General features: G+C 45.6%; 2 protein-coding genes across 2 annotated transcripts; one reads left to right on the top strand and one right to left on the bottom strand.

Annotated features, from left to right (window-relative positions):
• Positions 1 to 25,500: 25,500 nt before the first annotated feature.
• Positions 25,501 to 47,247, bottom strand: GLRX3 (glutaredoxin 3; the record flags this gene model as incomplete). The annotated part of the gene is made up of 11 exons (XM_079535217.1): positions 25,501 to 25,635; positions 27,045 to 27,137; positions 27,220 to 27,259; positions 28,238 to 28,290; positions 29,816 to 29,873; positions 32,589 to 32,650; positions 32,753 to 32,925; positions 39,193 to 39,394; positions 39,970 to 40,044; positions 42,418 to 42,526; positions 47,177 to 47,247. 11 exons carry the CDS (start codon positions 47,245 to 47,247, stop codon positions 25,585 to 25,587), a joined length of 987 nt encoding a protein of 328 aa, XP_079391343.1. The 3' UTR covers positions 25,501 to 25,584.
• Positions 47,248 to 50,423: 3,176 nt separating this feature from the next.
• On the top strand, positions 50,424 to 56,007 carry LOC306946345 (uncharacterized protein C10orf143; the record flags this gene model as incomplete). The annotated part of the gene is made up of 4 exons (XM_079535348.1): positions 50,424 to 50,486; positions 52,905 to 53,045; positions 53,174 to 53,239; positions 55,978 to 56,007. 4 exons carry the CDS (start codon positions 50,424 to 50,426, stop codon positions 56,005 to 56,007), a joined length of 300 nt encoding a protein of 99 aa, XP_079391474.1.
• Between the last annotated feature and the right edge of the window lie 16,082 nt (positions 56,008 to 72,089).

Raw genomic sequence — 72,089 nt, 5'->3', positions numbered from 1 at the left:
TGCATGAGTGCATTTATACAGACATTCACACTCCCTGCAGAGTGTTGATAGAGCCCTGCAAATAATACAGTTGACAAGCCATCTCATTTTCCAACTCAAATTCTACCCACAGCTTTGACTTGCTGCCCTGCAGCCTCTGACAGGAAGCTTGTAGCCCTCATTACTTAGCATGCCCTTGGTCATCTCCTCAAGGAAAGCATCCCATGGGTGGAAATGCCATGTATTCCTCACCCCAGCATCTCCAAATGCCAACGATGGTGCATCTCACCTTGCACAATGCACAGAGACCTCCCACTGTCACAACCTGCAGTTTCACAGCACTGCCCAGAGCAGAGAGGTTCCCCTTAAAGCAGAAATGCAATTGGTGCCATAACTTTTCCAGCGCCACCGCTGAAGTTTCTGGACTAAAAAAAGAGAAAAGCACTGTTGTGATGCTAAAGCAGATTTCTCCTGTGATGCTTTTAGTAGGGAGATTAATGTAGGTGCTCATAGAGTTCAGCTGCTAGTCTGAAAACTGAGATTAATCACCCCTCTAAAGCCACCCCTTGTAAGAAGTCCATCAGCATCAATACTCCAATGCAGCAGCCCTTTGCAGGGCAGACATTGACAGATTTGGAGGAATATTCTCACTTTCCCAGGTTGAATAGCTGCACACAACCAGGAGTTATGCAGATTTTTGGCACGTTTTACTTCGGAGCACCATGTGGGTGAGGCAGCCCCCAGGGGCCAGCTGTCCCCTTCCATCCATACAGACCACGCACCTGGAGGAGGAACACGAAATGACATTACCACATCACACAAACAGTCCTCAGAGCTGTCTGTCAGCAGCATAAAATCCAATGACATTGTGAAAGCTGAGGAGCAAGAAGGAGCAAAATGCCAGGCTGGTTCTCATTAAAAAAGAAAAAGGACCTTGGAGGGTGACTCAGGCGTCCTTTGTCACATCTGTGGGTCCATGGAGGGTCTTAATACCATCAGTGACATGACTGTGAGACAGTTCTCCTAGTGGGAAGTACCTGAAAGGGCTGCAAGGAAGAAGGGGACAGACACATGAGCGGGGGCTGTTGTGAAGGAGAAGGGGAATTGGTTCCAAACTCAAAAGAGGGGAGGTTCAGGCCGGGTATAAGAAAGAAGTGTGTTGCAATGGGGGCAGTGAGGCACTGCATGGGCTGCCCAGAGAGGTGGGGGTGGTCCCTGCAGACAGCCCAGGGCAGGGGATGGGTTCTGAGCACTGATGGAGCTGTGGGTGACCCTGTGCTTTGCAGGGGGTGCCACCAGGTGGCCTTTGGAGGTCCCTTCCAACTCAAACCATTCTGTGAAGCAGGTGGGCACCTCCAAAACACGAGCTTCAAGGTGCAGACCCTTGGGCCCACACTACAGCTCCCCACCACCCAAAGGAAGGGTCACATCCCAGGCTCTGTGCCATAGGAACAGCCCGTGGGCTGGGCTGGCAGCACGGGCTCAGATGGGTTGCTGCTGTTGGGAAAATAACAGCTTCTTCCATGTATCCTCCTAAAATTAGGAATGTTTTATCCTAGGAAACAAATCCCTTCAGAGAAAAAAAAACAAGCAGAGAAATAATAAGAATATCTTTTCATGGATAGGGAAGCAATCTTATTATTGCAGAACTATTACAACTTCGAGGTTTCTATCAAAAATTTTTCTAAGGGAGATAAATATCCCATTAAATGCCCAATTCAGTCCCAGAACTCCTCCATTTTAAAATCACCCCAGAGGTCAGAGGCACACACACAATTATCTCTACATCTCACTCTCTCTTACAAACCCTCCTATCGAAAAGGGAACAGTGATTCCATGCAGGGTTACTCTGGCTTCAAGAAAGACAGAATTTTAGCAGGGAAGGCCCCTCAGTAATGATGCTGAGAGATGGAGGCGGGCTTTTGTTTCAGAGAGCTCTAGCAGGGTTACATCCGATTTTGTTAATGCAACTCCTGCTGTAGTCTCATCTCCATTATAAAAAGCATGTATTAGAGATGCATTAGAGCTATGTATTTCTATTTGTGCCAGTTGGGTAGGTTTAAATATGCCTTGGTTTCAATCTCATTTGTAAAAAGCCACATTAGAGCGATGCCTTCATCTCTCTTTGCATACATGGTGAGCCCTCAGAGACAAGGCAGGATATTGAAGAGAGCAGATCAGGGCTTTTTTTTTTTGTTCCTCAAGAGAGAGTTCAGTACAATCAACAGTTGATTTACATTTTTGAAGATCATCCAAAATAATTGGTATTTAAAAAAATTCCGGGGTTAACATCTTGTGTCATGGATTATTTTAAGCAATGTACAACGGTAACAATTGAGAAAAACATTTTTCCAGTTGGCTTATTCTTAACCTCGGTGCAATTTTTCCCAATTACAACCAGAACCTCCTTATATGTTCTACATTTCTGCTGATTTCACTCATCCAGAATTGCTACAGAGCTAAAAACCTCTGACAGAAATCCTATTTCTTTAAGATTTAACTTCTATTGACTCACAGCTCTGGTGTTTTTGTTGAAAGAACACGAATTCTACAATCCTCTTATTTTCTCCTGTAATAGGGGCAGACAAATTCAACTCCTGATTGTGCAGTCTGCCATGCAAGCGCATGACTTGCATTTTCCTCTCCTGTGTATACACAGTTCTGTGATTTGTGGCAAGCAATTGGGAAATGAGATCATTCCTCATTACTGTATTGGGCTCCTGGTGCAGCACCAGGGCACCATGTCTTTGAATCCGCTCCATGTGGATGGCCCTAAAGCATGGAAGAGCCACAAGGTTTCCTTAGAAGCACAGCAGCATCATGTGGTAGCCAAAGATGCTCTGTTTATTCATTTCTTTCTTATTACTTAATTTCTAAACGTAGTAGAACCCTTTAGAGAGGCCCAAACTGCAGCTGGCACCGTTGCAATGAGAGAAGAGCAGTGCAGGAGGCCATTGGGATATCAGCAGCACCAACACGAGCAGTGCCCATGAAACACCACTTAATTTATGCTTTCCCAAAAAGGCAAAAACTGCTGCGGTTTGACTGCCTCTAATATCCAATTATCTCCATGTTTCACTGAAGATGGCTGGACAGAGTCTGAGCTCTGATTTCTAATTCCCAGCTCTCCCTGAAACCATGTGCTGTCTTTCAAGCCTGGCGTTAGCAACTTCAGAGCATCCCCAGGTGCCACGGTGGGGAGGAGTGAGGCAGCAGCTCCTCCAACACACCGCCCTCGTTGTTCTGACCTAGAACTTAAATTTGAATATAAAAGACACCACTGAACAAAGAATTACTTACGCGATTCTCTGATCCTCATTCCACACAGCAGAAATCCTCAGGAAGATGAGAGTTCTCCTCCTACCCCTTTTGCAGCTGATAGCAATCAGGAGCATAGGAGGGCACACAGCTCAGCCCGCATCCCAGAAGCGCATCTTGCTCATAAACACTTTCTTCCAAGAGCTTCAGAATTCAGCTCTGCTCCTCAATCCACTGCCACATCAATGTGGTCCTGGGAGATTCATGAGTGGCACAACTCATCCCCTCCTCTTCACTTTTGCACCAAGAGCTGCACCTCCCTTTACCCTCCCATGCTGCAGTCCATCCATCACCTCAATGGAAATCCCAACTTCATGTGGTTTTCCAAGCAAGCAAATTTTGCTACAGGATGAGCTCACAGCAATATCAGTTTTCTTCAGGAGTTTGTAGTTTTGGGGTGTGGTGCATCACACCTGCCCCCCAACAGCAGAAATAACAAATAACCACAGCAGAGTGCATCCCAAAGGTGAGAAACAGGGGATGAATGGCAGGGGCTAAGACATTCTCTGCCAAAACTGGTAAGCATTTTGAAGTATCTACACCACAGTGCCCACAGTCACAGTGTGCCCACGTCCCACCAGCAGCTCCTATGGCAAGGAGCAGCCCCAGCTGGTGAGCAGCAGTGTTGCCTCCTCTCCCCACACCCATGAGATGCAGACAGGATGGGGTACATGGATTTGGGGCCAATTAACCCATTCCAGCCCCTCTGACAAACACAGATAGCATTTTTGCCAAGGGTGTCCAACCATGACGCACACTTTCCATGCTTGAAAGCAAATGGCATGAGGGTGCCCAAAGACACTGCAACTTAAGCAGTCATCCATCATTCATTTATGCTTTCACACCAACTATCTCATGCTTTCTCAACAAAAACCATCTTTGGCACAATGGAAGCTCAGATTTTCCTTGATAGATTCATCCTCATGGAGCTGAAGGCATCTCTCTCCACAGATCCAGCACTCAGCATTCCAGCAGCACACAGGCTCTGCTGTTCCTTTTTCTTTTCTTTTTTTTAAATCTAAATCATTCCCTCCGTATTTCCTCAACACAGAAATAACAGGAACTGTGCACTGGTTTGGGGGTTTCTCTTCAATTTTAAATTTACTTCTAAATTGTGACCTTGCATACCAGGATTTTGCCCAAAGCAAGGTTTTATTGCCATGTTATCAACTCCAGAAAATAAAACCCTCCTTTTATAAAATGTAACAGACCTTTAATTAACCATAATGACAGTTCTGGGTGCCATTATCACACATTTTAGCTACAATGAAAAGCTTTTAGGAGAGATGACAGTAAGTTCAGCCCATATTTCTCTCCTTTCCCATGCCCAGAGTTATGGAAGGAAGCACTCAGCTCCCTGTGCAAAATGCAGTATGAGAGGTGCAAGACTTTGGCCAAAGGATCAAAAAGGAAAACTAAAATGAAGTACAGTATAATCTTTTACATCAGTATCCTGAAGAGAAAATGGCTTTGGGAAGGACAGCCCCAGGTGAGATCTCCTGCCCACATCCTGGTTCTGTTTTCTATTTATGATTTTCCAGTAATTCTAGGCTCTGTTTCCCATTCTTCAGAATAACAGCTGGGTAAGAACTTGCATCTCCTGTCACACCAGTTGCAGGAGGTGGAATGGGCAAACCTCCCAAATAAACCCTCTCACTGAAAAGCATTCCCACTCCCATGCAGCAGCCCTCTGCGTGCCCTGGCAGAGGGGAACTGCTCACCACCAACTCTGCTTTCTGAACCTGCAGTCTGTTAGCCAAGCATGAAGTAGTTGGTTTCCCTCTTCCCTCTGCAAGTCACTGGGGCAAGCCAGAAAGCTGCAGCCACGTGGCCAAGTCACCACCTGAGAACACAGCACCCATCTCACAAAGGGTTGTCACCCTTCACACGTTGGTTGGGGTTGGAAGGGAGATTATCTGGTCTGACCCAACTCCTTGGTTGTACCAAAGTGTCCTCAAACCTCTTCCTACCGAGGACAGCACCTTTCATTAACTAACAGTTAAGAATATCAAACCGTGATTTATTTTGATTGTAGCCAAATGCATCCCAGGGTCCCATCCCCATCAACACCCACCTGGTTCCTTTTCCAGGCACAGGACGCAGCGTGGTCATGACCTCCAAAACAGTTGCATGTGGGATTCTCCTGTCCCATCCAGATCTTCTCCAAGATTCCTCAAATGCAGCCAAATCTTTCAGTAAATGAATCCTAGCAGAGACTACTTCAACTTTACTAACAGTTGCTGCCAAAGACGTGCTGACTTTAAAAAGCACATCTACTTCTTGGACTTGATTTGTATTTTTTGGGTCACTCTGTAGCAAGTAATAGTGGTTACTTATGTACTTTCCTAATTAGCTGGGCAGATAATCCACATGATATCCAGGTAGGCTGCTCGTGGAAGACTTTGGCTGAGCTGTTGCTCCCCAGAGCCACCAGCCCCACGTCCTGTAGGATGGATGATGTTACAGCCTGTGTGGCTGCCAACAGAGTGAGAAATATCAGCTGCAATTTGTTTTCTTCCTCCACATCAACAGCTTTCAAAGAAGAACAAACTTAGGCTTCAGCACCCCAAGACTGTTCCAGCACCAAGCAAAAAACTCCTGCTAGACTTGAAATTAATGTTTTCATTCTCTAGCAACACCAGTACCTCAGCTGGGGAAATAATAGAGATATCAATGTAAAACACAGTACTCAACCAGGAGGAAAGCATTTCAGTATTATGCAGAAAAGTCTCTCAAAGGGCACACTGTGATAAAAAATACATATGGTTAAAAAGGAATTGTACTTTAATATGCTAACCAGAAATGGAAAAGAATCAATAGCAGCAATTTAAGTTTGCAACCAGGAAAAACAGATACGGTGGAGTGGATGTTCAGAACGGCCCTCTGGCTGCTCAAAATGCTTCATCAGGTATTCTCATATGTTTGATTCAAATAGCTACAAGATACAGGATATCAAGGGGATGGTGAAAATCCAAAGCTGCGCTGACTCTTCTGCTCAGCTACACACATGCAGGGCCAGGCCAACAGCACGGAACAAAGATCACTTCATTTGCTAAATAGCTTAGCAGTATGCAAGAGAGAGGTGACTGATTATTAATATTTGCATTTGAAGGCAAGTCCATCTCTAACAGTTGTCAGCTCAAGTAAATGCTCTGGTCCAAAAGGAACTTCCTTAGTGCTACTTCCATCCAATCCACTTTCCAAAGACTCGTTCAAATGAAGGATTCCCCAAGCATCCTTCTGTATGTGCAAAGAGGATCCCTCCTGACAGCATCTTTAGTAACTTGTAAGATCTTGAAGCTCAGAAACCATATCTCTAACACTGGCAGCTCAAATAGTACATGTTATCAGCTTCAAAGTGCTTGGCCCTGTGGTAGAGCAGAGACCTACTTTTGCACACCTCTGCAATTAAGAAGAAAATAAAAAGCTTTAAAAAAATGTAACATTTTGTACAACGTGAAAACCTATTTTCCATTTTGCTGCTGCTACAGGTACTTCATTTGTACACAGCTAAGTCAACACACGGCTCACTGATGTCTTTTCATCCATATCCATGCTCGTGATGCAATGTGTTTCCACAAAACTCAATGGTGAAGGCAAACTTTAGGAAAAAAATATATATATGTCAGAAGGCCAAAGAGCTTTGCTACAGCCAACAGCATATTCCAAAGCCAGGTTTTGAAGGGAAAAAGATAAGGATTGCAGAGGCAGCTGAGGTGCCCAAGGAGGCTGTGGATGCCCCATCCCATGCAGGCTGGATGTGGCTCTGGGCAGCCTGGGCTGCTGGTTGGTGACCTGCACACAGCAGGGGGTTGGAACTGGATGAGCATTGTGCTCCTTTCCAACCCAGGCCATTCTATGGTTCTGTGACTCTATGAAGGGCCCAGGACTCAGGGAACACTGTAGGTTGAATACCTTCATGAAATGATGCTGTGTTTTTGATACAGTTTGGAGAAAATCATATTTAATGAACACCTATAAAATATTCAAGGAGATGTAAGGGAAGAAAGAGCATTACATGAAATGGACTGGACGGGAAGGAAATGTTTAATTACTGATGCAACAACAGAATGCACAATGACCCAAAGCAGCCTCCAGATCTGTTCATTCTGTGGGCATTTTCATCTTCCTGCTCGTCTTTTGTACTTTTTCATTCCTTTTTATCACACTGCCTATATTATCATAACCCCCAGTGATATATGACTTGGTTCTACAAATGCCTGACTAACTAAATTAAAGAATGAATTACTACAATATTTAAATATCCCTTCAGTAAGCCTTCTTAGCAATTAAGAAACAATGATCATTAGCTGAATACTTATTTAAGCACTCCCAGTTTTAGCAAGAACTGCACAATCTGCAACGATTACACGTTAAAGAATACTTTTGCTTGGCTCTTAAAGGAGAAGAATGTCCAGAGGAAATTCCTAATGGAGATTCCCCAAGGTCACCCCGCCTTCTTTTAGGATAGGACTCATTTCCGTACTGGTTCAGCTGGCATTCAGCTGTTATGGGGTGCCAATATGGGCAGTGAGTGCTGCAGCTCGAGGTGTTCCTCCATGTCAGCACCCTGCAGAAGGTAGCACCCTACGTGCATCTCTTTCACAGAAAGTACTCATTATAAACTTCCATTCCCCATGACTTACTCACATCACTGACAAGTATTCCTGACCATTGCATGTGTCCTGTTGACCTCGAGTGTGTTGGGCAGCAAGAAATTCCCTGCACATCAGTAGCCTTTCATTTCTCAAGTTAAGCCATTAGTAGGAGCCTGGGCAACCCAGTCCTGAGTGATAAACACATCCAAAGCCCTGACCAACCCTACCCTACCAAGGTCAACCTTCAGTGTTTGCCAACACAGAAGGTGTCCCCAGCACCAGTAACAAAATTTTAGCCCCTTGCTCACACCTACCAGTAGAAGAGTCTTTGAATCCCAGTCCTCTCATTTGTTGCAGATTGATTCCATTGCTGCTTTCTCTACAAATTGCTTTTCTCCCCAGAGATTCAAGCAAAGCTTCTGGCCAGGAACACTGTCAGCTCCAACTTAACTCCTTGATTCAAGCCTTCCTTCTTGGGCGAATTCGTCCTGCTGAGTGACGTGTCCCTGGTGGTGACCCAAGCCTACAAAGTCTAAAGCAAATGCAAACAAGCTCAAAGAGCTGAAGGTGTGCTTTGTGTTAACATGATCAGTGTATTAGGATGACAGCATGGGGACGAGCACGTGGTCTCAGCCACAGCAGCTTCACACATCCCATTGCACTCTGAGGACATTGAGCTGGGTCAGGGCCCAGCTGCCAAATACTGCACTCAGTTCCCCCAGCCTTCCTATGGGTTCTTTTCTTTCCTTAAATAAGCCTCTGGAATATTTTATATGAATATGTAACCCCCTTTTTCAAGAATACAAAGGATCTCACACCTCATCTGCCATCGCCACATTACTAAAATTCTTTGCTGCACACATCTTGACACCACCCATAGACCCACAAATCTAACTTAATATGCTTTTATTCCAAGAAGGAATTGGTGCTTTTCAACATACTGCTCCATGGCCCCCCATGAACGATTACATGCTTAGGAATTATGCCACTGTGTAAATTCCCAGTACCAAGCGATCTTGCTGCGGACCGAATTCTCACACAAGCACATTCACATCTGCATAACGCAACATATCCCAGGCCCTGAGAGGGGTAAATAATTGATAGGATCCACTCGTTTTTCATCTTCTTGCTTTTCCAATTCCTTTTTCTACCGTACATCAGAGTGCTCCTAGGGCACCACAGTGTTGAGAGAGGCAACTTCTGCTGGGGCATCGCGCTGCTCAGCGCTGTGGCAGAGGCTGTACCACGCACTGGTTATCCCAGCGGGTGCTCGGCCACGTGCTCAAAGCCATCCTGATTATTACAGTATTTCCCAGAATTACTCACTGTGTTCTCAAAGCAGGAAGCTGAATATTCAATGCGTGCGCCAAATCAGGACATCACTTGCCAACCCCTTCGATGAAGGTGAGTGTGCTGTTAAGTAGGACACTGCGCGGTGCAGGATGCACACACAGCAAAGGCAGCTCCTCTGATTTGGGCAGCATTAAGGTTTCAGGGGAAGACGCTCAAAAACATCACGGATAATGAAAAAAAAATAATCAGGAACTGGCAAGATTTTCTTCTTCTTTTCCATAGCACTGCTCCTTGGGAGCTCTCATCTCTGGCTGCTGTGCGGTACGTATTTGCAAAGAAAGAAAAAATAAAGAGAAACTAAAAGAAGCAAGAAAAGCAAAAGAAGCGAGAGAAGATTGAAGGCTGCATGACAGAAAGAGAAATAAGAGACTGATCCATTTCCTTTGTAGTAATTTTGTGGAGGAAAGACAGCGTTGTACAAAGGATCAACCAGACTGCCTGCACGTCTGATCAACCTGCCCTTCAGAGGGAAAAATCACACCATTAGAGGTGCGCTCTGTGCTCGGCGGGAAACCTCATTACATGCACTGCTCCCACAGAGCTCTCTCCACCCATCGCAACCAACGGGGGCTGAATCTCCCCCCTCTCACACAGCATTTCTTCCCGAAGACGATGCCTGTGCTGTGATTTACAGTGCATCCAGAGTGACTCCCCGTGGCCCTTGGAGATGCACGTGGATCGCACGTCTGTTTGGCAATAATTCTACTCCTACTCAAAGCTCATAAAATCTAATCATGGGGGAGGGGGCGAAAGGGCACCTACATCACCAGAATGTCAGCATCTCCGATGATAATTAGTGGCCACGCATTGAAACATCATTCATCTGCATCCTAACATGCACTTGGCCCCACAGTGATCCAATGCTGCTGGAGGGGCATTAGGAGCAATGCCTGCTCCAGAGAGCAGCCAGGCACTGGCACAGCTGCCCAGGGGTGGGCAGTCCCCATCCATGGAAGAGTTCAGAGCCATGGGGATGTGGCACTGAGGGACGTGGGCACTGCAACTGCGGGGTGGGTGGGGGTCTCAGGGATCTCAGAGGGCTTTTCCAGCCATCTGATGACTGGAAGATACGATTCTATGATCTCCATCAACCTCCAAGGGGTGCACACAAACCAGCGACAAGAGGAGCAAGGAGCAAACACCAGAACGCCCCGAACTTCACCCTGATGTTATTAGTTCATCATTTGTACCATTCTGTTCTTTGCAGATCCATTGCACGTCTTGTGTCAGGAATTAAGCACAACTGTATGTGAATCTCAGGACCTACAGCAGCCGTGTGTCCCTTTCCCTCAGCTCGGAAGCCACTCAATCCCCCACATCAATTAGGGGGCAGCAGTCCATCAGCTATTTTCGTGTTTTCTTGGCGTTAGAGGTTTTAGCGCCTGTGAGCAGAAAAGAAGAATAAATACAGCCCAAATTAAATCACTCCAGCTATCAGACAAATGAAAGTCTTCCCTTTGCTGCCAGCAGCTCTGACCTCACCTCGAGCACAGGTCTGGTCACACATCCTCAGCCCAGTCATAAATTATGCATTTGTCAGCTCTATGAATCACAGCCACCATAGATAATCCGTTTTGTTCCCACAATACAGCTTTCTTCTAAATAAGAAACTGAGCATCACTCTACCTCTAAAATCAGATCTGCTTCGCTTTGTATTGGAAAAAGAAGACAGATTACCCCTAATGGTGCCTTGTATCCTGCTACAAAAGCCCCGGGAGATGCGAAATGAGCAGAATTATATGGAACCAAAGAACACGTGGAGTGAGCTCGCTAAGTTGAAAAGAATTACAGAGAGGCTTCACGATTTGTAAAATGATAGGAGTGTGAGGCAAAAGGACCAAGTTAAGCTGTGAAAAGAAGATCCATCCAGTTAGGATAAATTTAATTAAATCGCCCTGTCTTCTAATAACTGGGAGCAATACAGAAAAGAGTCTTAGAATCACAGAATGGCCTGGGTTGCAAAGGAGCACAGTGCTCATCCAGTTCCAACCCCCTGCTGTGTGCAGGTCGCCAACCAGCAGCCCAGGCTGCCCAGAGCCACATCCAGCCTGGCCTTGGATGCCTGCAGGGATGGGGCATCCACAGCCTCCTTGGGCAACCTGTGCCAGTGCCTCACCACCCTCTGGCTGAAAAACTTCCTCCTCATATCCAACCTCAACCTCCCCTGTCTCAGTTTAAAACCATTCCCCCTTGTCCTATCACTATCCATCCTTGTAAACAGTCATTCCCCCTCCTGTTTATGCACTCCCTGCAAATACTGGAAGGCCACAGGTGGCACATCCCTCCATCTAAGAAAAGAAGATGGGAAGAAAATATAAAACAGAGATGGAATGCAGAAACACTGCAGTCAGGCAGGGGTAAGAGGAGAACAGCCAGCCCTGGGAGCAGACGTGGCACACAGCAGGCTATGCTCCCACCACTGCCTTTATTCCCATAGGACTCTGCAGTCACAGAGAAGAACTCAAAGCCCTTCCACAGTCAGTGGTAGAACTACTCCTTTGGTAACTATTCTGACACAGGATTCAATTACTGTGCATCTGTACCAGGCCCAGCCATGAAGAGATCAGGATTGCCCTTTGTCCGATGCTTTGCTTGCAACTGTTAACAAGCTGTTTTCTGTGCCCACTCCTGCAAGGTGAAGGGGCTTGAGCCCCTGCCTGCAGGAAAAGCACACAGCCATTGGTTAGGGCCCTCTGCACAGGGGAGGCACAAGCAGAACACAACCAGGCAAAGCAAGGCTGCATTCCTACAGAGCAACAATTAAGAGCAAAAAATAAAAGGAAACAGACCCTCAAGCTGCCCCTCAAGCATCTGACCAGAGCGGGCTAAAAATGCAGCGTAGAATGGAGAGGGGAAAAAAAAAAAAAAAAAGAAAAGAAAACAGGTGGTTTTCAAGCCTGGCTAAATATAGCTGGCTCAATTTTCTTTCTAATGCCTTTAAAGATAGGAACTGACAGCAGAGATGGGGACTCGGGCTGTCCGTGCTCAAACCGCAGAGCGAAAGGCACTGAGGGGACCTGCAGAGGTGACCCGATCCAAACCTGTAATATTTTATTTCACGTCTCAGATGAAGTTTATTTCCACTTTCCCCTATAAAAGTGCTCCCACTTTCGGGCTGTATCTGCCTGCCTGTCTCCGTCCCTTCCCCCCCAGTGCATACACATGCAGGCACTCCTTTCGTCCTAAATACACCAGTGTGGCTCTCTTCTTTAAAGCAACGTAAGATCTCAAGTTCTATTTATGTTAGAAAGAAGGAGACTGTTCAACATTTCTAGCTTCTATTTACTGTACTTTGCTTTTCATTTATTATTGCAAGGACTCCCAGCTCCTTCTTGCTCACCATGGCTCAGCACAGCCAAAACCAGGCGCTCACACCCTCAGCTTTTGGCACCTGCAGGTTGGTTGGCTTTTTTTTTTTTTCCTTTTCTGGCTTTGTTTTACTGTTTACATCCACAATGAATGCTCACTCAGTGCAGCTGTAAGCACAGGTAAAACAAACACCTCGAATCACAGCATCTGCCAGGCTCCTTCCAACCAGGTGCCTCGCTGCACTGCTTCTCCTTTAAACAGCTCTGTACTTTGTACACTGATACAACCCCCCCTCCTTCACTCAGCCATGCCACATGCATTCTGCTTTGTGCACTTCTGTGTATCCCTCCTGTGCTAATCATCCCAGCCTATTCTCCTTTAGGCCCGAACGAGATGTACTACATTAATCAGTTGATTGTTATTAACCCAGTTACATTGTATCTTTGCATAATGCTGCTCCATCTCTAAATCCATAGTCTAATCAGGTATTATGACATCTTTAATGATATTACTTGCGTGCTTCATAGTAATCCTCTGATGATGCATCGGGGCTTTATGGTTAAAGCCTGCTGCAGTCTGAGCACGGGTGCTTTGTGGATCAGGATTGGGTACCAACAAGGCAAGGCTGCTCTGTGTCACAACGGAACGCCCGTGTCACATTCCTATGGGGGAGAGAAACACCACGCCACAACCAGTTTCTGTTTCCAGGAGAGAATAAGGAAACAGATGGATGTGGAGCTCTTGGAGTGAGTACACAGGAGGGTAACTAAGATGATCAGAGGGCTGGAGCACCTCGCCTATGAGGAAAGGTTGAGGGAACTGGGATTATTTAGCTCGGAGAAGAGAAGGCTCCAGGGAGATCTCATTGTGGCCTTGAAGGGAGCGTATAAACAAGAGGGGGAATGGCTGTTTATAAGGGTGGATAGCGATAGGATGAGGGGGAATGGTTTTAAACTGAGACAGGGGAGGTTTAGGTTGAATATTAGGAGGAAGGTTCCAGGACACCACACTGTGGCCTTCCAGTACTTGAAGGGTGTGTATGAACAGGAGGGGGAATGACTGTTTACAAGGATGGATATTGATAGGACAAGGGGAAGTTTAGGTTGGATGTTAAGAGGAAGTTTTTTCACTCAGAGGGTGGTGAGGCACTGGAACAGGTTGCCCAAGGAGGCTGTGGATGCCCCATCCCTGCAGGCATCCAAGGCCAGGCTGGATGTGGCTCTGGGCAGCCTGGGCTGCTGGTTGGTGACCTGCACACAGCAGGGGGTTGGAGCTGGATGAGCACTGTGCTCCTTTGCAACCCAGGGCCATTCTATGGTTCTATGAAGAGAAGCATGAGGTATAACTCACCTGAGCAGCCCAACTACTGCTGCCTGTGGTCTAAGACGACGGCAAAAGCTCCACATCCCCTCTTCACCCGCCCCAGAAGCAAGCTGTGAGTTAGGAAGGGAATGAAAAACAAGATCACCCTCAGCAAGCAGAATAAAAGCACCTTTACCTGCCAGCAGGTGCATTCTCACTGCTGGGGCAGCAGAACCAGGGCAGACTCAAGCAGGGAAACCCAAGGCTTCCTCCTGCCAGCACCAAGGGGACACAGAGCAGCTGCCTGTAAAAGAGAGCAGTCAGCAGCAGAAGCCCAACAAAGAGCAACCAGGTGAGATGAGAACCCGGCCAGGATTTCCCCTGCAACACTCTGAAATCTTCCTGCTCAAGGAAACAAACCTAATTAGCCAGTGCTAAAATAAATCTCTGGTGGCCTGGGAAGGCAAACCATGCTGCTCAGCTGCATGCAAGCCAGCAAGCAGTGCTCACCAGCAAGTGGAAATGAACCAATACAACAAAAAAGATCATACAAATTGCAACTGAATACTAAAGGAATGATTACAGATAGAACAAAAGTACATTTCAATTATCAGCCCTGGTTTTGTTCTTTAACTTGTAGATACAGTAAAGAGCTCCCATAGGAGCGGGCTGTTTGGCTCATGGGTTGCACCCAATGTTCTGGTTCTCCTGGAGTTACCTATGGGCTGAATCAGTCCTTCCATAGCAGAGTCCAATCCCAAACAATTTGGCTGCCAGGCATCCTCAGTACCACAAAATGGCTTTAGGAAGACACACATTAAGTGGCACATTAAATATGTAGCTTGGAGAAGAATGACCTGCATGCACCTTTCTGCAAAGCATGCGGATGCTGTGAGTACAAAAGGCATGTGCTGAACTGAGTGGTGGCATTTGCAGTATCTACATGAACTTTCTGGGAATCATTAATGTATTTTAATAACCACTGCCACATTAACCAAAGGCACACTATGCAATATAGATGCTGCTTAATTATTAACATGTTGACAACAATTTTGCAAATAATGAACTAATTGCTCCCATTATTTATTTTTCAATTATCTGCGAGCACTCAACTCTATTCTCTGCACAGAGGGCTGATGGCTGTGAGCTCAGAAAGGACGATGAGCGAGAGCCCAACGCCACCAGCACAGTGCATGGTGCCACGTGGGGTGTCAGTGACAGCCCAGCCCCACCAGCAGTGTCATAGAAGAACAGAATGGCCTGGGTTGCAAAGGAGCACAGTGCTCATCCAGCTCCAACCCCTTGCTGTGTGCAGGTCACCAACCAGCAGCCCAGGCTGCCCAGAGCCACATCCAGCCTGGCCTTGAATGCCTCCAGGGATGGGGCATCCACAGCCTCCTTGGGCAACCTGTGCCAGTGCCTCACCACCCTCTGGAGGAAAAACTTCCTCCTCATACCTAACCCAGTAAAACTAATAAAAGCTATAAGAATAGTAAGAAAACTAGGTTGATGAGCTCCAGTCATTCGCTTTGCCCAGCAGTGGTTTCCAGGTGCTTCAGAGGAGCATGAAACTCCTGAGCTGCTCCTGACTGCTCTTCTCGGATGGATCTCCTGTTCCACGATCAGGAGTTGCTAATTACAGCCAACTCTTAAGGTAAGGGTAGACTCTATGCTGTTATTAGGATGCCTCCTTTTGTCACCAAAGACCTTTTTCCCCTCTTATGAGCAGTATTTTAAGTTACAGCACTTAGTAGTCTTTTTCTTCCCAGGAGCTTTGCAAAATCCTCCTCGTTATCTCTGTTATAAGACTTCTGGCCCTTCAGTTATCTCAAATGGGATGTGACAAAATCAAGTTATCAGGCCAGGCTGATCTTTGGGAGAACAAGAAGGTAATTTCTTTGGACCTGAGGGCCTCTTTGTGTCTCCTGTCAACAAAGTCAACAAAAGCACAGTCAGTTGTCTTTGCTACCAGGTGCTGTAGGGCCCTGATACCTCAATACAGGAGGCCCCCCACCATTCTGCACCATCCCTCACTATTCCCTTCTTTTGGGAAGTGCTCCACGTGGCTCCCTGGGAGCTAATTAATGAAAAGGGCATCTTCTCACCCTCAGTCAATGTCACCTCCTCACCCACACCGCCCGAGCTCCCCCAGCCCAGGAGAGCAGCCCTCTGTGCTACTCACACTAATGGCAACGCTTTCAAACAGTTGTCATCCACTTTTATATGGGTTTTTAATTGATCAGCTTCCTCTGGATTATAAAATGTTATTGGGCTCTTTACATCAGTCATCTTCTCAGAGCTTTTTATGTGCATCTCCGCCAGTGAATCAGCCTGAAATTGCCTAAAAGCAAATCCTGATGGCTGCCTCACTAATGCTCATCTTCAGAGACTTTCATCTTCTGCTTCAGCTTTTTAGTGCCAGCTGATGTACACTATTTGTCCACCTTGGGCAGAGCATCCTCATCAGCTGTTGGCTCTTTCTGAATTCGGCTCCTTTCTGCCCTGTGTTTGTGTTACAGCATGTGATCGTCTCTGTGCTTCACTTTGTTTGTTAGCCTCTGCTCTATGCTTTAAGTCGATAATTTTTGGAAGCCCTGGACTTTCCTCAATAGGATTTGTGTTGCATTTCGTCCACATTCCTTCCAGCATCACTGCCCCATCAGCAACCTGCCATGCAATCACAGAACCATTCAGGCTGGAAAAGCCTTCTGAGACCCCCAAACCCACCGTGCCCACAGCCCACGTCCCTCAGTGCCACATCCCCATGGCTCTGAACACCTCCACGGATGGGGACTGCCCATCCCTGGGCAGTTGTGCATTGCTCCTAATAGACATTGCTCCTAATGCCCCACCTGCCCCAGCAGACAAAGCCAGGCTTCCATGCTGACGTGCTCTGTGTAAGACTGAATAGGATGTTTTCCTCAGTAAGAAGGTGCTGCTGTTCCTTCCAGCAGGCTGTATAATTCACTACACTGAAGTGGGCAGCATGCAGTCCACACTGTGTAGATATAATATAGAAAAGATACCAGCTAGGACCAAAGCAACTGCCATCAGTTATAAGTAATGTGTGCAAATTGATTATATGTAATTCCAAGTTTGGTACCAAACCCCAGAGGCTTATTTTTTCCTGCTTGATTTCACAGTAAACGCTATTAAACTAAAGCAGTTTCAATCACCACCTCCTGGAAAAGGAATGCTATGTAGCACATAATTATGCTCTTTCATTAGTTAAATCTGCTTCTGTTTCTCTGGAATATTCCTGAGCATCCCTTAAACTGGGAAGTCCTCGGCAGCTGTGCAGTGCCTCACCTGGCTGTGGCAGATCATGATTTCTTCCCACTGTGCTGGTGGGGCTGGGCTGCCACTGGTGCCCCCATTTAGAAGGAAGTTTTTCAGCCAGAGGGTGGTGAGGCACTGGCACAGGTTGCCCAAGGAGGCTGTGGATGCCCCATCCCTGCAGGCATTCAAGGCCAGGCTGGATGTGGCTCTGGGCAGCCTGGGCTGCTGGTTGGTGACCTGCACACAGCAGGGGGTTGAAATTGGATGAGCACTGTGCTCCTTTGCAACCCAGGTCATTCTATGACTCTATGATCTATAATGGAGTTTTCATTAAATTCTCTATTTTGATTCTCTATAATGTTTAAGATTAAATTCCGCAAACAGCCAATAAATTGGGTTTTTCATCCTGTTGAAACTTAAAGCCAAATACGGTATCATAAACTCCACAAAATCTCTAGGTTTCAGAAGACACAAAACCATCACATTGGCATTCTCACCTCTGCAGTTTTCAGCACGTGAACCATTCACTGTCACATCTTCTCCCCCTGCACCACACACGGGATGGATATTCATGTCACCACATGTCAGTGTAACTGTTTGCAGCATCTCTCAGCTGTGCCCAAGGGGAGCTATGGAAGCACAACACACCTTTACACCTCCCACCCTGGCACGAGCTGCAGCAGAAGCCTTTCTGTAAGCTGCTTACCTGTGAGCAAACAGAGCTTTGAAGTGGAAAAGATGGAATCCAGGTGACACCACCCCAAATTCTCAGGGATGGGAGAGCTCGGCCACGTTCTTGCACCTGTTGGGGCAACCCAGAACCCCCATTGCCCACAGTGCTCCTGCATAGAACCAGAGAGCATTCAGGTTGGAAAAGCACTCTAGGGTCCCCAGGCTCAATCCATCCCACCATGCCCACCAACCCTCAGTGCTACGTGTTACTGCAGCCTCCTTTCAGGTCGTTGAGGTCACAACTTAAATCAGTGCCCAGGGACAAAGCTTGCTGCTCCTGGAGCAACGCTGCATGCTCAGGCTGCTGTTGCTCTGCTTGAACTGCACACAAGGCAGCCACAAAGCCACAAGACAGTTTAACCACAGTCATGCAAAACGACGAGAGAGAACGTGACTTTTCCTCATCAGTGCTTTAAAGCCAGCACCTCAGTGGCACTTCCAGCATGAAGAGTCCTCCACCGATACCCCAGAATGGCAGCAATGGTGATGTGCACCTCCTTTGGCTACCGGGAGCATTTCTTAGGATGAAAGAGACATAACAGACGGGGGCAGGGAGGTACGATTTGTTCGTGTTCTCAAAGGCATTTGATAAAGTCCCAACCTACCTGGAGGCTGTAAAGGAAACACAGTTAGCACCGGGTGAACGATCACATCTTGTCACGGATTAAAACAAGTTAAGAGATAGGAAAGAGAATAGAAATAAATGGCCAATTCCCAGCATAGAGAAAGGTTAATGGTGTAGCGCCCCGGGGATCAGTCTTCGGGCTTCTGTTTTTCAGTGTGGTCATTAACAGTCTGGAGAGGCAGGGGCTGGCAGGGCAACAAGAGAACCTAGCAGCATTGCTGCAGCTTGCCGTGGGCAGCAACATGCACACAGTGCTGCTGAGCGCCCCCAACAGCTCAGGTTGGGCCTTGGGCACCTCCAGGGATGGGGACAACACAGGACTTCCAGCAAAGGTCCCCATTGACAAACTCAGGTGCCTCAGGACTCTGCCAGCGTGGGGCTCACAGGTGCCTCCCAGCATCTCCCCCTGAGAGCAGCCCTACATCAGCTCCACAATTACACACATGCCTTCACCGTGCCCCAGGGCATTATCAGTATCGAGATGTAGACATCAATATTTTCTTTATTACCACACCCCCTATTGCTATCAGAATCATAGGGAATGGTGGCTTTAATAAAAAAAGATCAAGAAAACCCAGTGCTGACACCTCTAATACCTCCTTACCTCGCTACAGACACAGCCAGAGCAGGACGAGATAGCAATTTAGAGGAGAGAGGATGAATGTCAGCTCTGACAGATCACTTCTTCCATTGGCAGCAGTAATCTTTTCAAAGGGCACTGACTAAAGGAGCAGCACAGGAAAGCAGTGCTCACCTGGAAAGGAGGGGAGATGCTTCCCAGCGGGGCTGAGAGCTGCAGTGCTGCACAGCACAGGTGGGTGGAGAGCAAAGCTGTGGTTACTGATGAAACATACTGGAAATGTAACGTCCTGCTGGGAATCATTCATGTGGAAGACAAAAGAAAAAAAGAATGCCTCCCTGGAAGCATTCAAGGCCAGGCTGGATGTAGCTCTGGGCAGCCTGGTCTGCTGGTTGGCAACCCTGCACATAGCAGGGGGTTGGATCTGGATGAGCAGTGTGGGCCTTTTCAACCCAGGCCATTCCATGAAAAGGATGTTCTGAGGGAGATTTTGTTGTTTGCAACTCGGTTGCTACTTTGCTCAATTGAACCCATCACCCTGGAGTCTCAGGGTGGGCTGTGAGCAGGGCTTCCCTGTACCACAAAGGCCATCAGCCCATTGGTGCGTGGTGGGCTGGAAATGAAGTGGCAGCCTCTTCTGCCCCCTCCCATGCTGCAGGGCTAGGAAGAGAAGAACTTTGATTCTCAGTGATTGATTTTCCTTTTTCTAAGCAACAAAGAAGCGTATTCCTGTGTGCTCACGTAGAAGAATGAAACATCTGTCCTTACACACAGGGATAGGCTGGTTTAAATCATCTGTCAATATTTTTCCACCAACCTGGCTATAATGAAATTAATCCAGGAAATTCACAGGGAACTGATCCGCTGAGCAGAAGGCAGAAGCACTGCAGTGTATATTTGCTGAAGTGGGCATTAACCCCCCAAGGATCCCTGCCTGCAAGGTCTGAAAATTGCAGGCAATCTTCCTGTCCCGAGGATGCAGGCCCTGCAGGGCTCCCTCCGTCCATCTGCGAGCTCTCTGCAGGAATCCCTACAAACATTCTCAGCACAAACATACACAGTTTGCCTAAAATGTTCTCTGCTTGTATTTCCTGTGATCATTCTGGCTGTCATTAAGACGCGCCCGTTGTTTATAGGCACCCAAAACTCACAACGAATAATTAAGAGCTCCAGAGCGATGCTGCAATTTTGTCTTCTTGGAAACTCATCTCCTGCAATCCACCCACCCGAGGAGAGCTGCATCATGGAAAGCCCCAGCCATGTGCAGGATAGAAGCAATTTTGCACACACCCCCCACAGTGCCCAACACGGCCCTCCCGAACCCGAGCTGCGCACAACCTTGCTGGCCACAGCCATCCTATCTCTGCGGTGCATCCTTCACGCAAAGGGAACACCGCATCGTTTTGGCTTTCCGTCGGCGTACAGAGGAACTTCCCAGTGTTTTCTCATGAAACGATGCCCTCGATGCCGGCAGCGCTCGCGTTAATGCGTCTCGCAGAGCGCAGCTCCAGCAGCTCCTCCGGTGCGCGGATGGCTCCGCCTGGTGGTGCGCGGGGGGAAAGGAGAAAGCAGGGATGAGGAAAGGATAGGAAGGAAAGAGGGGACAAGAAACTGGTGATAGCAACTGCTGTAGGTGTGCAGGCTGTCCAGGCAAAGTAACGGAGCTTTCTGCCTGCATTTTTACATACTTGCTATGGAGTGGACTTCACTACACGGAGCTGCTTAGGCCCCTGCTGTGCACAAGCCCCCCCCCCCCCCGTGCACAAACAGAAACTATCACTCTGGGTAACACAACAGCTGAGCAAACCTCAGCTCTCTCCCAGGTGGGAGCAGTGCCAGGAGCAGCAGGTTGGGGAAGCACAGCAATACCAGAGACTGAGTCCTTCCTTCCCCCTCCCCTCCTCTCCCCCACTTCGCTCAGTGCTTGCAGTGTGTTGGGGGTCACGTCTCCATCCAGAGATGGCAAGCATCAGATTCTGTACCTGGAACCTGGATGTCACACCATTAAAATACAACACAGCATTTCCTAATGAATGAAGGTTCAGTAACAAATAAATCTGAAAGAAAGGGAAGAATCAGTTTACCAACCAAACTGCTGCAGTTCAGACCCTGCCACCCCTGCTCCCACATAGCACCATTAATTCTCATCCAAGCTGTGTTGGGGATGCAGAAAACCCCACTCGAGGGGCTAAACAGAGGACCCCACTCCCAACCCCTCCCTCCATTTCCCTCCTATCTCCCCCAGCCCTGCAGCTGCCCCTAGTTCAGCTCCCCCTGCACACAGAATGGCCAGGGTTGGAAGGGACCTCAAGGATCATGAATCTCCAGCCCCCCGCCACACACAGGGCCACCAACCTCCACATTTCATAGCAGCCCAGGCTGCCCAGGGTCCCATCCAACCTGGCCTTGAACAGCTCCAGGGATGGACGGGGCATCCAAGGGGGATGCAGGGAGGGGGAGAGCAACAGGCATCTGACAGCAACAGGCACAGGAGGAATGGCTTTAAACTAACGGAGGGGAGATGCAGGTTGGGTGTCAGGAGGAAATCATTCACTCAGAGGCAGTGCAGCCCTGGCATCACCCAGAGCTGTGCTGCCCCATCCTGGAGGTGCCCATGGACACGGCTGGGCTCCGGGAGCCTGAGCTGGGGGGGGTGAGGGAGTACCCAGATCACAGGAGGAGGGGCTGTGAGGGTTGGGATCCCACGGTCCTGCGATTCTATGCTCACCGCAGTAACCACAGAAGGTTCTTATTACTCAATGGGCAAGTTAAAAAAAGAAAGAAAAAAAAAAAAAGCCGAAAAAAGTCCGAATTCCCCTTTGCGGACCTGTGGGAGCGCCGTTAAAAAGGAACCGGAGAAACACGGCGCAGCTGCGCCCTCTGGCGGACGGCCGCCGCAGTGCCGGCCTGCAGGCGCGGCCCCCCAGCTGTCTCGCTCGCCTCGCAGTTTTACTGTTTCAATGAACCACAGAAGGGTTTGAGTCGGAAGGGACCTCTAAAAGCCGCCCGGTGGCACCCCTGCAAAGCACAGGGACACCCACAGCTCCATCAGTGCTCAGAGCCCACCCCCTGCCCTGGGCTGTCTGCAGGGACCACCCCCACCCCTCTGGGCAGCCCATGCAGTGCCTCCTGTCCCCTTCCCCAGCCGCACAGCCCCAGCTCTCAGCCTGAACCCATAAGGTGCAGCGGTGGTGCAGTGAAGAGGCAAAAGGCAGTGGCTTTTTGGAGAAGTGGTCTCAAGAAACACACGTTCTTTCATGCAGGAGACCCCAAGCACGAAAACAAGCAGCCCACAGCCTTTCACCACATGCACTCAGGCTGCACCGGCCTGTCACGCTTTTACAAGAAGCCTTTACAGATTGCAAAGGCCGAGACTGCAATCCATCCTTTGCCATCCCTTCAGTTCTTTTAAAAGGATGATCGGAGCAAAAGCAGATCTCAATTTAAGATAGGAAATAAGATGGGAAACGGGCTCAGAGGGAGAGGCATTTCGAAAGAGCCAAAGGCCACAAAGCACAACAACCCACTTACCTGCTCTGATGGACCGTGACCACGTCCTGCTCCCTCTGCTCACCTCTCAGCAGCAGCACTGATGGGAGCATCGAGTGCTAAAATCCCCAGTTTGGGAGCCAACCTGACCGTGGGCTGCTCAAAGAGCCCCTTGTAGGGACAGGGCTCGTCAGCCCATCCCACCTGCCTTTATTCAGGGTTTTAATTCTGTCCTCAGGTTGGGTCTCAGAGCAATTTGTTCTTCAGAGAGCGGCCAGGCGCTGGCACAGCTGCCCAGGGGTGGCTCTCATATCCTTAGCAGCACCAAAGGCAGCACTGCTGGGCCTTCTAAAACTCTGTGCATCCAAAGGAGGAGCAGCTACAACCAAGAGAAGCACAGCAGCCCGCACACAGCCCAAACCAGGGGATGGAACTTAAAGCTTGAAGAACATCCCTGGTCTCCTCAACTTCTGCTTTAGCACTACAAAATGAGATACTTCCTGATCACTTAATACTCCCCAGATTAAAACCATTAAGTGCATCAAGTTTCCCCCTGGATTGTCTGAAGGTTTTTAAGTAATGCTTGTATATTTCCAACTTCATGTTTAATTTAGAAACAGCATTGGACTGTCTCAGCTATATGGCACCTCTAAAAGTCAGCATTTCAAGGTCTTTCTGAATTATTTCCTAACCAGTTACCAGTTACCTGGTTGGGTGAACTTGTTCTATGTAGTTAACAGAACACAGCAGTTAACTGTTGCTGCAGGATTCTCACTTTGGACACTCAAAGCAAGACAAGTCCTGCTCCACGCTCCATCCACTGACACTTTTCACTTAACGCTTCACTACTGTGTCATTTAAAACCACAGATGGACTTGGGTTGGATCAGACACCTGTTGGCCCTGCAAGGCAGCAGCAGGGCATGAGCCACGCTCCCCAGCAGCACAGAAATTAAGGCTTTGACCACACGGCTGGAGTTGTTGTCCAGCACATCTCTCATCAGGATTTCTCATGCTCCCCTGAGCCAGGAGGGAGCACAAGCAGCTGTGCCCTGCAGTCAGCATCCTGCAGTGAGCTCCTTCCCACCACAGAGAGGCAGCCTGTGCCCACACATCGCAGGCACCAGCAGCACTGCAGCTCCTCCTCCAAGCAAACCCAACCAGAATTGCAGCTGTGGGACAGCAGGGCCCATAAATGTACTTGCTATCAATTCTTAACTCGCACAGTAGGTCAACACCACAAAGTCCTGTGCAGAAACACAGCTGCTTCCAAAAGCATTCAAATGGCACAGGGTAAAATTCAGTCCTAAAAAACACCAAAGTGATCATTTAACTTTTGCCAAGTTCAAATGCAAGTAGTCCTCGTTACAAACAACACCATCTATTCAAAATGTTGCTAGCTACCAAAGTCCAGGCTCACAATTTAGAACTGTGAGAACTTAACAGCTGCTGCACATCAAATGTTAACCCCAGGTCTCTGAAGCAGCACAGCAGTTTCACTTCAAGAATAGACAATCTGGGTAAACAAAGTGCAGTACAGGAGCACGTGGAATACAAAAACATTCAGAAAAACCACGGGCGGTCCTTCACACTCGTATTAACCTGTGAAGACACTATGAACCTTCAGCAGTTAGACTGCACTAGGACTAATCTGGAAGGGAAAGGGTTTAGTTGGTCGTTTTTACTACAGAAGGATCAGCATTTTGGATTTAGTCTTGCTTTAGTTGGCCACAAGCACCAAGTATACAGGTGTTTCTCAGCAAGCACAGCCAGCACAAAAAACAGTGAGGAACAGGCTCGTAGCAATGCCTCTCCACTCAAAGCTCACACCTGAGGAGGTTCAGGCACACCAGTATTTCACTGCTGGGTTTTACAATCAGAGCTTAGCTTGCTCTTCTTCACATTCCAGAGCTCTCAAAGAATACAGTTTCCTTGTCTTTACTGTGCACAGCCAACGCACTCAGAACACTCACTTCAATATTTCACAGCTAGAAGTCGGCAGCAGCTGCTATTGCTGTCACACAGAGCAGCCTGCATGTAGCTAACTAGAAACTTGTCATTATTTCACAGACAAAACCATCCTTTGAAACAAACAGCTCAATAGCCTCAGTACAGGGGCGAGGATCTCAGAATGCAAGCACAAGGTGTTTCCCTGGAAGAGAAATACCCTCCATCAGCAGTGCAATGAGGAATGTTGTATTTTGATTTTTCGGTGCTGCTGTGCTTTGTTTTTCCAAAGGCAGACTTGAAAGCACACTCGTGCTGTAGCTGGTGAAGGTCGACGCGCCGTATGAGCTCTTTATATTTGTTACAGATACTGAAAGAAAGATTAACAACAAATCTAAACCTCTGAATACCAAAGGATTTACGTGCTAACACAATCAATTCAACTGCAGCAGTTGTAGCCCAGAAAGCAGGCCTCTGAACAGCTGTAACACTGACAATGCACCGGAAGACTGGCCTAAGCATGGGTTTATTGGCTCACTTCCACTGAAATTTAATCATGTTCAAAAGCTATGTTCAAATTGGTCTAGTATCTGCGATTAACAGCCCCTGTACCTGCTCAGATAATGAAGATGCATGTACGCAGCTGAAACCCATTAATAACAACTTCCTAATGATGCACTGGATTAAAGCTTCAACAGCATTTTTCTCACTCACTAGACGTGAAAACAATTATTAGCAGGGACAGAAAGTTATTAAGTTCCATACCAGAGGCATTCCCATTAATATTTTCCTAATGATAGATCAATTTAGCCCTATATAAAGTACAACAGACAGTGCTGTCATTACTCGATTCTTAAACATTATGTTTTAATTGAATTTGAAGATCTTGACACGTTTCTATCTTCAGTGGAAACACACTTTCAGATGCAGCAGGGTCTTGTGACAGAGTACATAAGAAGCCTTTATTTACTTCTGATTGGTTCCACAGGGTTAAGTCACATTATATTGCTCCAATATAATCTACCAATGAGTAATCGTTCAAAGAACTTCAGTTCCCACCGCTGACCTTGGACATTAATTTTCTCCCTTCAGAATAGGCAACAACTCGCCGCTTTCTTTTAGTTCCTGTAAAGACACAGACCCAACAATTAGTCACTACATGCACCCTGTGTCCCATTAACACCATTTCAATAGGAGCAGTTTACAGCTCAGTTCAGTGAGCATTAAGGGGATGAAGCAGAGACCCACTAGAGGTCCCTCTAGACCAAGGTTCTTCGTAACATCGCCTTTAAATTCTATTTGGTACCTTCCAAGCCAAAGAGGAAACTTCCTTAGGGAGAAGATAAGTCCTCAAAATAATTGTTATCAACTTTACCAGGTAAATCCTCTGGCATGTGCCCTCCTAGATAGATGTGAGCATACACAGAATTTTACACCCAAAATGCTTCCCACAAAGTGAAAAAACAACTACCATGCACTGACAGACCTTGTTACAGTGTGTGCCAGTGACTAACAAGACAGAGAAATCTGTGAGCCATAACTGAGAGGTACTTGCCCATATTATCTGTGTGGTTTAACTCAAGTTCTAAGGCTAACTTACCAGAAAAAAAAAACCATGAGATGGCTTTAAAGTAACACATACTGTGGAGTATATATTCTTTTCCCAAATCTCAAGAGAAACAGTTCTATCTCAGCTTTATTCCATATTATGCTAGATAATAGAATGCATTTTAAAGGGCTGACAACATTCATCTACCCATACAATTTACTGTGAGCCAGCAATGCAAACAGACAACTTAAATTCAAATGCCAGTGAGACCAGACTTCTGCAGCATCTCTGCAATGCCCAAGACTATACTTACTGATCACCGAAATCACCCACACACTTGTTAAATAAATAAAATTAAAGTAATCTATATAATTTAAGTAATACCAGTATTTTTAGAACTAAATGAGATTTATTGATTGCATCTTCCCAAGAGTTGCAGCGTCTGAGGAATTGGCTATAAAACATTCAGACAAGAATGGGCTCAGGAGTATTTGGGGTTTAGAACACTGTGGCTGCTGTTACAAAAATCAAAAACCACAGTAACAGATGCAGATCTATTTTTGTTGCTTCAGGCTCTGTTCAAACAGCTACAATAAACTTTGCTTTTTCCTAGGAATGAGACTGTTTGCTCGGGAAAAAATGTCTCACCCACCTTATTTGAGGAAAGCAATGTCAGAAGTAAAACAAAGAAGAGAACCCTGTAAAAATACACCTACAGGGTAAAAATGGTCTTTACAGTAACAGTAATTGACTGCTGTCAAGAAAATACATTTCACTGCTAAATCTTGGCATATGAGAATGCTAGAGATTTAGAGCTCCTTTCAAGCGTACGTTGAGCTAATGGGAGGCACAGTAAAAGCAACCAAGCCATTCAGTTCCAAGATCATGGGCCACTACCAGGAACTTCTGTATGTTATGGGCAGAAAACATTTTTACAGTGTTAAACAAGTGGTAAATTTACATTTCGAGGTTCTCCCGTTCTTACCTTAACAATATCCAACCCTCCAACGAGTTCACCTTTCACGTACAGCTGAGGGTATGTTGGCCAGTTTGAGTAGGTTTTCAGTCCTTGCCGCACCTAAGAAAAACAACTGTAAGTGTGAGCTTCAACTTCAGTGAAAGCAACAATGAATTCCACCGTGATGGAAATACTTGGTTACCTCTTCGTCCTCCAGTATGTCAAATGTCTCATAATCAACACTAGAAAGAGAGAGGAAAAAAAAAAAAAAGAGACTGTAAAAGGAGGGAAGAAAGTCAGCTCCTTAGGCATGAAGAACTAACATCAAGTCTAGTTCCATGGGCAGCTTCTCAGTGCACAGATAACAGCATAATGTGCCACAGAATTAAGCTGTGTGGTCGATGCTCTAACTGATCAAAGCAATTCTGTTCAGTATTAGCTTCAAAAGAACTCCATGCTTTGCAAGTTTTCACTGAGGAGTCATCCAGCTACAGTTACTTCATGTATTACTTGCAAAAAAAAGTCAGTGTAAATCTGAGTTCTGGCTGCTTTGTACTCTGAGGTGTCATTCTCCAATAACTAGGAAGCATGCAGCTTCCTGCTAGTGGATAGGGTCAATGACAAGGAATAGCAGTTTCTAGCATGTTCTGTGTGATTCTGTGAATAACAACTTATTTCCATGCTGTGCATTGATATATACAGTTTTCTAGTTATCTAAAAAGAAAAACCTCATCCTAAGATCTAGTTATCAAGACAACTGTTTAACCTCAAACTAGCAGTGCACCCCAAAGATGAGTTTATGCAAAGAAAGATCATACTCATCTCTCACTACAGAAGGAACTGCTTTGAAGAAGAAAATTGAGACTATGTGAGAAGCTCCAAGATTAAGAAAACTGATCATGAGGGATTTCTAATAGGAGCTGCTTATCAGGATGGAAGGATTTCTTTAATGTCAACAGCAAAATAAAAAATAAAATTATCCACTGTTGCAATAATCTGTTTAATCACAACAAGACAATCACTACGAAGCAGTGCTGAAGCAGTGTAATATCTGACCACAACTGACACTGTGTCAAATGAATGTAGTAGGGATTCATGCTGTGGGTTTCACACAGGGATACTTAGATCTTCTGAAAAAAATAGCAACATCCTGGGAAGTTTTCCACTACTGTTTTTTCCCCTTAAAACAGAAGGGGTAAATTAAATCAAAACTTACATACCCAGTATTGTTTATGATTTCTATTATTTGCTTGCTGAATCCACATTTTGCAGACTAGAAGACAAAAAAAAAAAAAAAACCACATTAAAACATTTCTGCTATGTTTGATCCTCCAAATTCCAGCTCAAGTTCCACTATAACTGCTATAAATTTGTTGCTAATGAGACCTTACTGAATAAGCAGTACTGATCCCTTAGACTAGTGCCATCCAGGCTGACCTGCTGGCCATGCTTCTTCGTGTGCAGCCCGGGTCACAGCTGGCTTCAGGGCTGTGAGGACACACTGCTGGTTCATGTCCAGGCACCATCCAACAGCACCCCCAGGTCCTTTTTGGCAGGGCTGTGCTCTATCCTTACATTGCCCAGCTTCTACTGATAGTGGAATCGCTGTGACCCATGTGCAAGATCCTGCACTTGGCTTTGCTGAACCTCGTGAGATTCTCCTGGACCCAAAGCGTAGCCTAAGTTTCTCTGGCTGGCATCACCACCACTGCTTCAGTGAGTCAGCACAACCTCCAGGGTTCCAGTGGCAATGAAACTGCTTAGACAAACACTCTCACAAGTATATTTTCTAAATAGATCTAGGAGGTTTAGGGAGCAAATGTGAAAATAAAATGGAAAGAAATCACATGAATAAAATCAGTCCCCTATCTTTATCGCTTCTAAATAAAACACCTGTATACAACCAGCAACTATAATTATTGCTTAGAGTACAGAGAGTACATTCCAATACTCCAATGAAGAGTTTAAGGTAGGTGCCAGTAAGTCATTTTGACAGGAAGAACTGCAGCATCCTCCTGTTCAATAGGGAACAATTCATCCCACAGTTATTTTGAGGATGCAACACAAAGAAACAGACTGAACTTTCAGTTGACAGTTATTTGCTACTACTTTACACCTAATTGTTCACAGTTCTCTCTTTGATCACCACCTTTATTTCCATTGAGAAAGGTAATTAATCTCAGCTCAAAGTCACCAGGCATACATCATTCCATGTGTTAGGAGTGATTTTTTTTATAGTATGTGGCACTATATTTTAGTCTCAAAAAAAAAACATCTGGCAGCTTTTTTTTTCTCCTCCAAATGCAGTTGTTTCAAATGCATCATAAATATCAGAGAAATTGAAAAGGATGGGGAATCCAATGCAACAGGTCAAGAGAGGGAAACTCCTAAGAACATGTAGTCAAAGTTGAAGTGTCAAGTAACAGTAGAAGTGTATGCTCCAAGTAGGACAGATACTAGCCACAGCATTCTGAACAGCAGAAGAAAACCCATTAGCTGTGAATGCAATCAATAAGCCCAGACCAAAACGACACACGCACTTCTTCCATTCATTCCTGTGTTGCAGATCAATTGACAGATGTCACTATAGTCAGGGAATTTCATGCCTGGCCTGTATAAATGCAACCAGCATTTCAGCAATAAATATTTCAACCTGATAAAACTCTGACCGCTCTTTCGTGCAGAAGCACCAAATACAAAGAGGACAAATAACTTCCCAGAACCACTGATTTTTATTAAGCAGAGGAACAAGGGAAAGAAGCTGCTTAAGCATTGCAAAATACTTTTGTAATCCTTACCTGTTTGTTTCCCTTCATAAAAAGCATTACAGGAGCTTTGTTTATCAAGCTTTTAAGCCTACAGGAAGGAGGGAACAGGAAGACAAAACAGCTCAGTTATTATCCAGGTGGAAAGATAGCAACTTATAGCTTTATCAAATGCATTTAAAGCAGTGCTCTGAGCACTTCCATTATATTGTTTACAGTAACTTTAGTCAATAAGACTGAACAATCTTGTTACTTTTAGGCAATAATTGACATTTCTAGGTTGCTCTTTAGGTATTAAGTAAGAAAATTAGGAAGAACACAGGATACTCCTAACACAGTACCTTCATTTTGTAATCTATTGACTTGCACACACTGAATGCAATCTACTGCTTCTTACTCTCCACGTAAGACAGTTCTGTAGAGTAAAAGCCATACACAGTGTCTGTAAGCCATGCAATCATCAAAGACAAACCACCACTGAAATTCAGGGATGGGTCCATTTTGCCCCACTGTGCCCTGGCTGCTTCTGGTTCACCCACATTAGACAGCCTCAAGTCTTTCCTTCTCCTTGTAGGAACTGTGCTCTGTGACAGTTGATGGGAAGAGCTAGCTAAGCCTCCTGTCCTGCTGTTTCCTGCTAACAGGGTATTATCCTCTGTAGCACACGTGGCAGGTGGTTATTTTCTCTAAAATGTCACTTTGCACTGCTCGTGCAAAATGATCCCAGACCACAGAATCCAGGATCTCCCTGAAATAATAACAAAAGAAAAACCAACAAATTGCATGTTTGCATACAAAGCTAAAACCAACAACTTTGCCATCCAAATGGCCTCCAGCATAAGGAACAACAGGTACATTAACTGCTAGAGCAATTTCCCCTAGCAACAGATCTGCTCAGAGAAAGCAGTAATTTCCAGAGTCCATTTTCCAGGCTGATTTCAAAAGAAGATGCAGTTCAGCAATGGGAAGAGATCAAGCACTGAGTAAAGGAATATAATCATTAAATAGATTTTACTACCAATTTCCTTCGTTTTATTAAGTCTTAGTGCTTGACCAGGTAGCTTACAGGGTTTTTCTTGCGAGCGACTGATAGCATGAATGTAGTCTGAAAGAGATGTAAAGTGTCCCAAAACTAACTATGAGGTTTGCTACAAAGAGTAATAAATGCATGTCACAGTACTGAACTTCCCAGCCATCACACAAAAACACAGCTCAGAAAAACACTGCATGACACTGCTAAAAAACAAACACCTACTAAATGATGAAGAGCAAAACAGGCAATGAGGATCAGATGCAACTCGTGGTACTTTTTCAGCCAGGTTGCCTTCAGGTCATTTCTACATCAACATTTGATAAAACTGAGAACAGCTTCACACAGCTGTTCAAAAGCTGATGCTGCTCCTTTATAGAGATATTTGCCATACCAGTGACACTGATGCATTAAAACACATTAGGGAAGTGCAGGACACTGCAAATTAGCTTATCTACCTCAAGACTAAGCAAAGCAAAAGTCAGGTATGAATTTGATGAAGCTGCAAGCTATCCAGGCTTGCAGAAAGAATTAAGAGACCAGAGGAAGTTTCCTAGAATCAATTTTTAAAAACAACACTGAAGCAGTGTAACTTCTAGTCATAATTTAGTCTAAAGCTGCAGAAGGTAAGTTTCTTGTGGTGTTGGTGAGGCAATTTACAAATTACCCTACTAGAGCAACAATACTGAACCTCTACCACATTTCAATTGGAAAGGGAATTCAAAGGTATACAACTGTCCAAGTGCACCTTATTCATGCAACAAAATGGATTGCATTCAGTTAGCTCTCTGCTGGGATGAGAAGGGGAGAGGAGCAGCAGCAGTCTTATCTGGTGGTTTGCAAAGCTCGCTCTTATTTCTTATCGTCTTCAGACAACAAGTGGGAAATCTATGCTTACACATTTGCCTTCAAGGCATAGGCTGTCCTCCTGGTAAATCACCCTCAGTTTGCATGTTTTAACAGCACTATCCACACAAACTAGAAAAAAAAAAAAAAGCCACACATCCTAGCATCTTCTCCAACACAAGGACCCCTCGGATGCCTGGAGCTGCACTGCCTGGGGCATGTCAGAATTTCAAACAGGTGCAAACCTTCAAATGGGAAGGTTAAAGGAGGACAGATTGGTTTCCAGATATTACATGTGATTCAGGATGCTGCATTTCCTACTGATGTAGCATATGTTCATGTGGCCAAGGTGAGAGAAAACACGAACTGAAGGACATGAGCGATCAAGAAAAACGAGGAGAGAAACCTGAGGTTTTTTCCTTACATTAACATCATGAAGTTTATGCCAAATAAAGATAGCCTCAGTTATTAGCGTGCTCAGAGGAGGATTTCTGTAGTCATCTTCATAAATTCTTACATCATCGCCTGCTATCATAAAACAGTACAAATATAATTGCAAGCAAAGTCTGTAAGAACAGCACAGCTTCATCCTTTTATGTAGAAATGATGCTTACTACACAGAAAATAGAACATACTGAACAACTTGAAGACAGTAGGAATGCTCACATTAGAAGAAAACTTTGGGTTTGTGAGCAGTTTGATCTCATGGAAGGTGTTCCTGTCCACATTAAGGAGTTTGGAACTAAATGGCCTTTAAAGATGATCTTCAGTCTTCCAAATTTAAACTATTCTAAGATCCTATGATTATCATCTGATAAAATAAAGTACCAATTTGTATAGAATGTATATAAAAGTGTTCACTTGTAAAACTGAGAAGAAAGGACACCTCAAAAATTGCCCCCCTGAAAATAATGACAAAATACATCATACCTGTCCTCTAACTTCTGTGCCTTGGGACAGACTGTGTCCAGTTCTCCAGAAGCCTCAAGTTCCTAGGGAGACAGGGGAGGACAAAAACCAGACGTAAAACCAAAAGAACCCAAAACCATACGCTTCTCACAATTACCAGAACTAGAAATTTCTCAGTTTCTAACCTTGATAATATCAAGTCCACCTATTAGCTCTCCAGCTACATACAACTGTGGATAAGTTGGCCAATTAGAGTATGTTTTCAGCCCCTGACGAACTTCTTCATCAGAAAAAATATCAAAACTGCTAAATGAAATACCATGTTTGTTCAGTATCTCCACCATCTGTTTGCTGAAACCTGCAAAAAAGAGGAATTATACAGAATTTTAAGCACGGTACTCCCACATCCACACTAAACTTTATTCAACAAAAATACACAATTCTCTATTAAAAACCTCAGATGTTACAAAGGAGGAAAAAGCATATTTATTACTGGGATTACAAAGCCTAAGTACATGGACAGCTTGCTAAGTAAGGAACTTCACTACATGCAGAGCCACCCGATGGCCTTTGTATACATGCCTGTTGTTCCAGCATGCAACCAAAGCAATATTGAACAGATTCCCTTATTCTGCCTCCTCCAGTCCTTCTCCCTTCAGCTCCCAAAGAAAAGCTGCTCAGTTACTAGAAGAGCACCTTCAGCAGCCTTCATTTTATCCCTCTGCTTTAATTGCTGTTTCTTCCTGCAGTTCCTTATCTCCTACACTGAAAGGAGATGAGGTTGACAAACCAAGCAGGATTCAGGATTCAAACCTGATTGCATTTCACTAATTTAAATTAGAAACTTGGCTATTATTTTGTTTTTAATAGTTTTGCTTTGAGAGTATATCCTTCCCTTCCTTCTGGCCTTTTTAAACCCTACATTCATGAGCACATTATATTACTTTATTATCCCTGTGACATGTGTATAATGTGCTTTGTTTTCTTCTCAGGACATGAAGCCATAGCTCTGATAGCACCTTTCAGAAGAACATTAAGCACTGGCCATTACAATGCAAACATTCAGATATAACAAATATTTGCAGCCAACCAGAGAGGAAAAAAGATCTCTCCCTTTTGTACCTAACAATATTTTTCCTAAGAAAATCATTTTATATGTAGAAAATCTCACATGCATGACAGTTCTAGCATCCGAAAACTCATCCAAATCTTCTTAAGCTTGAAGAAAAATCAACAAAAAAAAATTCATTTTGCAAGCAATTCTCCTATTAAAATGAAACACTACATTGATGTTTTTAAAAGATTCTTTTTAAAGCTGCTCTCCATTAAAATCCTTCAAAGTTACTTTAAAACGAAACAGAGTCACGCTACCCAGGCTGTATCCTTCACATCAACAGGTCCATTCTTTACAGGTTAATCTGAAAAAAACAACAACTTAGAATTGGATGCTCAAAGCCGTCATCATCCACTTAACACTTCCACTATACAGAGCACAGGTTGCCCTGCAGAAGATAGCAGCCCAGCAGATGTTGCCCCCATCCCTGCAGGCATTCAAGGCCAGGCTGGATGTGGCTCTGGGCAGCCTGGTGACCCTGCACACAGCAGGGGGTTGGAAGTAGATGAACATCGTGGTCCTTTGCAACCCAGGCCATTCTACAGTTCTGTGATTCATTCTGTGGATATTTACTCCATAAAGAAAATGGATGAGAAGACAACTGCAGTAATTACAGCACAAGGATGCCCAGCACTCGATCATTAGGACTGATGATCAAAACTCCATTCACAACCCCACTGTTTCTCTGCTTGCCCTGCTATGAAAACTGCTAAATACAGAAGAACAACACTGAAATGCTCTGCAGCTCTGCTTCCTTTCTAGCACATGATCTTTATCCTAAATATTCCAACACCTCCTGCAGTTGCTCCCATGCTCATCCCTTCTAATGATGTACAGCCTCCTACATCACTTGTAGGGCTTGCTAAAGTGATCCATGAGAATTTGCCCATAGAACACTATGATGATAATGTATGTTTTATATCTGCCAACTCTTTCTGCTTCAGAGTCAAACGCCCTTGCAATCCCACCAATTCCCTAAAACAACTCCAACAAACGCAAATGAAAACCTCTACACAAGTGTTAAATGAAAGACCATGCTTAAAGGCTGTAATAAGGGGAAAAAAGAAATAAAGAGCTTTAAATGGGAAAAAAGAATCAGAGGGCCATACAAAAGTAACCTTTGATTTCAGCTCACATGGCCACCTATTAGTTTTTGAAATATGGATTTTTTACTATAGCTTTCTGCAGTTTTCACCATCTAGAATTTATTGAGATATGAAATAGCAGTGTTTATATGTATGGCATCTAAGTTGCTTTTCTTTCTACAACTGAAGTGTTAAGTTCATGTACAGCCTGAAGTAAAACACGGATTCTGGTATTTTTTTTTTCCCCTTCCATCCATCTGGGAGTTCATTAGTAAACAGCTAAAGGCCGACTGCTGATGGTTATTCCATCACCAATGCATTAACTCATTTCTACTGTAAGAGACGGGGCGGGGGGAAGCTTTATTTTAGCTGTAGGCAACTGCATGCAAACTAGAAAGATTGATTGGTTGCGTTTCATTTTGAAGGGTTACGGTAGCAGTCTGCAAGTGTTATGCTTGGGGACAAAGTGTCAGAGCAGCTTTAGTTTTGTAAGAAAAGATTGAGGCTGAGTTTCTGAAGAAATACAACATGAGCATCGCGAGTAATAATTAAACTGCAAACAAACACTTTAAGCAATTATCTGGAAAAAAAATCACAAGTGCCACTCCAGCTACTGCAGAGATAAAAACAGCCTGAATAAACGGCTTCATCAATGAAGCAAACAAATACTTGCACAGGCCAGAAGAACCTGATGAAACAACACAGCAATCACACACAGCTGCCAATAAGCACTCAGCCTTGCTTTACACTGTGCTTAGCTGGCTTTTCCAGCAAGGAAATCACAAGCTACAGAAGACCTCAAAATCCACTGACAGGTAGGGATCCCAACTGCTCACCAACTGCACGGAAGACATCTGGTCTATTCCTTGCACCAAATTGATTCACGTTGCAAATGTCTTCTTTCAACAGGCACGGCTCTTTATTCAATTATATTTATATTATTCCTACTGCTCTTAGAGTAGATCTGAATTATCTTTGACAAAGCGTTACATCATCTCACCTTGAAAAAGGCTCTGTCCTCTGCAGGATGTGGAAGCCAACTTACTGACATCTCCCAGCTACTGCCAGGAGCTGCCAAAGCATTCTAAAGCATAACATTTAATTACAAAATTAAGAGCCGTAAGTTCAGGTTATTTTCTATTGCATTACGTTTTAATACATACATTTATTTAGGCAAGGACCTCCTGTGCATTTTTCAGGTTTGAAGAAATACCTACTTTATCATGTTAATACAAGGCAAGTGAGCCTGTGCTATGCCATTAATCTGCTTTCCATACTGGGTTTACCCCAAAGTAGCACTCCTTAGCTTTGATGTCTAGAAATGCCTTTTTGGTTTGTGCTTCCATGTTTTTTATTTAGCCTTGCAACTCTCCCATCAGTAACTTTAACACACAAAAATCCACAAAGGGCCTTCCTTCTCCCTGCCCAACAGATCTGCCTGGCATCCTGCTCACTGCCCTCTGGGAAACCAGTTCTTCACTCAGCAACACCAGCACAGCAGGTCCACCTGCAGCACTGCTACATCTGCACCCAACACAGCTCAATCCAAAGCACACATCTGAATAACCGAGGCTGCAGGAAGCCCTGATGTAGGCACAAATATATGGAGCTCATCAGAGCACTGCCCTATTACGTAGTTATTATAGGATGTACCAACAGTTGCATTTCACAGATCTACTTCAGAATAAGCCAAAATTCCAATTCCTAAAGAAAACAATCTACAATTCCTATGACCACATCAACTTGCAAGCACCTGTAGCTACACTGTTACGCAGCACAAAACTACAGATACATAGATGCAACTTCACCAGCTCACGCACACAACTCCTGTAACCCCAAACACACAACAGCACAACACACGTGGAAGCCCTGAGATCTGGGGTTATTCCTCAAGCTGTTCCTGCTGAAGCGATACTGGCATTTTGTTAATGCAGTGAAAAGAAACAACAGGCTTGAAACTTGAAAGGGATAAAGAGGAAAAACAGACTGTGTAAATACTAACATAGTAGAAGCCTGACGCAGTTTGGGATGCCTCTTTCATGCACTTGTTCCTCTACAACCTTCTTACAGCAACCAACGGTAAAGCAGCACGCAAACATTTAAGAGCAGCTGGAATGCTGTGTAGGCACTGAGTGCAGAGGCAGTAAGAAAAGAGGCACACAGGCCAGACAAGTGCTGGGCTGAGCTGCCAGGCTCCTCCTGCCCTGCCCAGCAGCACCCATCTCTGCAGCACGCAGCCCAGGCTGACACACACCTGATGTGCCGCTACTTCTCTTTCAAATATCGTCTCTTTTACATGCAAGTTTTCCTTCTCAAAAAAAGGCACCAAGCCCTGTACTAAGCTCCCTCCAATTACCAGCATTTGACAGACAGACAGTTCTCCTGCCCAACGCACGCAGAGTCAGCTTCTCCCTGTAATTCCATCCCAGTAGGCCCAAGCAGTAGATCCACTGTCATCGCCACTCTGCTCAGCTCCCCCGTCTGTCAAGCACAGGTCGTGACCTAAAGCCACCTGAACTTAATGAAAAGACTCTCATTTACCCTGTGGACCCAATCCTCAATTTCAATAAGCACTGCTACAGACACAATTCCTGAAATACAAATAGCTATCCTGTAACATCCTGCCTGCACAGACACAATGCAAAATAGCAGAAACTGTTTTGAGAGTCACATAGCACGCATCTGTATTATCTTCACCAAATCAGTGTGCTCCAATTTGCACCTTTCCATACTTAAGTAAACAGACAGTGTATGTGGTTTCTTTTAGGTACTTGCACAGAATTGTACACAGCTCTTCCATTCAGTTTCTGGACACAGTCCAATGGAACATGCAAGAGATGGCTACAGAGGCATATCTGCATCTGAAACTTGTTAGCTAAATCTAATTCTTAAACCATTATGAGATCTTCCATGTGTGGAGGATAAGCAGCATTAGCACAGCACAAGGATGTTTGGCAGCTGATAGCACATCCCTAACTCACCACACCATGCCACCAGCTCAGATCAATCTGTGGGCTCCTGACTGGATAGGAGAAGCACTGATGTGCCTCTGGGCAGCAGGTGTTGAACACTTACCCACCACAACAGGGGTGGAGAGTCTCATGTAACAATTTAAGCACTTGTCTCTTTATTGGTTCTGTAAATATTTGCTCACTGCCAGCAGCTCAGCCTGTAAGGAGTTACTGTTTCTAGTTCCTTCCTGATTTTCCTGTTACACTTGTAAATTCCTTCACCTTTTTGGCCCTGCAATATAGTTAGCACAACTTGCCTTACAGGAGGCATGCACACATAGCAAAGGAATCTAATCTTAGACATCTCAGCATCAGCTGCTTCACAAAAGGAACTGTAGACACTGCAATATTTAATCTCCAGACCAATATGGTGAGAGAATGGAGACAAATCATTGCAAGCTTCCCCCCTCCAGTTGTTCTAACCTTTTGGTTTTATAATTTTATAATTATAACATATTGCCACCATCCCCTGAACAAGACAGTCTTCAAACTTCAAGTAAACATCTGGGAGATAAATGATGAGGAATGGTTATTTTCCCACACTGCATTTTGCTCTTTGGTGTTGTTTGTTTGTTTGTTTTGGGGGGGGGAGAGGGGGTGTTGGATTTTTTTTTTCTCCCCCAAGATGAGATATAGGGGTTAGAGAGCAGTTATATACATGAAAATAACAGCACAAAAACTAGAAGCTGAAAATTCACTAAGGTATGAAAGAAAAACACTGGTGGGTTAGAAGCTGACTGACAACTGAAAACAAACTGAAGCTTAACTTATCTTGAGACCTGTCCCTAGAAGGCAGGCAGGCCAAGCAAAGCATCAGTACTGTGCAGCAACTTCTTGAGACCACCTGAGTAGAAAGGTAGCAGCTTCACAGCACCTAACCTTGCTTTTTAATATTTGTTTACCTGCTTTCCTACAGATAAACACTTCAAGTCAGCTGGGAATCAAGTCCTCTTAATTTGTGCTCACTGTTTATAGAACTAGGCTTAAGTAAAAGCCTTTCCACTGTAGCAGTCATGCTACTGTCTTTCAGTTTTACCAGCTAGTGTAGCTTTGGTTTCTTTATCCAAAATGGCAACAGTGATTCTGTTAGTTAATTCTTGTTATTCCCCAAATTGAATCATACTCTTCAGACTATTTGACATTTTAACAGGTGAAGTGATGCCCAAAATACACAGTGACTGAACATGAGGAATGTTGAAGGATAGCACTGCACATATTCTTCAGACAGTACCTAGTATTTGTGATGCCATTTCCAAAACTGAAGCAAACACACAACAATTCTTTAGCTGTAGATAAGCAAGCACCTCTATTAATGCTTCTAAGCATGCAAGATACCATCGGGATGTAACTCCAAATCTTAAAGTAGCCTAAAAACAGCACTGCCACATTGAACATGACCTTCAGAAAATCCTTACCACAGCGAGGTTCTTTTGGAGACCCTTTCATAAACAGCATGCAAGGGGCAGCATTGATGAGTTTCTTCAGACGAACATTAAGATCTTCCTTTGCACTGTCATTAGAGCCAGCAGGAACAGAAGTGCTGGACGCATGGCGCTGGACTTTTTTGGTCAGCTCTGGGGCATGAGCACCATCTAATCTGTCAACTTTCTGGGAGTTCTAAGGAAGCCAAAATACAGGCTGTGTTAAAGGACTGCATTCAGAACGTGTACTGTCCCAAAAAACAGTGAAACCACCAGATAAAATACATAAGTTTTTGCATTAGTGCATTGATCTTGTAGCCAATCTTTAGCAGCAGCACACTCAAGACCCATACCATTCTGTTAGTTAGCTACTCAACGCTAGCAAAGCTTACATTGAAAGAATGATAGAGGAAGTATTAAGAACTTTATCATCACAGGTAAATGCACCCCTTAGAGGCTTGTCATTTCTACCAAAAGACTGTTGAGTTTTCTTCTTTTATGTCACGCTGTAGCACCACAGCTAGAGAACATTACTAAAAAAGTATGACAGCTAACATAAAAACTTGTTAAGAACTCCAAAGCAATTAAGAAATCCCTGAAAAATTACACAAAAAAATGCATACAGAAATGATTCTTTGATTCCTCTGGATAGGTTAGATCAGACACACAAATGTTTCTCCACTGAGTTTTCACCAAGTTTCTGCTCTCCTAGCAGCATAAAAAAATATACATATTAAAAGCTCCTTTTCTTCTCAACCTGTCTTCTCTTACCTTAAAGAATAAGAACGTTGGAACAGAACTAATTTCGTATTTCTCAGACACTTCAGGCACAGCTTCAGCTTCCAGCTGGAAAACAGCAACAAAGAGAGAGGAAAAAAACAGTTTTATTTTCATAATCTTCTTTCAAGTTTGATTGTGGATGTCAAACCTGTCTAAGACGTTCTTAGAGATGCTTTATACATTTAAAAAGGAATTTGATGCAGAAGTTTGTGACATATTTGCATTTAAATGAGACTCGCTGGCGTGTCATCCACTGAGCCTACAGTGTCAAAACAGGTTCAGAGGTTTTTATTTTGTTGCACATTTCAAAAGATGCCTGGAGGCTGTGAGGAAAATTTTTGGTGCACTGGTGACCTAGTAAATTTTCAATCATATGCAGCTACTACTATATTGAAATCCATAAATCATTGACCCCAGTTATGTCATGATTACAGTGCTTATTTTCTGCCCACAGCAATTCTTGCTGTTTGCTCTATTGACTAATTTCAAGGGGCAGTACATCACGAGTGACTTTTGCAGCCTTCTGCAAATTACGAAGCAAAAAGGAGCGTTTCTTCAATAAGCTCCTGATGCCTGCTAAATTTTGTTTTTAACTCCTACAATGCTACTGAGCACTGAGTGCAAAGCTTGCTCAGATTATTGGCTCTAATTTTATTCAGCCTTCAGAGACATGCCTTGAAATTATACAAGGTAGCAATTCACTGTACAAACATACCTTTTAATTGACTTAAATCGACGGCTTGCTATGCATGGGCTAAAAGCTTACTGGAGTGACAAGTTTTACAGTACAGGACTGTGTAAGACACTTGCTCTACAGCAGCTGCAGAGTTAATGGTAAAGAAAACAAGTGTTACTAGATATGTTTCAAGGAGAAACCTGTGATCCAGCACCTAGAAGAAAAAGCCTTTCACTGTTATTCCATAATCCATACAGTGACAATTTGGGAACAAGCACAAGCAAACAGCTCACAGCTGCCCACACATCTCTCCTCACTGAGCTGTTTTAGAGTGAGGCCTGCCAGTTATTGCAACTGAAGGCAGCAAACCTCTCAGTGTTTGAGCATTACAACACGTTTTGGTTCACTAGCTCAGCAGGCTCTCAAGGAACTTCCTCAACACAGAAGCAACTCAATGGAGTAACTCAGAACTGTGAGCTGAAAACTGTAGATAGATTCTAATCAGCTTTTGTCTTTTAAGTGGCAAATGATTAAAAGCCATTTCCACAACCGTAATTTTCTTTTTCAGTAAAGTTCCCTACTTACCCAGCTATTTGTTTTCCACTCTGCTGGAGTCGCACACACACACAGATTTCACATTTCAATAACTTGCTCATCTTGGTATCTCTTCTCAAAAGACTTTTTCTAACAGTTACTCAATACAAAACAACTTAACCAAGGCAAGGATCTTAGAACGAGGATAGGCAGCAACTAAACTGAGGAATTACATTTGAAAACATTTCAGCAGTTACTGTCAGTTCTGAAGATCATTTCCTCATGACTTGCTCTACTCTAGAACACCCTGGGTTCTGACTGGCAGGGCACTGCCCTGCTCTTGGTTAGCCATCCTGAACCATCTGCTGAGCTAACAACCTCCTGCCTGGGAAAAGTCCAATCCTGGCTACTCTGGAACACAGAAATTGCACAGAGCTGGCTGTTCCATTACTCCCTGCCTCCATAATCATACAAGCATCTCATTAACAAGAAAAAGTTGTTTTAAAATAAACAGCACGCTGTTGAAGTTCATTCCTTTTCCCTTCCACATTGCTTCTCAAGGATGTGCAGAAGATGTCACAAACATACAGCAGCTCATTGATGTCCCAACCACTTGGTGCTAACACTATCCTCATATCAGAGTGACAACGTTGCAGAAACATGAACTGTCTCTCCTTTAAACATCAAGAAGACTGCTGTTCTTTTCTTTGGAAGCACCACACAGAAAACTAAGAAAAGTATCTATACAAATTCTAGATCTATATGGCTAATTATTATCATGAGAACAAACAAAACCTGTAGCATGTTTAAAAGGACACTGTTTCTAAATTAACCTGAAATCCACAGATGAAGAATAAACACACTGTACACAGAAGGGAAGGACTGAGATGCTGCAGGCATAAATTTAAAAGCTTATTTGTTAGATAAGTAGCTAACAGAAGACATCTCTTCATTGTATTTTAGTAAACTTTTTTTTTTTTCCTCCTTTAAGTACTAAGATAAATGAAGGTGCTGTCTATAGAGTATCAAGTTTGGAAAGAAGAACTTAAAACTTTTATCCGACACATTTTTTGATGCATCTTTTTCATATATTCAACTGTGTTTTCAAACAAGTCAAAGCAGATCTTTAAAGCCAGCTGCACTCACTCTCTGTGACATGCCACTCACACATCAAACAGCAGCTCTCCTCTGTTCCCAACACCCTCGGCTGCCCGGCCTTCAGGACTTACCTGCACAAACGTAACCTGCGTGTGTTCCTTCGCTAGAGTGGCCATAACCTCATTCATCTGTGCACACTGGGGAGCCCATGGTGCCCAGAAGTGGACAACTACAAGTGCTCTATTAAAAGGAAAAAAAAAAATAGCAGCATTTACTTTTAAGTAACAATTATGCGCTATACAGGTTTCATTTGTCACAGACACACTTACACAAACCCACGTCTTCCTGGGAAGAAAACTGAGTAAGTGAAACTGGGAACATTTTTCTATGACTTACAGAGAGAATAACTTCACTGCTTTCTCAGGAAACAGACCAACACCCAACACTTCTGTTAAGGCAACACAGTAGAAAGAAAAAATGTCAGAGTCACAAAGGCCTGGGTTGAAAAGGACCACAATGATCATCTAGTGTCAACCCCCTGCTGTGTGCAGGGCTGCCAACCACTAGTCATGTACTTTGATGGGAAAGAATCATGCTATAGGAATGTCAGACAGGAAAAAGAATGAGCAGCAAGACTGGAGATGGGGTGAAGCTACAGGAAGCTGCTCCTGAAACACATGAAGGCCAAGCACTCGGAATCCATCCTAGAGCTGCAACTTCCCCACACCACCAGCCAGGCATACCACCCCTCTACCCTGCACATCACCCCTCAGCCCTGAGCCCCCAGCTCAGCAGCTTCACCATAGCCCTCTCCTCGCAGTGCCACTGCTGTGCTGCCTCTTTGATTTCCTTCCCATCAGAGAAAAATGACTACTTTTATTAAAGTCAACTGGGACTTTGCTAAAAATTCTTATGCTGAAATGCCATTTATTTCTTCAACTTCTTATTCTTCTTCAAGGTTTTCTTGAATCACAGAATCCTTAGAGTCGGAAGAGACCTCTGAGGGCCATCCAGTCCAACCCCCCTGCAGTGAATCAGGACACCAAGGCCTGATCCAGCCTGACCTTGAAAGTATCCAGAGATGGAGCATCCACCACATCTCCGGGCAGCCTGTTCCAGCGCCTCACTGCCCTCCCTGTAAAAGACTTTTCCCTTGTATCAAACCTAAATCTGCCCTCTTTGAGCTTGAAGCCATTACCCCTTGTTCTATCACCCCAGACCCTGATAAGGAGTCTGTCCTCTTCTTTCCTGTAGCTCCCCTTCAGGCTCTGATGACTGTGACAACATATTTGCATTTCATTTTCAACTCTGCTGGTTTCAACTCACTTTCCCTAAGTCAAATACCACAGATAACAGATAATCTACCAGGACACAAGAATCAGCAGATTCATGCCCTACAAGACATTTTGTATCTTCCACCACCAAACAATGGAAGCTCACACCAAATTCCCATGGCCTTGCATGCAGCACAACACTGGCACAGGAACAGAAGCCGTGTCACCTGAGCACATACTCTGAATACAGAGCTAAGAGCAACTCAGATGCAGAACCACTGACTGCTAAGACCTCCTTTTCCAAAGCAATTCTAGGAAACCTTGGTAGCAATACAATAGGATACATAATAGGATCCATCCTGCCAGCCCTGCAAGCTGAAAGGCGAGCTTGGAGCAGCTGTGCTGCCTGCCCTGGCCACCAGCTCCTCCAGCACCTTTGTGCCACTCCATGACAGAGCACAGCTTCTGCATTCCACCTCCCACAACTGATTTCCAGCACTGAAATCCCAGTAAAGGCTCATTTTAATGACTTACTCTTTACTTATAAACAGGATTTGACAGAGGTTCCTTCTCTAAAAAAAAAAAAAAAAAAAAAAAAAAACAAAACACTCAGATCATGTGTCACTGCTCAAAGGTAATTCTGAAACTCATTAATTCTGAAACTCTGTTTCAGCATGGAAACTATGGAAACTTGTAATGCTCTTTTGGATGGAGCCTGCCTAGAGAGCAAAAGCAGCAGCAGGGGACAGCAAGGGACAGCACAGGCAGCTCGTGCAGCAGTTCTCTCTCTGCAGAGCAGAGTTCTTCCAAAACCTCTACAGCCACACTTTGGTGAGAACTGAGCCAACGGAGCCTAACACTGCACAGCACACACTGCACACAGCTTTCTTTTGTTGATAAATTCATTCTGTATTTAATTACACTGCCCTCTCAGTGCCAGGGCTTCATAAACAAAGCTTGAAAAAAATGCAGGAGTAATTTACAATAGTAAGCAAGGAAGAAAATCAAGAGTTAATGAAATGAAGCACATCAGTAGTTCTAAACAAAGCATTTCCTAGGTCCAACCAGGATACTCCATAAGAGATTACCACTATCAAGAAAAAGAGGATGGTAACAAATACTGATAGCTTCTCCAGAAGCTTCTCTTCCTGTATCACTTCATACTACCTTTAAGAAACTTTTGCTTTCCTGCTTCATAATTTAAGTGAATATTTTGAAATACAGTGACATCATTAACTCCCAATTTCATTTTGATCATCTAAATGTAGAAAGTACATTGATATATAACTTCTAATATCATCCAGAAATGATATAATTTAAAAAAAAAAAAAAATTCTATGACTGATCACCAAGTCCAACCATCACTCCATCACCACATTATGCTGTTAACAAAAGTTTAGGTTTGTGGTTTCTAAGCAGTAACAAAAAAAAAAGCCAAATATTTCAAATCAAACAGAGGAAGATAACTGTCAGTACTTTCGACTCAATGAAGAGCCAAAAAAAAAAAAGTACAATTCAAATAATTAAAACTATTAAAGAGAAAACTGACCTAAGTTCTGGGGTGAATGAAGAACTACCACTGGGTTTTTCTCGTGGGGTTTTTTTTTTTTTTGGCTGCTGAGAATAACTTCAAAATATTGAATTTGCTCCTGAAAATATTTTCATTTCAGTACACGCACAGAAGCGTGTGTGTGTGTGTGTGTGTGTGTGTGTGAGAGAGAGAGTGAGAGTGGAATTCCTTCCACATCCCCACTCAGCCCCTCTGCAGAAGGGAAATTCCAGAAAGAATTGGAAGTTGCTCATCAAGACTCTTCCTCCAATAATCCTAGAATGGCTTGGGTTGAAAAGGACCACAGTGATTATCTCATTTCAACCCCCTGCTGTGTGCAGGTCACCAACCAGCAGCCCAGGCTGCCCAGAGCCACATCCAGCCTGGCCTTGAATGCCTGCAGGGATGGGGCATCCACAGCCTCCTTGGGCAACCTGTTCCAGTGCCCCACCACCCTCTGGCTGAAAATCTTCCTCCTAAAATAATCAAAGCATCTCAACGTTTCTTTAAGCTGTCATTAAGAACCTGAGGCTGGTAATTTCATTATCCCACACCAGCAATTTCTTCAGTTTTCTCTCCTTCCATGTTCAAAGGCTGCTGATAACTCAGCAGCTAAATGGCATAGAAATGTCATTGCCAAAGCAACTTCTATTAACACACCACACCAAATCCACTTAGACACAGACAGGTCATGAATTAAAGATGTCACAACTGCCACCACGCCTCTGCCTCCCCAGAACAAGTGAAGAACATCACCAAACCTGCCATTCAGGAAGGCTCCCAAAGCTCTTTTTGTCTTTGCCACTGTCAGAAGGCAGCTCCTCCCTGCCAAAGCCAACACACTGTACTGAAAGATGAGCACCTAGGCCTTCCAACTCAGAACTGCCACTGAGTGGTTTGAGTTGGGAGGAACCTCCAAAGGCCACCTGGTCTGATCCCCTGCAATGCATTGGGACACCCACAGCTGCATCACAGCTCCATATTTGGACACAGTGCTCCGGGTGAGGCCCCACCAGCACACAGCAGAAGGGTAGGATCACTTCCCTGAACTGCTGATCACCCTTCTTTTAATGCAGCCCAGGAGGGCACAGTGCTGGCTCACATGCAGCTTCCCATCCACTGTTTGGTATTAATCAAGCACAGCATTTAAAGGTTAGTCAGCTGTGTGAACAGATACCCCATCAAATCAGGTACCACGTGCTACTTCTCACGAGCTTATCCCAGCAGGCTCTGATGACTGTAACAACATATTTGCATTTCATTCTCAACTCTGCTGGTTTCAACTCGCTTTCCCTAAATCAAATACCACAGATAACAGGAGTTAAAGAAGACAAACATGTACTATTGGTAATCTACCTGGACACAAGAATCAGCAGATTGATGCCCTACAAGACATTTTGTATCTTCCACCACCAAACAATGGAAGCTCACACCAAATTCCCATGGCCTTGCATGCAGCACAACACTGGCACAGGAACAGAAGCCGTGTCACCTGAGCACATACTCTGAATACAGAGCTAAGAGCAACTCAGATGCAGAACCACTGACTGCTAAGACCTCCTTTTCCAAAGCAATTCTAGGAAACCTTGGTAGCAATACGATAGGATACATAATAGGATCCATCCTGCCAGCCCTACAAGCTGAAAGGCGAGCTTGGGAGCAGCTGTGCTGCCTGCCCTGGCCACCAGCTCCTCCAGCACCGTTGTGCCACTCCATGACTGAGCACAGCTTCTGCACTTCACCTCCCACAAGTGAGGCTTTTTCCTTACACCCATCCTAAACACCCCCCTTTACACTTTAAACCATTTCCCCACATCCTACCGCAACAGACCCCGACGAAGTGCCCGTCCCGTCCTTTCTCGCAGCCCCCACCCGGACTCACGTTTAAGAAGGATGGCTCACACAGCACCCTACCAGCACGCCCAGCCCGAGGCCTATTGAGGCCTCACGTCTCTCCCCCCCCTCCGGGGCCGCACCTCAGCGCCTGCCACTCCATCCTCCCTATCCACCGAGCCACCCGTTCCCTCAGCCCGCAGAACGCCGCCCCGCAACCCAGCCGGGTCTCACCGCTCCTTCTGCTGCAGCAGCCGCTGGAACTGCTCCGCGGATCCCGCCGTCACCACCTCCCCCGCCGCCATGGCCGCGCCGCAGGAAGGAGGAGCGGCGCGGGGTCACGTGGGAGTGACGGCCGCGCAGGCGCAGACGGGACCGCACCTCTCGCGCAGGTGCTGCCCGCCCCTCTGCGCATGCGCCGAGAGGCTGAGGAGGCGGTGGCGGGAAGGGCGGCCGTCAGTCAGAGCCGTCAGTCAGAGCCGCGGGGCGGAGCTGCGCGCTGCGCCCCTCTGAGAGGCTTTAAAGCCAAAGCTGCGCTTTCAGCCGGCGGTGTGCCTAAATGTGGAAATGACCGACAACCATAAGTGGTCCTTGCTTATGAAGCGGTCCTGAGGTTGAGGTCACTGAAAAATCTCATATGCTTTTATCCCGATGCTGTTAAAAAGATGCTCGCAAAGCTGCCTGTGCTGCTCTCATCATGGGCCACGTTGCCAGGAAGAAATGGATAAGAAACGTGGTCCTTCAGAATGAACGTCTTCCTCTGTAGCCTGTGTCAACCACAGCCACGTCAGATAATTTAAAGCCTCGCTCCTTAATAAGGTTGGCGAGGCATTTTCAAGGTTCATTTGGAAGGTAGAAACAAGGATTGCAGTTACAAATGTATGGCCCCATTGAGACGCCAGAGACCTAAATCTCCCTAACACGAGGCTATATTTCTGGGCATCCCATATGGAGTATTTGGCAGCACGGTCCCAGGGAAACCCAGGGCTTCAACGACTCCAGATTGAACAACAGGCAGCAGGCCAAATTAATCTGGCAGGGCTCCCACAGTGCCCAGTTGATCTACTGCTCACCTCCAGTTGCAAAGGACTTGGTTAACAGAGGAGATGTGCAAGTCTGGGAGCCACAAAAAGGAGAGAGATGGTGCTGCTCACATTGCTGGCCCCGCCTGAGAATGTTAGTTTGCAAAAGAATGGCTTTACATGTGCTAATCATCTCATTTCAGAGCCCCTGAGATGTATTCAGAATATATATAAGCTATGTTTCTGTATAGAAATAGCCTTTATTGGTGTGTGTGCACTGTAAAGTAAAACTAAATAAAATAGGAGCCAGGCACAGGACACTGAAAGTGGTAAGATTGGATCTCATAATAGAGTCTGAAAAAAAATAATGATAAGCAAAGATACAACCCGATATCACGTGGCCTTAAGTTGCAGCAAGGTAAGTTTATCAGGATATCAGGAAAAACTTCTTTACAGAAAGGGTTGTTAAGCACTGGAATAGGCTGCCCAAGGAAGTGGTTGAGTCACTGTCCCTGGATGTGTTTAAAAACCATTTGGATGTGGTGCTCAAGGACGTGATTTAGTGGAGGGTTGTTAGAGTCAGGGGAGCATAGTTAGGTTGTGGTTGGGTTTGATGATCTTGAGGGTCTTTTCTAAGCTGGGCAATTTTGTGATCCTGTGATTCTATATTTGCACTCCCAGATGCACGACACAAGATTAGAAAAATTGGTCTGGAAGAATCACAGAATCACAGACTGTGTAGATTTGAGAGATTAAGAGATTTTGTAGTGTGAACACTATGAAATAAAGAGCAAGTATTCTCAGACAGGTTCAGGTTGTGGATGCCCCATCCCTGCAGGCATTCAAGGCCAGGCTGGATGTGGCTCTGGGCAGCCTGGGCTGCTGGTTGGTGACCTGCACACAGCAGGGGAGTTGAAATGAGATGATCACTGTGGTCCTTTGCAACCCAGGCCGTTCTTTGATTCTATGATTTAAATAAGACAGAAATTTGCCTTAAGATGTGGCAGCTCTTGGTGTAACAGCAGTGGGAATGGGCTATGCAGCTGACATTTCCCAACCTTTCACCTGCTGTACTCTAGCAGATTTAGATGGATGTGTCACACAATGCTTGTTTGACTGTAGTGTATCCTATTGTTCTGAGAACGTGAATGCAAAATGGGAAGCCAGTCTGCAGCACTGGCTCTACTGGCAAGGAACATAAACAGGCTCTTGGGGGTGGAATTGGAAGGTGGCTTGAAATAATTAAATAAATCTGATTTGATGTGAATGGATTTGGGCTTGGTTCAAACTCAGCAATGAGTTATGCTTCAGATGTTGTGCAAACTGGATTACCCAGATTTAGGGTTATTTTTTTTTTTTTTTCCTATCAGGCATGTCAATTGCTAAATTAAAAACAACAACAACAAAAAAAGAATCTGTGGATTAATTTTTTGTGGTGCACCCTCAGGCTCAAAGAATGTGACAGAGCATACTGTGTAAGTACAACTGGATCCCTAGTGCAGAATAAGCACTGGAAGGAATGCCAGGGATAGCTTGACAATGCAAATAGCTTGATTTAGCAGAGCAGAACAGACAAGTGGAGTATTAGATGTTCCCGACAGAGGAGTTAAGCCTGTGCTGGTCTCAAGACCCACGAAAAAAAAGCCTAAAAGGAAGACTCTAATATTATCTGTGACATGCAGCAACAGGGAGTGACGAGCTCTGTTGGATTCTGCTAGGTCACACTTCCTCCCATGCATTTTGTTTTCTCCCTTTTGGTGGGAGATAGCTGATGCAGGAGAATCATATCATAGAATCATAGAAACACAGAATGGCCTGGGTTGCAAAGGAGCACAATGCTTACCCAGCTCCAACCCCCTGCTGTGTGCAGGTCACCAACCAGCAGCCCAGGCTGCCCAGAGCCACATCCAGCCTGGCCTTGAATGCCTGCAGGGATGGGGCATCCACAGCCTCCTTGGGCAACCTGTGCCAGTGCCTCACCACCCTCTGGGTGGAAAAACTTCCTCCTCATATCCAACCTCAACCTCCCCTGTCTCAGTTTAAAACCATTCCCCTTATCCTATCACCATCCATCCTCTTAAGCAGCCGTTCCCCCCTCCTGTTTATACGCTCCCTCCTTCTCCAGTCTGACCCATCCCAACTCCCCGTAGCACCGCGCTGCACTCCCGCTCATCCCCGTCACCCCGACGTAGGGAGGAGCCCGACAGCGCCGTTATTGCTCTGGACGTGCAGAAATAACAGCAGATGAAACTTGCTGCGCTCTGCTCCTTCCGCGATACTCCGAGCTACGGCGGCTCAGCGACCTCCCCCGGGGCAGCTCCGCTCACCGCCCCAAGCCCGGGCACGCTGCCCTCCGTCCCCCGGCCCCGCCCCGTGCGGGAGGTCGGCAGTGCCCGGAGCGGCAGCGGGTCCAGGCGGGGCTCCGGAGCTTCCCGAGCCGCGTGTGCCGCCCCGCCGCCATGGAGGCGTTGGCTCGGGGGCGGCGGGGGCTGCGGGAGCCGGAGCCGGGAGAACCGGAGCGTGTGAGTGCCGGGGGTCGGGCGGGGGATGGCGGCCCCGGGCGGACGCGGCGGGCTCAGAGCCCTCTGGCGGCGACGAGGAGGGGTTCGGCCCTTCGGGGTTTTGAGCCCCGGCCTAGAGGTCGTTCTGAACGCTGTTATCGATGGCAAAGATTCCCCGCTGCTTCTTCTGCTCCCGCTGTGCGTCGTGCGGAGGGACGCGTGGTTGATCTTTGCGCGTCGGCGCGGCGATCTGCACGCGTTTCAGAGACGTCCTGCGGGATGGAGCTCCGTGCTGGAGCGTTTGCGGTGTTTGGACGCGGAGGCCTTTGGAGGCGGCGCTGCGTGGAGCGCGGCGCTCCGAGTCGCGATCCCTGGGGACCCTCCCCACTCGGGACAGCCCTCCCAGCTGCGTTCTGCAACCTTTTGGTTTCACTTTTCGTAAGAAGCAGCCTCGTTGCGAGGCCTTCATCCTTTCAGCAAACACACGTGTTTTCCCAGGACTTGCCAGCTGGGAGAGAGTGTGACAGAACATCTGCTCTGCGAGCAGCCCTGTTTTCTGCCTGTTCTGGGACACGCTGTGAATTGCTGGTGCTTGTCTCCAACTACATTTCAAGCTGGAGATGTACCACAGTCTCTCCCTAACAAAATTAGTCATTTTGACGCAGTGCGCGGTTGCCTTTTGACTGGCTCCCTCATTGATCCTTACTCATCACAGGCACTTTGAGCCCTGTGCTAAATGCGTTCCGTTCACAGGCAGGATTGATGTATCGATTGTTTCTTTCCTAAGAGAGAATTCCAGGAGCGAAGCCTTCCCTGCAGCCGGCTCTGCCAGCAGTTCCCACAGATCGTCTTGGCATCGCTGTGATAGGATTGTCAGCCAGCTGCTCTGTGTGCTGAATTCCTGTCACTGGTGCTAGATGTCTTGAACTCCCCCAAAACAATGCTTTGAGTTTATTTTTAATGAGCCAAATTTCCTCTGATACGTGGCAGTGAGTCATTTTTTGCTCTGTTCCTTCATCTCACACACCGTGCCGGCTCTGCTGCTGTAACACCACGCTCTAGCTTTTAATAAAGGACAAGTTCTGCTGCAACAAAGGGAGGAGAACATTTTCCCAGTGGAAGGCAATCTGCCTTTGGAGGACCTCCTCAGACTTTTTATTATTACATTATTCACTTTCTTAGTACAATACATATTTCACTTTTTGATTTACTTCCCGTCCAAATATCCTGTATTCCTTGATAGCGTGCTCCTTTCAACTGTTTTCCACTGAGGTTCCTGTTGTATTGATCCATTTTATTTTTACATAATATATTCACATTTTCATTTAGTTTCCGTGCTTCTGTAGTCTGTCAGTTCTGTGGCAATGCCTCTCCCACCTGTGAGATCCTAAGTGAGATGGAATGTTGTTGCTCCTCAAACAAACTTTGTTCAGAAAGTTGTTTCAAAAGCATGTGCATCTCCTTGGGATTTGGTCAGAGCCAGGCCCTGAAATGTCTGCATCAGTTCTGATATTTCTCATTATTATTAATGTGCTGCTACAGTTTCAAAGAGCATCTTAGTGCAGTCACAGGCCAAGGGTAGTTCCCTTCTTAGGGATCCAGATTGGTGCCTGCCCCACAGCTGCCCCACAGCTGCCCCTCACCCTTCTGGGTTCATGACACGCTTTGCACACTAAGGCATTATCTCAGCAGACCTCCAATCTTGCACTGGGATGCCAAGAACATCCCCACTTAGCACAGCCCCTGCTCCAGAGTTGGAGCAATTTGCAGGAGATCCAAAAGTCCTGCAACACCAGGTAACAGTTCAGGTGAGAAGCAGGAAGCCGATTGTTTGGGTAGCAGAGGAAAGCTGTAAGAAGGGGACAGTTTGCAGAAAAAGACACAAATAAATCATTACAAAAGATGTCTTCGTAGCTGTCTGACTTGGCTGCGGGGTTTTCCTTCCGTTTCCGTGGTTTAATTAGCCGTTTCTAAGAACTTCCCATGATCTGCTCCTTTGATAAGCCCCATCTGAAATTAGATGCTAATGGAGGGCGACGTATCCTCTTTTCCCACCGGCGTTCTCTCCCCACGTTCTGAAACTGAGGCTCAGAGACGTTTAGTGAGATCCACACACCTCCCTGCTCACCCAGCGCCAGGCACGGTGCTCCATGCAGTGTTTGTGCTCTGGCCCCATGCTTGCAGGCTGCATTTACTAACTCGCTGCACTGACTGTTCTTCCCAGTGAATATAAAATCCCTGTCAGTCATAAGCAAATCCTGCAGGCTTGTACCCAACGGCCTATGCCTTGTAAAGACACGCATATCCCTGCTGTGCGACTTGCTGTAGGGAACCTGCTTTGGCAGGGGGGTTGGACACGATGATCTCTGGAGGTCCCTTCCAACCCCTACAATTCTGTGATTCTGTGATTCTGTGATATATTCCTTTTTATTCTTTCAGAAGCGAGTGTGCAAGCCCTTAGAAGCCATTCCAAATGAAGTTGATGCTCGCCTCATTGACTGTGCTATGGAGCTGGATTCTAAACAGAAAGTCTCCTCTGGCTGTGGTCCTTGGGCTACAAAGACAAAGCAAAACTCTATGGTATGTTTACACCGTCAACATATCTATTTATTAGAGGGCATTTAAAGCCAGTTTTGTAATAAAACTGCAAGTAATTGGTTTTTTTGTTCTTTTTTTTTTATGGTTCTGTACATGTTTTTATTAATTAGATTTTTGAAAACCAAGGAAGCAGAGGTACTGCCCAGCCTTGCCCAAGATGTATTGCTGGAGAATCTGTAAGTATATTAAGCTTCTTTCTGTGGCATAAAAGATAGACTTGTTCTTAAGTATTAGATCCATAAAACACAAAGTTAATAAAAACCACAATTACATTTCTCAGGAATAAAGCATGTAAATAAAAGAAGGCAGATTGATTTAGCATTTCGGAGGTATGCCAGCAGAGCACAAACTAATATGTTTTCAGCAGCAGTTGGAAAATATGGAGACTGCAAACACATTTTTCACATTCACACTAAAAAGCGGAGTTTAGGAAGTAACTGAAGCAAACAGTAACATACAACTTCCTCTACCTTGTTATTATGTCTTGTTTGATTTACGGAATCATAACAAAATACTCAGGATTCTCATTCTGTTTCTTACTGTTTCCTCTAACTCGATAGTTCCTTTCCAAAGAGCAGATATACAGCACACCATCTTACACTGCACTACACTTATACTAGACCCAGCTTTAAACAAGTTGGCTAAGGAACAAGTAGCCAGCAAAGTTCAGCTCAGGCAGCCTGACATTTCAGAATAGCAGTGCAAGTCTTTGGACAGCTGAGTATTGCTGTCTTCTGGGCCACCCCAATATGGAAAGTAAGCTGGGTAAAACCAGCTTTTTTATTTGTGTAGGCTGTAATCAACAGCTGGGATTTGGCACAGCACAGTATGGAAGAACACTGCAGTGGTAGTGCTGCAATCTCCCGCATAAAGGTGATGGTTATCTTAAGCACTTTCTGTTTTACTATTCATTAAAGGCCAAACCTCAAGAGAGAACGGCTGAGAACACTGAAGGAGTTTATGGTGCTCCTCCAGTTTCAGTTGTGCAGATTTTCATAGAACCACAGAATGGCCTGGGTTGGAAAGAACCTCAAGGATCACGAAGCTCCAACTCCCCCTGCCACAGGCAGGGCCACCAACCTCCACATTTCATAGCAGCCCAGGCTGCCCAGGGCCCCATCCAACCTGACCTTGAACACCTCCAGGGATGGACGGGGCATCACAGCCTCTCTGGGCAGCTGTTCCAGCACCTCACCACTCTCATAGCAAAGAGCTTCCCCCTGACATCCTACCTCAATCTGCCCTCCTTGACCAACCAAAGTTTCAGAAGTCTATTAAGCATATGGGAGCTGAGAAGGCATTTACTGTGTAACGATCTTCAAATCATAATTAGGAACCCAGATGCCTTAGGATATATAATTCACCTTTTCAACAAGCATTCATTTATTTGGGTGTAATGGAGAGCTGGAATCTCCCATTTAACTATCCTGTGCTGTCAATATAGTGACTCAAGTCGGTGTCATAAACATCTGGAGCCCTTGGATAGCTACTTGCTAGACTTCTTGCTGAATTAGACTCATACCATGAGTTGAAATAGAAGCTGCTTTGCTCAAAGCTGGCTGATCTAAAATGTGACTGACTCAGATTCTGCTTTCCCTGATGTTCCCTGTAGCGGTGCCAAAGTTGATCGACGTCTGTTGCGTGGTGTCAAATACCAATTAGAGTTCAAGGAGCAAGGTGCAGTGTTTGGTGATGGAATAATCAAGTTAGCGTATATATTCAGTTCTCCATTATTTGAGTCATGGGCCTGGAACAATCTGGATGAAAGAAATGTGTGACTGCTTTTGCACCCATGGTTGCACACCACGGTGTGCTTTTGCAGAGGGGAGGGATTCTTTTTGACTCTGGCTTTCAGTCAGCAGGGTTTGTTGGTTTAGACATAATGCCAGGCACAAAGACAGGGCTAGAGCAACCAGGATTGTGTTGTGGTGCAGCTGAATGCGTGCTGTGCTGAGCTCATAAAGCCACCCTGATAGAAGCTGGCTCATGTGGGTGTCCTTGCATCCACAGCACAATTTATCCACGACTCCTCTAACTGTGGGTGAACTGGCTGTACAGATCTGTCAGTTGTGTTTCCTTCAGATCATCAGTGATTTGCAGCCGTGCCGTGGTAGGTAACACGGTTACACTTGGATAAATTTAGTGGGATTTATATTAGTAATATGTTCATTCTTAAAATAATAAAAAGCCTATATTGAGCATAAAATGTGTAGTAAGCTGATAATTTTCTTCAGAATTAAAATTTCACCTTGGGAAAATGAGCTTGTCACAATGAATAAGATGCATCATGGAAGTCCTTCAGAACAGCTGAAATGTCCCTAAGGGAAGAGCCTCCAGGTAGCAAAATAAATAATGTTGCAATGCTTGTTCATAGTAATAATGTTAAAATTCTCTAAGAAACTGTATGCTACTGATGGGAGGGAAATTCAAAAGCATAAAAGCTCACACTGGAGTAAGACAAACAGAATACAGGCATACAGGACTGAGGTGATTCGTCTTGCATAGTCTTCTCAGCATTGTACTTTGCATGAGGAACCTCATTCACACCAGCTTTCCTGAAAGCATGTAAGTCTTTGTTTCTACACGATATGCCATGATTTTCAAAGTGTATTCAAAGGGAATATCACTTCTTGACTTGCTCTCTTAACACTGAAGCTTGTTTTTGTAGGCATGATCACTGCCACATGTTTCAGAAGGCACAGCAGAAGTGCATTAAGCCACAGTTTGAGATGAGAGCAGTACTGAATTTGCAGCTGTTTTTAACCTTTGTCCACGAGTTGTTTGGGAAAGCAGGGAGCATTTGAGGTGCTGTCAGCACAACTGTCCGTTTCTTTTACAGTCACGTTTGAAAATGGATACTGAGAAAAAGCTTCAGGTTTTGATAATCTTGTCACATACCTTTTTGTCATTTCAGGGACACTTCAGTCACATCCTGGGCTGCTAGAGATGGACAGACAGCAGATAAGCAGCACTGCTTCCCCTGCTGGGGTCTGGAAATGCACCTGTGAGCAGCGTACAGCTGGAGTACGTTCACTCGTGGCAAATGTTCAGCATGCTGCTCTGTGTGTCACTCCTCCATCACGCCGTTTGATGCCACCGTTTTTACACTTGAAAAAATGCTTTTGTACTTAAGGTATCTCACGTGTATGAAAAAATATGTTTCTCATTTAACTTTTTGGAGCAGTTAAGCTGATTCGGCCTTTGGCCCAGTCTTCACCTGGCCCTGGACCAAAGGCCGTGCTGATACAGGGTATTTCACTGTCTCACTTAGGCACTTTCTCTGATGTTCATGAAGGTTGTCGTGTTCACATTGGTAGCAGGCCTGCACTTCTGCCTCAATTGTATAGAAGCGGGCAGAAAGGGAGAACTCTTCAGTTCTAGATAGAGAGCTGATCAGCTTGACAGCTATGCAAAGGCCAGTAAAAACCCTACTGAAACTTATTTTGTTCTAAAATCCAGAATATGCATCCATTTCAGGTATCTTTCCTACATGCCAAACTCTTACTTGATTTACAATAAGCACAGTTTGTGAATGTGACAGATAACTACTTGAAAGAAAAAAAATCAGTGTTATTTGAACAACATTATGATGCAAAAGTGAGTGGTGCTTCAGATCTACACAGTCCTCTCAAATTGCTGAAGATACCATCTGATGCTCTGGGATTCCTTCTTTCCAACTGTTGTGATACTAGAACAAGTCTGTTTCAGCTTGTTACCCAACTTGATCTTATTGGCTTGCCACAAATAATTTAATCAACATTTGGGCAGTCTGCAATGCTATGTAATTTTTAAACACCTGCAGGTTTTAAACTCTGAAGGTATCCAAGTTGTGTTATTTGGATGTGACACTTCAGTGGCTGCTCTGGAATGGAACTGGCTGCTGTTCAGAACAGAATAGCAGCATGCTTACCCTCTGCATTAGATGGAAATTTCTGCAACCTGCCAAGGCTCAGGAAGAAAGCAATCTCCACTGTCAGGAGAAGTGTCCCCTGTTCCCGTGAAGCCTTTGGGCAGGGTTCAGCCCACCAGCAGCAAGGCAGGCAGAACAGCTTCCAGCCTCTCCTGTTCTGAGGGCAGTACTCAGTATAGAATCTGAAGTAGCAAAAGTCTACTAACAGGTCTTTAAAGATCACTATCCCAGTGGTGTTTATCGCAATGTGAAATTCTTAGAGAAGTCTTATCGCAGTCCTAGAACGCTTCCCATACTGTGTGTGGAGCTGTAGCTGTAGTGTGAGCACTGAGTTGGCTTTTATTAACAAGATACTCTTCCCAAGTAGATGAATATCATATAATTACTGAATTTGGTTAAGCGACAGGTGGGGAGATAAGTTTATTAAGTAGAGCTGCATTAAACTGACACCCAGAAAGGTTAGTTAGGAAAGAATAGATATCCTCCAATCCCACACAAATTTTACATCCCTTGGAAATGGATCATTGCAAAGTGGGATTGGGCTGGATGATCTCTAGAGGTTCCCCTGACCCCTGTGATTCTGTAGTTGTATAATCAATGGATATTAAGATGTTATAATCACAAAAAGAACAAGAGAGTTAGGCAAAGTAGACTAAGGCAATAGGAGAGAATAAATGGAAGGCTTACTCATACGCTAGGCTCACCTATAGAAAGCACCAGAAGAGGGGATCTCCAGACAAGATCCTTCCCCACTGGTAGCCAGCTCTTCAATAGGTCTAGGAGGGGTGGAACCTGGCTTCCGGCAGCACAGCTGAATTGCCTTCACCTGTGCTCCTCTGTCTGGCTCATGGCTCACCTCAGGTGATCAATCAGAGGTTCAGGCCTTGACTCAGCAGTTCCCATACACTCCACCCCTTCACGGTGTGAACCAATGATCAGGTTAACTAAAGGGTAAGCTTTCCCTAATACAGAGATCCGGTATATCGCGACACTTATACGATTTTATTGCAACGCGTGTTGGTACAATTCAAGACAAGTGATGATCAGTGGATGTCCATTTTCTTCTATGGGCCATCAAATGTGTCTTCATAGATAGCCTCTCTTACACCCAGTTCGCGGATATAATTCTAGAGGTCCTCCATGGAGGACCACATGCCTGTATGTAAAGGTATGTCCGATTTATTTGGCCATGCCATACGGCAGGCCGCCATTAACCATTCTAGTATGGAATGGTTTTCATCACGATATTGATTACCCACATATAACCTCTGTCTGAGAGCAGGATGGACAGTCATGGTGGCCAACTTGGCTATTTCTGGGCCATTCACCAAGACACTTTCTACCCCAGAATCCCACAGTCTCAATAACCAAGCCAGCACACTTTCTCTAGGCTTCTGCCAAAATCGCTGTACTAAGTCCATCAGTTCTGTTGCCGTGTATGGCCGAGCTGTTACATGTCAATGAGTCTGGGCAGGGGGCACTGATCAGGCAGCACCCCTGCTGGTCTGTCCTGTACTTTTTTTGTTTTCTGGGTTATGACAGGACGGACTTCCAGTGGATCAGTCAGAATTGGATATTCAAGATCTAATTTGGATTTGTTGTTTTCCTGATCAACGAAGCCTGTTGATTCAGGAGTCTGGTCATTGTTTATTGAAACATTACAAACTTGGCCTATGGGAAGATGTAGAATTGGCTTCTTCCCTGTTAATATGCCAAGTTCGTGTTCCAGTTTTTCAATACGGTCTTTTAAAAGTTGGTTTTTGTTTTCTAAAGTATTATTTCTTATATCCGCATGATTTAAGGCACTTAATAGTGGCCGTGCCACCGTGGAGGCAGCCAGTCATCTTTCTTTAGTGATGAGGACATCCTTGTTAAGTCCTTGAAAGTAGTCCACCATGCGATATGGGGAGATATTGCCCATAACGCGTAAGGGACCCCATTTTTCAATGATAACTGCTAACTCATAATAGGGGGATCCCTCAAATCCTGGGATCTGCCCTGGAATCATTTTCTCTAGAGGAGTATTGTTCTCCCCCTTGACCCATTTATAGAAATTCCAAAGAAAAGACATGATGTAAATTTTAGTCTATTTGGCCTGCCTGGCTCGCCGAGTGTATAATCGATGGATATTAAGATGTATAATCAGTGGATATTAAGATGTTATAATCACAAAAAGAACAAGAGAGTTAGGCAAAGTAGACTAAGACAATAGGAGAGAATAAATGGAAGGCTTACCCATATGCTAGGCTCACCTATAGAAAGCACCAGAAGAGGGGGATCTTCAGATGAGATCCTTCCCCACTGGTAGCCAGCTCTTCAATAGGTCTAGGAGTGGAGCCTGGCTGCACCCCTTCCGGCAGCACAGCTGAATTGCCTTCACCTGTGCTCCTCTGGCTGGCTCATGGCTCGCCTCAGGTGATCAATCAGAGGTTCAGGCCGTGACTCAGCAGTTCCCATGTAGTTCTGCCAGTTGTTTCAAACACCCCCCAGCTTCCTTCAATGACAGAGGCAGTACAGTCTGCTCAGAGATCAGATCACTGAGAATCACAATGGTTGTGTTACCTTGAAGGTTATAAACTCATCTTGAGCTCTCCAGCTCCCAATGCTGGTTGATACAAGCAATAGTATCTATCCAAGCTGGAAAGGAACATATGCTCAGTTGAAATGATAGTAGTGCATGAGCAAATTCCCAATATCCTGATAATAGAGTTTATCAGCTGGTGCAAAAGAGTAAAGTAAAATGGTTTCTAAACACATTGTTTGCTCTGCAACTGCGTATTTGTTACTGGATAGCTAGGCTGTATTTTGTGGGCAGTTCATTTTTACAAGATTTTCCAATTGTTTTTCAGCCGTGTCAGCCGAGAGAAAAGATGGCTGAGCTTCAGTTTCTGTGCTGTAAAAACTGAAATAATTACTTTGAGTGTAGAAGGCTGAAAGGTATCTAAAAGTTTAGTCACTGCAAAATGACTCAGAACCTGTTGGGTGTCAGTGCTGGAAAGCAGCTGTTAGCAGAACAGTATGCAGTCAAAATTTAAGGTGTCTTAGGAAGAGAAATGACACTTGGACTTGTTCACAAAGTTTTCTGCTAGAATATATTGCACCAAAGAAGCACCATATTGCTTTTAATGCACAGGCAATGCACTATGAACCGTCAGACTCAGAGGATGATTTTCCATTTAAATAGATAGCAGTGCATAGATTTCTTCTGTTAGCTAAAAACCTGAGCGTATTTTAGTCAACAGAATGCAGTCAGAATGAGAACTCTTCACAATCCTTGTGGCTCCTATCACGCTCTTTCCAATCCTTCTCCTTTCAGAGTAACCATTACTTGGTTTTTGTAAGGTGCCACCATGCATAACTCGCAGGATTGCTCATAGTTCCTCCTGGCTGCATTACAGAGCCCTGATGAAGTCATACTCTGTTCGATTTTAATGTAATTTTCTCGTATCAGTCTTCTCATCGTTCCTGTGCACGGTGCAGGTATTTTATGGCACTGTCCACGGTGACTCTCAGCTCTGTCCTTGCAGATTACTGCATCTCTACAGCTCAAGAAAACAGGAGAACGTTGTGCTGTTTTTAACCTGCAGTGTGGACGTGGGTACCAGCTTTTCTTTGTGCTGTTCAAAATGTAATGCTGCGTTTTATCTCAGATCCAATTGATCAGTAGTTCTGTTACTCGTGTGTATACTTCAAATATCTAAATGCTATAGAAACAGGAGTAGAATTGTCCCAGGTTGGGTCTTTGTTTAACTACAGCCTTTTGCATTCCCCAGGAACGCGATGCAGGGTATGTCAGAGCAGTTCTATGGCCATAAGAGGGCTGGATGGGCTGGGAGCAGCCGGCATCTGTGTGCCAACAGCAGGTGGGGAAAGGCTGAGAAAAGGACAGGCATTGAATGGGAACACTTCCTACAACAGGTTTTTGATAACCTGTTTTGTTCTGGGAAACCCTTTCTGATCTCACAGCTCAGTCTCGAACATCACAGATCACAATTACTGACACACTGATGGTTTCCAGCAGTACTTTTGCCGTCGTATTTGTTAATACAAAAGCATATTGGGCATCAGGAGAGCGTCATACCTGAGTTTTCTTCTTAAGTAAACGTTGGCATCATCACTGTTTGAGAAGCATTTCCAGTGTGACTGCAGTTCAGATGTGTGTTTGCTCCTGCTTGATTAGCAGAGACTCTGTCTAGTTCTGATAGCAGCTCCCTCCTTTTTGGTAGTCCTTGAGTTGGCCTGGAGTTAAAACATAAACCAACAAGAAACCTCCTTCTGCACAAACTTCACAGTGAATCCTTAGGAAGGATGTGACTGCTTGCCCCATGCCTCTTAACGGGCTAGATGCGTTTATACATCAGCCATGACACAAATGAGTTGCAGCTGAAATAGTTCAGCACAGTGGAGACTTGCTGTTTGATTCAATAGATGTGCTGTACCTGTAATCTGCCTCAAGATTTGCTCAGCCAGAATCACAGAGTGCTGCATCAGGTGCAGCTGAGGGCCGTGCAGCTGGGGATGGTGGATGTTCCTGTATAGCAGATGGGTGTCAGATCTGCAGCAGAACCTCAGCACTATTTTTGTAGGACTTTTCTTCACCTTGTACAACTATGCCATTTTGGTTGACTGATAAATACGATTCTTTATCTTTCTTAATGCTGTGGTTTGTACACAAAATAACCTGAAATATACTTTATTTAGGTGTAAATAGTAAAGCATACAATCAGTTTTTAATTCAGATGAAAATGATATAGTATTTTTAACTTTGTATTTTGTAAGTTGTTGCAAAAGCAGAAGCATTAAACCCACCTTTGGCTACAGTACGAACTGTCTGGTTTTGTTCTGCCGTTGATAATTGAGCTGAGTTCTGCAGGCACTGAGGCACGAAGGTAAATAAAAGGGTTTGGGGTTTATATACTATGTAGCTTCATTTGTACAATGTAGCCCACCCGGTTCTTCCCCTCACTGCGCAAAAACGTGAATGATACACAGAAACTCTGAAACAACGTAATTCCTCTCTGCAGCTTCGGCGTAATGGAGAGTTAAACGTGCCCATTTCTCAACTCGTCTCCACCTGCCTTTCCAGAGTTTGCTTTTCCTCACCTAATTGGAGCGCCTTAGCATCAGACCTGCGTTCCTGCAGCTCTAGGTAGAAATGGAGGTGTCACGCTGCCTTGTGAATCTAAGCTCTGCCCTCCTTGGATCTCACTGCTTTATGTAGATCATCACTCTGCTCCATAGCTGCATTGTTCCAAAGCAAATCCCTCAGCCACTGCTGCACGCCGGGCACCGCTGCAGCTCTGAGAGCCCCCAGCCCAACCCCACCGTGCCCACAGCCTACGTCCCTCAGTGCCACATCCCTGCAGCTCTGAACGCCTCCATGGACGGGGACTGCCCACCCCTGGGCAGCTGTGCCAGCGCCTGGCCGCTCTCTGGAGCAGACATTGCTGTGATCCCAACCTGATCCTCCCTGGCTTCAGTCTGGAGACTGCCCAAAGTGTAACCTTGGCCACACGGCACAGCCCAACACTCCTGGGAAGGTAACAGCTGTGACCAGGAGCTCTGACACTGTAAGAAAGGGGAGGACAGTGCAGAACTCCTTTGTTTTTTTGTCTAATTTTGTCACCAATGCCTACATGCACTGAGAGGAAAACGGCTTCAGCAGCCTGGAGAAGAACACGATTTGGCTGTAGATACATTTTGTATAAAGATAAGCAGATGGAACATTTAAGATGAGAGAATTAAGCCTCGTAAGAAAGTGCAAGAGCAAATGTGAAGTTGATAGGGTGAATGTATTATTGATGAAAACAATAAACTTGTTATCCTTGCTATGTAAAATTTATGCACTGAGTTCAGTTGCTTTAGACTTCAGCGTTCACATAATTGTTTGTTTGCTGGCAACTACACATTGATTTCATCATCAAAGAGGAAAAAACCAAAGCTTTTGGTTTAGTATGTGTGGAGCTTGCAGGCAGTCTGCACAGGACCAGGACAGACACAAATGTATGCAACACATACATTGAAAATGATATTTAGAATGAATGGTGTTCGTGTCAAAGTTAATTGGGGAAGCTGTATACGTATTCAAACTGTGGCATCTCCCCTGAGATCATCACACGGTGGTTCCTGAGAGCACAGTGTGACAGCCTGTCCTGGCAGGCAAAAGTCACACAGTAAGAATGCTGTTTGGCTTTGATTGCTGTCGGTAATTATAAAATTAAGAGTTACACCTCCAGATTCTCTCACACATCAAACTCCCATCCCAGCTGGATGTGGCTCTGGGCAGCCTGGTCTGCTGGTTGGCGGCCCTGCACATAGCAGGGGGTTGAAATGAGATGACCGTTGTGGTCCTTTTCAACCCAGGCCATTCTATGATTCTGTGATTCAAGGCAACCACATTGGAACAAGCAAGAAAAAACATGGGACCTCTTGCTTTCTTTTTCAGCAGAAAAACAAAAGGAAGAATCCCATGCAGATCCAACAGATGTTAATTTATCTGAACCTCACCTGCTGTCAGATTACAGGTCCTGCTTCCAGCTTCAGAAGAAGGATTTACCATTCCATCACTATGACACGCAGCAATCAGATCGGAAAGCACTGCTCTCCATTCATACAAACACCAAGGCTGCACGAGGCCTCCAAGACATCCATCTACCTACCATCAGTTTTTCCCCCACTAAACCACATCCACGCCCCTCCCCGTGCTACAACACGCTCTGCATCCGAGTGGGACTTTCCAAGGAGCAGCCCTTAGGATTGCAAGCAGGCAGCTCCATGCAGTGCCACAGCTGTGCCAGTGCCCACGCGCTCACCGTGCAGTGGCTCTTTGTTGGCTCTTGGAGTGAAGCGTGCGAGCTTCTGAAGTCCCCCCTTTGAATGCCATCTGCTTGGTAGGATGGGGCACGGCGATATTTGTGTGTGATTACAGCCTTGTTACTGAAACAATATAGAAATCACCACATGATATTTGCTTGCAACACAGGGTGTCATTCATGAGTTATACATAAATGGCAGCTTTACATATTTAAAAGGAACATGGACTGCTTCGCATCTGATGTATGTTTCCCAGGAGGGAACGCCGCCATTTGATCTATTTTTGATTAAAATGTAAAAATTAAAAATTAAATCAAATGGTAGCGTAATTCCTCGGGGAAAACATACTTCAGTTATGAAGTATTCCCCAAAGTAACCTTGAGAATCTTACGGCTGTATTGTCTCATCTGTAGGTGGTCTTTTTATGTCTCACGTAATTAAAACGAATTGCTGCTAGAGAACCCATAGCGCTGCATACAGATTTATGAACCTCGAGGCACCTCCATTCACAGCCAAGCAGTGGGATTGGGCATGCTGTGGCTGGGCAGGTGCTGGGTGCTGGGCTGGTGCTGAGCAGTCTCCCCTCTTGCAGGTGCTTGAGAGCATCCCCTCTCTGGGATGGGGAAAACAGGAACACGGCAAAAGCAGGGCGCGTTGAGAATGGCTGCCAAAGAGAGGCAGCACGCAGCACGACGGCCTTGTGCTGCACGTTGCTGTAAAGCACGGCCAATGCAGTATGCAGAGAGCACTTTATGTACTGAGGAACGGCTGAAGCGGCACCAGCGAGAGGTTGGGAAATTGGATTTGTGAGGGAAATGCGCTCGGCAGAATCTAATGCTGCTTGTTTACAGCAAGCTGCTCGATCAGACTGACTTGGAATCCAGGAATATACATTTGATAAGATTAGAGAATAGCGGGGATCGGGAAAAAAAATAAGACTATAGAATTTGCATTCGCGTTTCCCCAGGTCTGAAGGACAAAAATGTCATTTATTTGTGTTCGGTTTTGAAGCCTGTAGTCCTGCTAAGGTTTTCCATCACTGTGGCTTTGTGACCTGTGCACTCTGCTCCGGCTGCAATTAAAACTTCTGTGCTGGATTTCAGTGAAAAAATGGGTAGAACTGAACTGCTCAAATTTAATGTTTGAACAGAGAAAGGGTGGAAATAAAACCTAACAATCGAAATATAAAGTAAGGGTTTGGTAGAGCCTTGCAGGAACGTTTTGTACCAAGCAGCAGGAGTGTTCCAATTGCAGAGCAATACTTGAAAGAAAACGCCTCTGATCTTTGAATTTCTTTACAGAGAGGAGTTTTTCATGTATAATCAGACTAAAACCCTCCTGTAATTGCACAGTGAGAGGCCTATGAAGTCCCAGGAAGGCCTGCAGAAGCCAGGAGGCGTTTCCTCACCTCCATGCCCACAAGGTGGGATGGAGCAGAGTTCCTATGCTGGGATGCAGCCGCCCCACATGGGGACCCAGCCTCAGGGCAGCAGCACAGCACTGCAGGTTGTGAGTGCCTGTGAGTCACTATGAGGTATGAGAGACTGCAGGGAGCAGCTGCTGAGCAGTGAAGCAGCAGCACACAGCTCACTGTGCCTCCCCTTCCCCACAGCCCTGGGCTTCTGGTCACCTCCAAGGTGAAATCCTGCTATTAATATTTAACTCTTAATTGCATTAACATAGGCACCTGCACAGGGGGCATCCAAATGCTTCTTTGCATTCCCAGTCTGCACTTGCCCTGCTTGCTTTCATAGAATCATATCATATAGTCATAGAATGGCTTGGAAGGGACCTCAAGGATCATCAAGATCCAACCCTTTGCTGCAGGCAGGGCCACCAACCTCCACATTTCATAGCAGCCCAGGCTGCCCAGGGCCCCATCCAACCTGGCCTTGAACACCTCCAGGGATGGAAGGGGCATCACAGCCTCTCTGGGCAGCTGTTCCAGCACCTCACCATTCTCATAGCAAAGAACTTCCCCCCGACATCCAGCATAAATCTTCCCTCCTTCAACTTAAAATCATTTCCCCTTGTCCTGCCATTACCTACCTTTTCAAAGAGTTTCCTGCCCAGTCAGGGCAGCAACACCTGCACAGCTGCACCTGTATCATCACAGAATCGCCATAGAATGGTTCGAGTTGGAAGGGACCTGTAAAGGCCACCTGGTGCCACCCCCTGCAGTGAGCAAGGACACCCACAGCTCATCAGGTGCTCAGAGCCCACCCCTGCCCTGGGCTGCCTGCTTAGCAAATGCTAAGGAAGAAAACAGTGCAGAAGAGCAACATTTAAAGAGGTTTGAAAGACAAGGAAAGCAGAAATGTGTTATTTAGCAAAGGTATGCTGTTACCCTGGAAATGAGATAATTTAGATGAGTTAGTAAGCAGCACTCCACATTTTCTGCCTGCTCATGGCTGCCTCTAGGGTTGCATAGCTGCCTGCTCTAGGGTTGCCTCTATTTGGCACTTTCACACCTTTGCTGACACTTGACTCCAGGATGCAGATCTTTGCATCCTGATGTGTTCTGAGTCCCTCCTTAATGTGCAGTAAATCACTTCCCTGGACTGGAGTCTAACACAGGTACTTCAGGAAAGTGGCTACGACTTTTCAGTCCTTTTTATTTTTATTTTTATTTGTTAAACGAAATCACTTTATGTGTCAAAATAACCCATCAGGCAGCTCAGTATTGATGCTGGCCAGCAGGACTGGGAATGTGGGATCCTTCTTGCTGCTGTTGAGATACGTGAGGCAAAAGATGTCATTCTCTGCAGTGGGTGCCCTGCATCTCAGTGCCTACTCAGCACCATGCAGAGATGAGTTGTTGTCTGACAGAAGTACTGTGGGCTGGGAAAACTTGGGAAGAGAGAATTTGCTTTAAACACTGTTCTGATGTGTAAGAGATGCTTGTTTCAAAATGAGCAAAATGATGCACTGTATTAATAGCAGTCACTCTGGATACCATCATAGATATGGTATTAGAGTGGAGCAGAATCAATATTTTCCATGATTGTATGTTGAAAATAGCAAATGTCTGGGCTTTGCTATCACTGAGTCTTCAATAATTCAGAACCTGTAGTAGATGCTGCATAGCACGCATCTGAACACAAAGGGAACAGCAAACAGCTGAAGTTTTATAGAATTTATGAGTAATGAATACAAAGCAAAGTGATCCATTTGGAGTTCACCAATCTCAGACTGGGCAGACTCAAGCACAGGATACGTTTAGCTTTAGAATCCCAGAATCTTTGAGGTTAGAGAATCCCTACAAGGTCCCCGTGCCCAACCCCAACCCATCCCACCATGCCCACTGCCCACAACCCTCTGTGCCACAGCCCCACGTGCCATATCTGCTTTGTCTCAGAAGGGCATGAACAGCAAAGCCAAGCCTCATGGACTTACAGGTTTTAAAGAGCAGATGATAGGTTTAGGTTGGATATGAGGAGGAAGTTTTTCCACCCAGAGGGTGGTGAGGCACTGGCACAGGTTGCCCAAGGAGGCTGTGGATGCCCCATCCCTGCAGGCATTCAAGGCCAGGCTGGATGTGGCTCTGGGCAGCCTGGGCTGCTGGTTGGTGACCTGCACACAGCAGGGGGTTGGAGCTGGATGAGCACTGTGCTCCTTTGCAACCCAGGCCATTCTGTGATTCAACACCAGTGTGAATAAACAAGAAAGTAAGTGGGATTACAGACCAGGCTGCCTTACTGGAAAGGACTTGCCTCCTGCATGCTGCTCAGTTCACAGCTGTAAGTGTTACAAACTTTGGATCATTTACAAGATAATGGAGTGTTTTAAGAGTACCCTTAGCTTTATGTAAACAGAATTTTAATATTCTAACTTCATTAATTCTCTAAACAGACACCATCTTGGGAGCAAATAAACTACTGACACAATTCTGTAGCTGTTTTGCCAGCAGGACTTCCTTTGAAGTCAGCAGCAGCTGTGCAAGCGGACACGAGTGACAGGGCTGAGGCTCGACGTGGCTTTCAGAAGAGAAAAGTAACAGCAGAAAGCAGAACATCCCACTCCTGCATCAGCGTGGGCTGCCCCTGAATGCTTTGCTCACATCAGGGCAGCTGGGTGCAGGGCCTTTAGGTGAGCACAGCTCCCAGCCTGACATAAGCATCGCAGCACAGCCAGACCCGGCCTTGTGCTCCACCTGTCCTCATAGAACCACAGAACGTCTTCGGTTGGAAGAGACTCTAATGTTCTTCTAGCTCCAACCCCCTGCCATGGGCAGTGCTGCATCCCACTGGATTAGGCTGCACAGGGCGTGAAAAGGGCCATTGACTTCCTGGGGTATGCTTGGGGTGTTTCAAACACCTGCAATACAATGCTGTTGCCACCCAACTTTGGCTTCCCCCTGTTCCCACGTTAACACAGAATCATAGAATCACGAAGGCTGGAGAAGACCTACAAGATCGTCCAGTCCAACTGTCCACCCATCACCAACAGTTCTCACTGCACCATGTCCTTCAACATGAGAAAACCAGCGCTGGAGGCTATCTACTTCATGTGGGATGTTGTCCAGCTGCACTGCACATAAATGCTCACATTAAAAGGAATTCATTAATAACTCACACTGAGTTTCTCCACTGCAAAAAAGCACAATCTGACAGAAAGAACGGAGTTCAATATTACCATCTCCAGCCCAACCAGCAGTAGGTCTGCTAATACTCCCCTTACAGCTCAATCCGCTGAGACAACAGATTTCAGAGTATGGATTCTGGCATCACACAAGCCCAGGGCTATTCAGCACATTATACAGTTTCCCTTCTGCTTTATGAAAGGTAGGGATGTATATTACAGTAGCTTGCTGGCTATGATTTTCATTAATAATCTGATCTACATCTTTAGATTATTTTAGTAATTAGTTCCCATAAAAAGACTACTGAGTATGATTACAAATATGTCTCTGTTTTGATTGCCTCCTTCTGTGGTGAACACCAGATGTCTGAAGTTCTTGACTTTGTTTAACATCACAAATAACATTCACCAAGGTTTCCAAACGCCCTGCTCGGACCCTGCGAGTATACAGCTTAACAGCCCAGCACTCCAATAAACTAGCCCACAAACTGTTTAAAGTTCAGAAATTAAACCTTATTTGCATACAAAGAGATACATCAAAAGAGCATTAACGGCCGAATTCTGTTCTTTGGAGGGTCTGGGCATAAGCACACCCAGTTCCCAACCACCCCAAGGCTCCCACAGCACTGTGCTGCATCCATCCTCCAGCATGCATTCCTTCCAATACTTGAAGGGAGCGTGTAAATAGGAGAGGGGACGGCTGTTTGTGAGAGTGGATGGTGATAGGAGAAGGGGGAATGGTTTTAAATTGAGACAGGGAAGTTTAGATTGGATATTAGGAGGAAGTTTTTCCCCCAGAGGGTGGTGAGGCACTGGCACAGGTTGCCCAAGGAGGCTGTGGATGCCCCATCCCTGCAGGCATTCAAGGCCAGGCTGGATGTGGCTCTGGGCAGCCTGGGCTGCTGGTTGGTGACCTGCACACAGCAGGGGGTTGGAGCTGGATGAGCACTGTGCTCCTTTGCAACCCAGGCCGTTCTATGGTACTATGCATGGCTCCAGGAAGATGCCACGTTCCATTGTACTGAGAGGGAAACTGCAACCTTTACCCACCAGCTGCAGAAGTTGGGCTCAACCAGTGACCAACCCTGTGTAAAACCAGAGAGTGCTGCTGGCACAGAGCCCCCAGTAGTGCAACATGTGGCTGAACTATGGCTTAGTGGGCATGGTGGGGATGGGTTGGGGTATGGACTTGGTGATCTTAGAACTCATTTCCAGACTCTGTGTTTCTATAATTCGTGTGCTTCTCTTCAATGCACTGGAAATCTGCTATGCCAAGTCGTTATGATTTGGGATCAGCTGGGAACACAAAAGGGTTCAGCCTCACTACTGATATGGAGAAAATTAGTATAGAGAGAGAGTAGCACTACTTTCTCTCGCTCAGCCCAATATCCGTATGCAAAAGGCTAGTATCTACTGATCCATAAACCACAGGGAGCTGGGGGAAGGCTTGGCCCATAGCTGCTGACTGCTGCCACCCTGACCCCTAGAGCTGTGCATAACACAGCCCTGGTGCACGCAGGCACAGCCAGTGACCTTCCCCAGCACTGCCCTGTGCTCTGGTCTGGGCAATCCAAGGCCTTTGGGTGGGAATGGCTGCATACCAAGCACTGCCCTTGAGAAGAAACACCGCTCTGCCCCCAGCTGTTGGGAAGCAGATAGGTGCATTTTTAAATATAAATATACGAATAAAAATTTGTTCTCAAAATACGCAAGAAGGTACCATGCAAAAATACATATATTGCTGGATTTGTTAGCAGGGTAATTTGGGCTCCACTACCTTACCACAAAGAACCAACCTTTGTTTGAAAACTAAAGAAGTACAAACACAAAGCAAATGCCAAAAATCAATTGCTGCCCATGTCTTTTGCCCAGGCTCCCCACTTCCCCACTTTGTGATTTAAGCCATGATTAAAAGCAGTTACTTGACTCACTGATTTAAATCAATCCGCACCATCTCCCTCAGATCATCTCAGGCAGTTAAATAAGAGAAGAGAATGTCATCAATAACCCATCTGTGTCACAGATGAGAAAGCCATCCCCTCGGGACTGCTTTTGCCCATCTTTCATGTTCTGATCCCGAGATTCCCAGGGAGTGGCTCAAGCCACGGGGAGCCACAGAGCACAGACCCTGAGCTGTGAGCCCTTCGGGGCAGAGGCAATGTGCACACAGCCAGGGCGTACCGAGGGCTGCCAATTAGTGCTCCCTAATTAGGTTCAAGCACATCCTTAAGCTGCATGGCCATAAGTAATGCATTCTACACAAATCATGGCTGATATCCCTCTTCCTTTGGAGGAGCCTCTCCAAGCCGAGCGATGGGCACAGGGCTGATGCTCCTCTTGAGGATGCACAGAGCCACGAGGTGCCCTGAGCACCTGTGTTGCACAGAGGTGACAAAACCCACGTCCCCAAGATGGGCAAGCAGAACCAGCAGCAGAGAGCCACGTGGGGCTGCCCAGGGCTGCAACTGTGCCTGGGCACGGCCCCTTTCTACTGCAGCTCCCTGTTGTCTGATTGCCCTCAGCACTTCTGCCCTCTCCCAGGAATGCCCTGCAGACCCCACAGCTCCAGCTGTCTGTGTGTCATGCAGGAAGCTGGGAAACAAATTCCTCCTATTTTTCCTGCTGGTAATTAGAAACGTAGGAAGAACGCATTGTTTAACAGGCAAAGAAGCCACCAAAGATGTTTCATATGCAATTACAGCTGCTTAGTGATTGAAATAGGCAGTAAATACTGAATATTTTAAGCCTTTCAGATTGCTCCTTGTTGCTGTGAGATCAGCTTTAGCAAAAGAGGAAAAAGAAAAGGGTTTTAAATGAAGGAAGCATGACTGAAATAACAGCTAAAACTGGAACAAACTTCTGATCCAACTTTTAGCATGACTCTCACCAAGGCAAAGCCACCTCACCTACCTATTCCAAACAATCTCCACTTTCTCCACCAGTTTTAGCTTTAGAGTGGGTCAATTCTTCATTCCTGCTCCTCCTCTCCCCATTAATTTCCATACGTGCTCGAGTAATCCGGCCTTGACAGCAGGGATGGGCTTAGGTGGCTTCAGGAGTCTTTTCCAGCATTAACTGTTATGATTTTAGAGCCCCACTGGGTGAAAAAGTGGGAAAGGGGAATTTGTTCCAAAAGGCTGAAAGGAAAATGAGAACATTCAGCTCTGTGGATGCACTGGGCCCCAGCTAAAGGACAGTGCTGCAGACACACAGGAGAAGAACTGTACGATTCCAGCTCGGAGGTGGGCAGCTGCAGCTCTCACAGACAGCACCCACGTGCACCTGAAGGTTACGCACTGCAGAAGTTCAGAAGCGAACAAATCGGTGCCCAGGTTCTTTGCAAAAGCACGTCCTCAGCTTTGGCGTTTGCTGGGGATAAGAGCTTTACAGGCCCTGCAGCCCCTCCAAGGCTCCCCACCTATCAATACGTTTTGCTTTCTATGAAGGATCTCAGTGCTGAGGAGCTCTTTGATCAGATGGCAGCGGTGCCCATCCGCCCCCTGCCTGGCCATAGCACAAAGCACTCGGTGCCACCGGTGCCCATTGGAGAGGCTGCAAGAAATCTGTCCCACATCCCTTCCCACTGAGTTCAGGATGGCAGCAGTGCCATGGGGCTGTGCCCACAGCAGCATCACCCACTGCCCCAAGGCAGGCAGGCAGTCCCCATGCACGGCCATGGCTGCACAGCCCCGGGCTCCTATTGCTCACAGGGGGTGTGAATA

This window comes from Tetrao urogallus (assembly GCF_951394365.1).
Source record: "Tetrao urogallus genome assembly, chromosome: 5".
Taxonomy (NCBI): domain Eukaryota; kingdom Metazoa; phylum Chordata; class Aves; order Galliformes; family Phasianidae; genus Tetrao; species Tetrao urogallus.
This window is presented reverse-complemented; position numbering and strand designations above follow the sequence as displayed.